The sequence below is a fragment of the Hoplias malabaricus genome, chromosome 4 (assembly GCF_029633855.1).
Source record: "Hoplias malabaricus isolate fHopMal1 chromosome 4, fHopMal1.hap1, whole genome shotgun sequence".
Classification (NCBI taxonomy): domain Eukaryota; kingdom Metazoa; phylum Chordata; class Actinopteri; order Characiformes; family Erythrinidae; genus Hoplias; species Hoplias malabaricus.
Window position 1 is genome coordinate 10,182,248 of NC_089803.1, and position 59,967 is coordinate 10,242,214.

Below are 59,967 nucleotides of genomic sequence, written 5' to 3' on the forward strand. Positions count from 1 at the left end.
CGGGAATCGAACCCACAACCTCCAGGCCCCTGGAGCCGTGTGACTGCGACACTACCTGCTGCGCCACGGTGCCTTTTGGTTTGATGTTTTCCTTCTGAAAGCAGCAGACCAACAATATGGAGATGACTGTAGATTGTAAGGTCAGTGGAGTCATTCATTCATACACTCAGGGTTGATACCTTTCTGGGATCATTTAATATGGGAATAAGCCTTTATTGGACTTGATCCAATATGTAAGCTGGTATTAGGGTTCATCATACTTTAAGAGTGTCTGTTAGCTAGGGAAAATGTATTGTTATCAAAGGAAATGTTCATGGGTAGTTACCCATTCAAATACTTTCAATAATCTTTGCCTTAGTGACAACTGCTAGATAAGTAGAGAGTTACTCTATAGTTGAGCTAACTACTGAGAACACTGATTTAATATACCTAGTGGGCATAAGCCTGTTCGGCATTGAATGTGAGCATTGTCACCTTAGATTACTGAAGAAACAAAGAAAAATAAATTTCCCAGTTTATAATAAAAAATATTTAAAGCAGTACTGTGTGTGCTGACTGCATCATCCCACTTTTGAATAGTTTGTCGTGGATTAATTAATTAGCTGTACATAGCAACAAGCTAGAATGGAATATAATGCTTAAAGTAAAAATCAGAATTTTACTTCTATATTGATACACCACTGATTACTTTATCAGGCAGACGCAAGTGAGTACAGATAAAAGTTTGTTTGTTGTCTTTTTTTGTACTCGATTGTGGAAGCTGACAATTAACACCATTAAATATATTTTGGGTGTTTGCTGCTCTTCATGACTTAACAAGTGTGCTGTTGTTCCCTACAAGTCCCATGGGGATTTTGTGAGGTTCCATCTGGCTATGGTAAACCCCTTTGAAGTCAGTGCTTTGCTGATCTTTATCCACTTTAATCTGATGAATGATGGGGCGGAGCGGGACCCTAGGGCCCCCTGACCCTGTGAAATACAATATCATATAAATAAATAAGTTTATAAAAGAAAGGAGGAAAAAAAAAAAAACCTCTCTCTGAAGTATCGCGTGACTTCCGTGGTCACACCCACAATTTGACTAGGCACAACAGGAATGAGAGCGACCTCTATTGGTTAGTTGAATTCAGTGTATTAAATAGGGCCTCATAAGTTTATTCTTTTAATTCATAGTGAATTAACAAAAAATGGCGGGAATTAGAGCTTTCTTCGCCATCCTTGAGAACTTTAGTCATGATGGGGAAAAGACCCTGTGTGAGTCTGACCCATGTGGCAGAAGCTTATGAGCTTGCTTCTCACTTTTCATGGACTTTTGGGCCAGTTTAACCAAGCTGTAATTTTGCAAATCTCCCCCCCTTTGCAGTTTATCACAGAACATCTTTTGGTCATAACCATTTTTGCATCCTCTTTTTGCTCTTTTCCAGCCTCTGCTGGCTGACTGCAAATACGGCTCTGGGGAGTTTTGCAAACAGTCCCTATACTGTTGTGTGCTATGTGTGTTTTGCTGGACTATGTGGTGTTTTGCTTTAGTTCTCTTTTTGTCCTGCATTTAGGAATTGAATGAGATCAACATCACCATCAACATTGGATGATTTTGTGGTTACCCTGGTTTGTCAGGTCTTTTAATTTATCTCTTTCCAGAGGCCATGTGGGATCTGGAGATGATTCAGGAAAAGGGGTTGTTACTGTTTATCTGAGATTATCTGGCTCATGGCATCCTTTGTCACTGCTGGAGTGTGAAAGGTGCTGATAGTCTCTGTGGTGAGGTGTAATCTACGAGTAACCCCATTTTCTTTTAAATGGACCAGGAACTGTGGTGCAGTTGGATCACCTTGAACAACCATGACATTAAGAGGAGTCTGATTTTCACCCCCCCTGATTATACTGGTCAGAGGTGCCAGTCTGAATTGCAGGGGTCCTTGGGACAAGCTCAGATTCACCTGAGGTGTCTGAGAAGAGGTCAGCTGTCTGACGCTCCTCTTTACACAGGTGCGAAATCACTTGTTCAGTGGTTTCTGTAATTTCTGTGCTAATTCCAGATACTTCTGACTTATTCAGAGCATCTGGGCTCTCACACTGGTGCCAGTTCTCATTAGTCGAGTTAGAACAGGGGCTTTTGTCTAGGCTTTCATCATGTGTGTGCAAGTTTCAGGTACCTCTGTGGTCCACCATATTTCTCTTGGGTGCTGGATTCTCATACCTACTGGCTGGGAATTTATTCTGTTTCCCTGACATTAACTAATTAACACAGGGCTAAATTTCACCTGACCATTGAGGACTGGAGTGAGGAAAACTCCTACTGGATTTCAAAGGTTTATTATTCTCTGGATTTTCTCTAAGCCAGTGAGATGGAGCAGGTTTTGGATACCATGATTCAGCCCTAGTTGCTTCTTCTAGTGCCATGGGGGAAGGCTGGTTCATTCATTCATTCATTCATTATCTGTAACCCTTATCCAGTTCAGGGTTGCGGTGGGTCCAGAGCCTACCTGGAATCACTGGGTGCAAGGCAGGAATACACCCTGGAGGGGGCGCCAGTCCTTCACAGGGCGGAAGGCTGATTATAATGGCTGAAATTTTGTGGTATTTCTGGCCGTTGGTTTAAAGTTTGCTGGTCTTTTAAAAAGCCTCTGAGTGCTAAGTCACGCAGCTGTTTACTAGACAAGGTGCGTGGACATGCTGCAACCCCTAAATAGTAACTGGTGTTGGGATGGAGATTTAGGACAAACATTTTTTTTTGAAGTCCAACTCCTCTTTCATTCCTGGTTCATTTTTGGGCCCGAAATAAGCTTGTCTAAGACGATGAAAGTACAGATGTGGTGACTCCTTCTCCAAAGCATCACAGAGTACATCATATTGTTTCCTGACATAGTTAGGTTGCCGTTCAATGAAACTGCTGACTTCCCTGCTGGATGTCATTCTGATCAGGTAGATTTTGTCATCTACCATGGCTCCAGGGAACCTTTGCAAAAAGAAATCTATATCTGTTAGGTATGAATAGATTTGGTTTGAGCCATCCGGCTTTGGATAGAAGCGAGTTATGTGGTGCGCAATTCTGTCCTGTGTTTGGGAGGACTCTGTTATCCTTTATCAGTGGTTATCAGTGTTATCAGTGTTGGAGCTGGTTTAGGGGGTGTTGATGCTGGGAAAGGGGACTCAGGGATACCTTTGGACTTTGGATTCTGCAGTTCCCTATGAATGTCTCTGCTTGATTATCTCAAATTCTGATCTGGGCTGTGTGAAGAAGAGTGAGTGAGAGTGAAGAGAGCCCTTTCGGCATAAGAAGATAACTTTAGGCATATTAAGTCTGAAAAAGTCACATTTCTTACTAGAAATTAATAAACCATATTAAACTTCACTACAAACCTATCAATAACTAACACAGCAACACATCAATGACGCGCAACAATGTTATTACTGACTGGTTCAACAAGGAGAAGGCATCTGTGTTGTGTCCTTGTGTCTCTCCCACAAAGTCTGAAATTTTGTCACTGTGGTGGTACCTTTTGCTCACTCTGTGGTGATACCCTCAAGGGAACAGATTTGTACCTTTAATTAGGGAACATAATTGTACCTTATTGTATTATAATTGTAGACAAAATTGTGTTGATTCCACACGCCCCATTTCAACCTAGACTCTTAAACACTCTTGTACCTTTAAATGTACATTTACACTTTCTGTACCTTTAGTGACCGACATTGTACCTCTACAGTACCTTTTTTGTAGCTCTCTGAGTGTTCTCTGAGTGTTCAGCATTAACCCTTATAAAACATCTGTCTCTTTCTCTGTGTCTCTCTCTGTCTCTCTCTCTCTCTCTCACACACACACACACACACCTCTGCCATAATGTCAATACCAAGGGAAAACCAAGCTAGAGCCTTCTTGTAGTGAGGCAAACACTCGTGAGCTATACAAAGTTCTTGCAAGGACGGAGGATCATCACAGTCATTTTGAAGATGTAATTTTAAGCTTTTTGGGATGTAAATTTACAACATAGGGTTCCTTTTAGACCCTTCAAACAAAAGGAGTAGGTTTAAAGTTGGTATTTAAAAGCTGACATGGAGGATGTGGACCTAGATGGTTCTACTGTTTTGGCGCAGCTACTTTAGTTGTGACTGTGGAACATCTAAAAGTAACTGATGTGTGGGGCTGAGAGTTCTTGTATTGGAATGGAAAGAGAGTAAATACAAACAGTAAAACCCTGAAATGAACCCGGAGCTGTACAGGGGCCAGTGGAGGGAGGCTAAGACTGGGGTGATGTGTTTCCTCTTTTGTGGCGCCAGTCAGATTTCCAGCAGCTGTGTTTTGAACAAGCTGTAGATGTCTCAGAGAGGACTAAGAACTAAGAAGTGAGTTACATTAATTTAACTGGGATGCTATGAAAGCATGTATAACGTTTCTAGATCATGAAAGACACTTTGAGATGGAACATTTTGATCTGTCAGGACTGACAGTGTATCCTGCAGTGAATCCGTTTCTCACACTTCATTCAGGATGTGTTTTACACAACTCACTCACTCAGTGCAGACTGTCAGTGTGTTTGGGTGTGTTGCGCAGTACGAGTGAACCAGCAGTAGCTGCTGGAGTTTTTAAACCCTGTATCCACTCTGTTAGACACTCCTACATCATTGGTCCACTTTGTAGATCTACAGTATCACTCACACCAGCACAATACACACTAACACACCACCACCACGTCAGTGTCACTGCAGCGCTGAGAACGAATCACCCCCCACATCAGACCTGCTGAGAGAGAGAAAGTGAGAGAGACAGAGACAGAGACAGAGACACGGAGCAAGACAGAATTCAGAACAATCAAAGGAAGTCAAGTAAGTCTGTAGTCTATTCCTGCAGCAGCAGAGCAAAATAAACCCTTATCCTTCCTGCTACTGATTGCATTGTTACAGATTGTTTTCATTTTTGCACGAGACCACAAGAGTTTAACTATGGAACCATAAGACTTCAGTTACTCTTACATTAGTAGAAGTGAAAGAGAGAAACAGAGCCACTTGCGATGACTACCCCATGGACATGGGACTCATGTGGCTGATGATCTTTGCCCAAAGTCAAATTTGTCAAAGTTGACATTTAGCTCCATAATTAAAAGGGCCATGGAAGAGATAAATACTGAAGCACATAACATTTCTACTTTCTCTTTTTTATTAGGACAGGTTCCTAGTGTGACATGAGTGTAACAGCTTAATCAACCCTGCAGCATCAAGGAGTATGCTTTCCTTCTGTAACAGCTTATTCAGTTCAGGGTTGCTGTGGGTCCAGAGCATACCCAGAATCATTGGGTGCCATGGAGGGGAGCACCAATCCTTCACAGAGCAACACACACTCACGTTCACTCACGCACTTTTGGACTCTTATGGACATTTTTGAGTTGTTATTCCAAATCCAACTTGTGATTTTAGACCGTGGGAGGAACCCACGTAATCACAGGGAGAACACACCAAACCCCTCACAGTCATTCGGAGTGGGACTAGAACCCACAACCTCCAGCAGCTGTGTGACACCTCTACCTGCTGCTTCCAGTGATTCCGGGTAGGCTCCTGACCTGCCACGACTCTGAACTGAATGAATCATTCATTCATTCATTATCTGTAACCCTTATCCAGTTCAGGGTGGCGGTGGGTCCAGAGCCTACCTGGAATCATTGGGCGCAAGGCAGGAATACACCCTGGAGGGGGCGCCAGTCATTCACAGGGCAACACACACACACACATTCACTCACACCTATGGACACTTTTGAGTCGCCAATCCACCTACCAACATGTGTTTTTGCACTGTGGGAGGAAACCGGAGCACCCGGAGGAAACCCACGCGGACACTGGGAGAACACACCAACTCCTCACAGACAGTCACCCGGAGCGGGAATCGAACCCACAACCTCCAGGTCCCTGGAGCTGTGTGACTGCGACACTACCTGCTGCACCACCGTGCCGCCCCTGAATGAATCAATTACAGAAAATTAATTAATTAATAATTAATGATTCTGTAGTCTGACCTTTACGATTTCAAGGCAATATCTACCTGATAAAAACTTTGAAAAGTGTCTCCATGCTGATCTGGAATGATTCCAACCTTGTGTTTACACAGCTCATTTTTTACCCAGGGAAAGGCAGCCTTTCCTCAGTCTGCTGAGGAATCGGGGAGCTGGTGTGTATTCTTAAAGATACAGGTCTTGTGCAGTGTTTCAATGTGGAAGGTGTGTTACCTCTCTTAGAGGAAACTTTGCAGAAATGCAAGTGCTGATGGGAGTAGTAGATCTGAGGGTTTGTGGGAAGTGCGTCTTCACCATTTTTATTTGTCTTCTAACTTGAAGACCAATTTCGAGTGTCTAAAGTTACTTTAAATTTAAGAAAACTAGCTAGATTTTAAATGTGGTATTAATCTGTAGCCCCTATGGTTCAACATGTACATTTTGAGTTTCACAGTCAGGACCAGGACCAGCGAGTTTTCTTTGTGTGTTTCCTGTGCTATAAACAGAGGAGCAGGAAAGCACTGGGTTTAGTCTGAATGAGTTGTAATTTACTTGTACAGTTTGAGGATCATTGCAGTGGTAGTTGATAACTGAAACTCTTTTTTTTCTCCACAATATGTGGTGGATTATGTTAGTGGGCTTTGTAATACGCTGCATCAAACCCAGGCAGTAGCTCAAAGGAAAGCAGGAAAGACTAAACAAGATGAAGGTGAAACAGCGTTTTGACTTTAAGACTGAGCTGCACAAATGTGAGCCAGGAGATCAAGTGTTTTTTTTGTTACCTGAGGTAAATAGTAAAATTTAAAGCAAGTTTTGCAGGTGCTTAACTATTGATAAGTGTCTTTCATGTCAGAACTACTTGTTAAGGACACAAGACTGGAGAAAGTAGATGATATTTTTCATCTTTGTTGGCTTAAAGAACACTTGTTGCACTTTGCGGTGTTAGTTAGTGATAAGCTTTGTTGATGACAGTGTTATAATCAGATTTTTGAGTTACTGAGATGAACGAGGGCCAGTGGTAGTACCTGCTGATTAGCTCAGTTTTTATTGTTAGGCATTGATTCTTGTAATAATTCCTTTTCTGTCACACTTTATGATGGTTTTTTGCTGGTTAGAGGGTCTGGTGATGATCTTGGAGTGAGTGATGTCATCTGTGCAGTTGCTGATGTAGCTGGTGACTGATGACCTGTATTCCTCCAAGTTGGTGTTGTCACTGTAGGTTGCAGCTTCTCTAAACTGTCACCACTCAGAACAGTCCTGAAGAGAAGAGAAGGCTCCTGCTGGCCAGGTTCTCACCTGTTTCTGGACAGGTCAGTGATGTAAAAAGAGCGGTCTTTGTGTTGGAAGTAGCATAAAAGAGATGTGAGCTGAGTATCAGAGGTGGAGATGGGACTTCGCACAGTACGCTCCAGGAATGTTTGTGTAAACAGGGTCCAGGTCGGTCACCCCTCTTGGTGCTGGTCATAAAATTAGAATACCATGAAAAAGTTGATTTATTTCAGTAGTTCCATTCAAAAAGTGAAACTTGTATGTTATATTCATTCATTACACACAAACTGATATATTTTAAATGTTTATTTTATTTAATTTGTTGATTATAACTGACTATTGGTGGGATTTAGTGAGATGTGAGTCATTGAAATCTCCAGTGACACTAAAGACTGGGTGTGTGTTTTGCAGTTCACTTATCTCCTCGTACAGACCAGATAGCCAGCTTTCCATTAACTCCTGGTAGAATGTATACTCAGATAATGAGGTCTTTAGTGACTTCCCATGGAAGGAAAACGGCCTACACCTAACACTCTCGAATTCCACAAGCCATGAGCAGTAACAAGAAACAAGCACAGAGTTCTTACACCATTTTTATATTGATGTAAACACACAGTCTATTGCACAGGGCTGAGTTTCTGGAGTGAGGTCACGGTCCCTGTGTCTGCGTGGGTTTCCTCCGGGTGACTGTCTGTGAGGAGTTGGTGTGTTCTCCCAGTGTCCACGTGGGTTTCCTCCGGGTGCTCTGGTTTCCTCCCACAGTCCAAAAACACACGTTGCAGGTGGATTGGCGACTCCAAAGTGTCCGTAGGTGTGAGTGTGTGAGTGAATGTGTGTTTGTCTGTGTTGCCCTGTGAAGGACTGGCGCCCCCTCCAGGGTGTATTTCCGCCTTGCGCCCAATGATTCCAGGTAGGCTCTGGACCCCCCGCGACCCTAAATTGGATAAGCGGTTACAGATAATGAATAAATGAATGAATGAATTATTAAGTGAAAAAAAAATCCAAACCTACATGGCCCTATGTGAAAAAGTGTACTTAACTGTGGCTTATCATCTGAGTTCAATTCCTCTAAACCCACCCAGGCCTGATCACTGCCACACCTGTTCTCAATCAAGAAATCACTTAAATCACCTGCCTGACAAAGACAAGTCAACCAAAAGATCCTCAAAAGCCAGACATTGTGCCAAAATCCAAAGAAATCAAGGAACAAATGAGAAAGAAAGTAATTGAGATCTATCAGTCTGGAAAATGTTATAAAGCCATATCTAAAGATTTGGGACCCCAGCGAACCACAGTGAGAGCCATAATCCACAAATGGAGAAAGCGTGGAACAGTGGTGAACCTTCCCAGGAGCAGCCGGTCGACCAAAATTACCCCAAGAGGGCAGCAACGACTCATCCAAGAGCCACCAATGACCCAACAACAACATCCAAAAAACTGCAGGCCTCACTTGCCTCAGTTAAGTAACACCGCATTTCAGAAAAAGAACATCATGCAATGATCCAAAACACACCAGCAAGTCCACCACTGAACGACTGAAGAAAAACGAAGTGAGGACTTTGGAGCGGCCTAGTCAAAGTCCTGACCTGAATCCTATTGAGATGCTGTGGCATGTAATTCATGCTCGAAACACTCCAATGTGGCTGATCTACAACAATGGGTCAAAATTCCTCCACAGCGATGTGAAACACTCATTGTAAGTTACAGCAAAAGCAAAACGACATTTAGTGTTTACTTGTGTTGTATTTGACTGATATTAAAATGTGTTTGATCTGAAACATTTAAGAGTCACATACATGCTAAAAAATAAGAAATCATGAAGGGGGAAACACTTATTCACACCACTATACACACACACACACACACACACACACACACACACACACACACACTACTGTGCAAATATTTTAGGCACATGCAAAAAATGTTGGAAAGTAAAGATTACTTGAAAGAAAATGACAACAATGTGCAATAAACTGTAATACACTAAAGAAAGTCAGTGTTATGTGTGAATACCTTAGTTTTTATTCTGTAAAATTAGTCCTAGGTAGAGTTTAAACAAATATATAAAGAAATTACATGTTAGTTTTACTGAGCGTCTCGGAGAATCTGCACAGTTCGTTTAAGAATTTGGATCACTTATATTTTTCATGAAAAACTCAGTAGCCTTCATTATGTTTTGTTTTCTATTGAATGTAAACTTTTTAAGTTGCTTTCTTTACAGACATTTCTTAAAATATTTTTGTAACTTTATTATTAAAGTAAATCTAATGTTTTTGTAATGACTCAATAACGCAGAATTCATAAAACAGATATCTACTACAGAATTTGTACAAAATTACAGTGCCTAAGACATTTGCACAGTACTGTGTATATATACATATATATAAATAACGTGTGTGTGTATGTGTGTGTGTTCAAGTGTGTGTAGAGGAAGTGTCTTTGTTCTCAAGATGCAGCAGGTGGCTGTAAAGTGTTAGAAGCTGATTTTCTGGAGGAGGAGAGTTACTGCGTGGCTCTCACTAACAGCTGGAGACTCTGGAGACGTTGCTCAGTGAAGAGTTAGTGTAGTCTCTGCTCTGCTGTGCTCTGCTGTGTCTGGAGGTGAGTTCTCAGTTCTGTAAGAGTCTGTAAGATCTGGGGGTTGTCTTTATTCTGTAGTGAGTTGAGTGTGTGTAAAAGTACAGGACAGATTATTAATTGTTGTTCAGATATTCACCGTTAGAATATGATACGAGTGTAAAACTACTGTAACGTCCTGTAAAACCCACTGAGGTCATCAAACACATAACTTCCTCCCAGTGTAAGATGGTGTTATATTTGTGGTGGCATTATTTAACACACACTCTTTGTGTGTAAATCAGGATTGTAGACTAAAAAAGGACTGTAAATCAGGAAAGGACTCACTCACAAACTCCCATGTCTAATGTAAAACGGGGAGCAAAACAACGCATGATTTCTGGCTTTGTTTGTAAGTTTTTCTCTCTGAACTATCCCCCCCCCCGGTTCACTGTTAATCTTTTTACATTGTGCTGAAATTTAGTAAAACAAACATCCTGTGCCTGTGATGCTGTGTGAACAGTAATTTATCAGCAGTTTTGTGACCATTTATAACTTTTAGTCTGTTGCCAGTTACACTATAAACACAGAACAAATCCAAAATAATATCCTACTGTATACGTACAGCACACAGACACAGAACAGTTCACCACATATTACAGATGAAATATATACTGAGTGTGAAGAGCATCAGAGAGACACAGTGAAAGGTAAAAGATGAGTGACAGCAGTTAATAACCACAGTGTAACACAGAGGACTGCAGCAGTGCACAGTACTGCACTAAGAGAACGGAACAAATCTATTTTAGTAGAATTCACCAAAAGTAGTTAAGAAGAGAATACAATTGCCTGTGGTTGTACAGTCACCTGCTGGTCACAGAGGAGTATTACATGTTTATTAAAGCAGCCTCCTAAAGTTCAGTTCACTCCAGGTTTGAAGCTGAGAGGATGTGGTAAGTTCAGACGTCTTCTCCGTTCTGTTTAAGAGTTTAAAGATTTTTTAAGGTAATTATCACCACAGGAAATAGTTGTTTGTTTTATTGGTACTGCTTGGTTTGTTATTAAAATCGTTCCAAATTAGGAGCTGTATTTATTCAGTCACAAATAACTACTCTCATTGTGCACCGTGTGTCTAACTGCTGTGTGAGTCTGATCTGATCTGTTTGGTGTCTTATAGCTGTTCAAGTGAAGAACAACACTGACTAGCTGCTCTTTATCACTGATTGTACACATTTTTCCACATTTCTTTAAACACTGAGGTGATGTGATTGATACAAAGCTGAAAGTCAGTTAGATTAAAGTTTGATTTGATTTCATATTGAGTGACTTGTGCTGTTAGAGATCTGTTTATTTCAACTGTCCTTAAAGCCACTAAATAACGGTCGTGAACATTTCACTCATCTGCCGCTATCTTCAACCTGAATTAACATCCATCCATCCATCCATTATCTGTAACCGCTTATCCAATTTAGGGTCGCGTGGGGTCCAGAGCCTACCTGGAATCATTGGGAGCAAGGCGGGAATACACCCTGGAGGGGACACCTGAATTAACAAATAATTGAAAAGATGAAGTTGAACGTTAATGCTATGCTTGATAAACATTACATTTTAAAACATATTACCTTTTCTATTAGTGTTATTCCTTTTGGATTACCAGATTTTAAACCTGTTTTTAAACTTTAAAATTATATTTTTAAAAAACCTGCTGAGCAGCCAACAATGGTTGGGGGGTTGGTGAGGGAGAGGGACACTGGACACAAATACAGTTCAAAGTGTATTTGTGCTGTAAACTGTAACTGGGTGTAACCATGATGTAAACAGGATATGTGTAAACAGCACTCATTTACAGTCCAACAGACCAGTGTTTGCGTGAAGAAGTGTGTGTGTGTGTGTGTGTGTCTCAAAAGTGTCCGTAGCTGTGAGTGAATGTGTGTCTGTGTGTGTCTGTGTTGCCCTGTGAAGGACTGGCGCCCCCTTCAGGGTGTATACCTGCCTTGCACCCAATGATTCCAGTTAGGCTCTGGACGCACCGCGACCCTGAACTGGATAAGGGCTACAGATAATGAGTGAATGAATGAATGAATTCAATGTTTCATTAAAAAATTACAATTATGTAAAAGCTTAATTGTATGTATTTTGTTGAATCGTAATTTTAATGTTCATTTAACATATATATTTTATTATTTAAATCATTTAATTAATTAATTAACTGTTTATATATTTATTTCTTGTGCCTTGAACCATGAAATAATTAAATCTGTCAACATCACCCATCCTCCGTCAGTGGGCGGGGCTAACTCCAATTGGCAAGACAGGTTGTTCATGTAAGGCATATTTATCACACACTGTGACCGTGTGGGGTCCAGTGTTTCAGCTCTGACCCATGGGGGATTTTGTAGAATCAGTGATTTTGATCAGTGACAGTGTTAATAATCTCACTGATACTGACACTGAACTGTGCACTATGTGACTTTTCTGTGAGAACACATACAGAGCTGGATTCAGCAGATACTCAGTATTAAAGAACAAGGATCAGAATGAAAGGAAATCAGACCTTGATCAGTTCATCTCTGTTTTAGCGTCTGGAGCTGAAACATGGCTCAGGTTTTATTAGTGTGTAAAATAATAATTTAAAAGAGAATAAAGTGATATTGTAGATTTAAGAAATGAAGTCAACATTAGTGACTGAGCTCAGCTTTGTTTCTGAACAGATTTCTTCAGTATAAGGAATATATTATCAAAGTTTGTATGAAATACACTGTGGAATGGATGTTAAAATGGAAGTGTGGAGGGTACGGATGAAGAAGTGTGGGTTCACTCAGCAAGGAGCAGGCAGGACTCAAAATAACTCTTTCCGTGAAAATTTATTCAAACGTAGCACACTTGATGACGTCACAATAAGAGAGGTACCCATAAAGAAAAGAAAAGAAAAAGAGAGCGTTAGAACTAAACAGACATAGTTTGTTCGTAATGCAGTTCCCTCTACCTTCACCTGGCTACTGCAGCCTAATCCCCCTCCTTTTACGAACGTAGCCCCACCCCTCTCTTAATTGGACTAACCCAACTCTGGCAAAGGGGTAAGAAAGTTACTCACAGGAAGATATTTATTCTCTACAGTATAATCAATAACTGATATCCCCAGCACATCTCATTCCAGCTTCACTGGTACGTGTTTATCTATGTACATAGTTTGTTAATAGTTTTACTTATTTGCTTTTTCCCTTTCACAGGTTCCTGAATCCAGCTCTTCCCTCCCCCTCTCTATACCTCACCATGGGCCCTTCGGCTAGCACAAAGAGAGACAGGAAATTCGCTGCCATTCCCCTAGGAACAGGAACTGAAACACAAGGTAAGTAATAATACCAATATACATTCCTCAATGTATATTCCAGTCTTGGTGATGGGTCCAATTCACTGACCTCATCACATACACTATTAATTATAATCTATTTATTATTTGTTCCCCACAGGTAAACACTCTGTTTTACCTCTTCACCGTCCAGTCTGAAGACTCCTCACACACCTACCAGTTCAGTGTAGAGACTCTGCAGATGGACTCCTAAACAGAGCTGGGTGAAGGAAATAGGGGAGAGTGAGTGGAGAACAGGAACTGAGAAGCTGAAGTATGAAGAACAGTGGATGAACAGGGTTTTCCAGTTACAGTTGGAGGTCTTCAGACACAATGCGTCAGGTAAGAACCTCACCATAACATAACGTCCTGAACCTCACCATAACAGAGTCTACTTTAGGCCTGAGTGCTGCTGACCCTGTGGAACACAGCGCTCCTTACTCATCATTACTCAGATAAAACAGTGTGAGTGTAAAACTTAATTCTGACTCGTGTGAACAACAGGAAGCTTCTCTCAAACCACTGGGTGGAGAACGTTCACCTTCCTGTCAGACATGTAAAGAGAAATGAAGATGTGCATTTGTATTCTAGAGATTAGTAACTATTAGGATTTATTATTAACCAATAGGAACATGTCTTGGAAAGTCCACATTTTTAAAGCTGTTGGTTTATTATATTTTGTGGCGATGTTGTCAGAATCGTTTCCTAGTTGATTAATATTTGATCAGCTGTTATTCTTAGACTTATTCTCCCATTCCCTGTGTGATAAGTGTTTATCGTCAAGTTATTGAACGTCATGTATTTTATCATCAGTGACATCTGCTTTGTTATGCGTGGTAATTTACAGAACATTACTGAAATTGTTATTAATAAAGAGGAGCTTTATTAACTACTTTTGATTCCTCTTATTATTATAACAGCATTCATTTTATATTAAGGCTTAATTCTTCCAGTTAAACATTTAGTTGTTTTACATGAAGCTAAATATTCCATTCCGAGTGATCAATACAGATCTGAGATATTTGGAAATAACAGTCCCCCCCCAGACGTGAGACATTTATATAAGACTGACTGTTTCTATTGAAAACAACAACATAAATGAACAGAAAAGTGGTTCTGTTTATACATCACAACCTGCATCAATGTTCTGCCAAGACTACTTTATTTGCTCAAAAGTCTTCCATGCCACTTCACCACATTTTTTTAATGGAAGCTAAGAAGTAAATGATTAGACACATTTTGGACAATTAAAAAAATAAAGTAAATATATTACACCCAAATCTTTGGAAGAGCTTTTCCAAACCTGAATTATATATTTTGGTCTGCTCAGATAAAACTGTAATGTGGGAGCTGGCACAGGGGTGTGTTTGAACCAGGAACCTTTTATGTATCAGCCCAATATTAATTGAGTGTGTTACGAACTGAATTGTTTGTGAGGGAACTCAAGTGCAGAATAAACTGAAAACTAAAAAACATCAAGTCACTAACAAGGTGTTTGTGAGAGTCAATAGAAAGAACAGAGAAACCCAAGACTGAGCACTGAGTTGTGTGTTGGCTTCCCTTTAGTAAGAGAGGAACAGGGGCTGCTAATTTCTCCTTATTAAAGTTGTGGTGGCTCCATGTCTCCCTCTGGTGGCTGGGAGTGGCCTAGTGGGCGATCGGGTCCCTGTGTGGACTCTTACAAAAACAGATTTTGGTTTGGGAATAGTCAGAACTCAGTCAAGCCTCCTTCTGTTCAAATCTATTACATTCTCTTCACTTTATTTATAATTATGGAATGACATCACATTTCTCCTTTTCTGTAGTGACGGGATAAAAGGTTTCATCCATTCATCATTCACAGACACATGATTGAATTTATTCAAACAGCTTTAAGAGGTTTTGATGTTCCTAATAGCGATTTTTATAGGTTATTTCAGGCTCTATGTGCGGCAAAGTGGTGCAACACATAATGTCAGAGATACACTGCTCCAGGGTCCTGGGCTTGTGGGTTTCAGGAGTTTGGTGTATACTCCCTGTGTCTGTGTGGGTTTCCTCCGGGTGCTGCAGTATCCTCTCACAGTTCAAAAACAAAATGGTAGGTTGATTGGCCATTCTAAATTGTCCATAGGTATTAGTGTGACTATGAGGTGCCCTGTAATGGACTGGGTTCAGAGTGTGTTCCTGCCTTAGGCCCAGGTGTTCTGGGTGCACTACAAATTCACCAGCATTAAATCACACCAAACCCACCATGACCCTGAACAGGAAATGGCTGTGAAATTAACAGATTCAGCCGGGTTACAGATGATGAATGAATGAATTAAACTGGGTACTTAATCCAATAACTGTTGAAAGCGGGGAAATATCAGAATTTGAGAAACAGCTAATTTTTAGTAACCCAAAAGATAAGATTTCAAATTTTGTGTTCAGTATGAACTCCTCATGCTTTGATACATTCAAATGAACCTGGGAGAGAATTGGGTTTGTCAGTCAGCGGTGAGGAATGGTTTAATATTTGTAACTGTATTTTTATTTATTTTTTGTAGTGTACCTGTGCTGTATTAGTCCAGTGTAGGTGTCTTCAGAGAGAGTGTAACAGGAAAATTCAGAGCCGTTTTTTCAGTTCTCCCCAAAATAGTATTTTTAAAAGTGCACAGTGAGTATTTACAAAGAGTAAAGAAAAATGTATCAAGAACAAAAAACTTATTAAAACATCTCATAGAGGCTTCTATCAGTCTCTTAATGCAGAGATAACTCATAAACTACACTTAACAGACAAGAAAGTGACTTGGAACATGAGCTGTGGGTCTAGCACACAACAAGCCCTTCTGCCTCTGATCCATTCTTTTGTTTTTGCTCCCTCAAGTAGCCACTTCAAGCTTTTCCCAGAGTTCACCAACCTGAGGATTAACTTAATGGAGCACAGACAATAAAAACAAAATAAATATTTAGTGCGCTACGGGGTAGGCTCCACAACCATTGCGAACCAGAGCTGAATAAGCAGTTACAGAAGATGAATGAATGAATAAATAAACAATTTTAATGATGTCACCGTGAATAGTCACAAGAGCTCATAACAGTTCACCATTGACTAGCCTTAATTAGTCTGTTCTTCTCTTCCCACAGGAGCTGCAATTTAATGACCATCCCTGCACTTGTAAGTACCCTCTCATTTAATTAAATTATTTTGTGCTCTTTGGTGTTTTATGATTTGTGGTGTTCCGTGCTCTGAGATCTTTCATGATCTGTGGTGTTTAAAAACTATGTGACGAACTTAAAGGGGACATCTGTGGTTGTGGGGAAATGCCGTTCTCTCTGGTTCATTTACATTCAGAAGCTCTGCATCTTTTATGGTGGAAAGGTGTGAAGAGAAAAACAATTCTTTGTATGCGGCTGAACTTCCCACAAATACTCTTTTGTAACTCGAGTTATTTAGTTATATTGCACTTTTTTTTTATCTGTCTCCAGAGTTTGGAGATATTTCCAAAATATCAACATTATGTCAAAAATATGTCATTATTTTCTTGGAGTTAAAGGTTCAGTTCCAGAGACATTCAAAAGTTCAACGGTAAGTGGTCTACTTTTAATAATGGCCCTAACCTCATACAGGAATGTCTTTACAGAGGTGCAGTCAAGCCTTTGATTTGACTGGTCGAGAATAGCAGTAAGAAAACTACAGTTCTTATTTGCCTTTCCCAGACACCGTCAATATGACTTATTGATGATTCACATCCTAGAGCCTTCATTGTTTCTTTATCCATTCCTTTCATGAGACCTGTAAACTCTCTTCTTGCACCAACGAAATTGGTCCCTTGGTCACATCTTATTTGCCGAACATTTCCTTTTATGGCAATGAATGCTCTTAAAGCATTGATACATGCATCAGTAGTCATGTCATCAATTGCCTCAATGTGTATGTAGAGATGTAAGTAAAAAGGCCATGTCTTTTTTGGGTAGTTCTTTCTTCTTTAACATATATGGGTCCAAAGCAGTCGATGCCAGTGTAAGTGAAGGGTGGAGTTGTTTCCATTCAATCTTGCGGCAAGTTGCCTATTCTTTGTTCCTTGATACATCTTCTGTACTTTTGGCATGTGACATGTGATGAGACTACACTGCTGCATCTGAGGATTCACCATCCATTAGCTCTTAGTTCGTTCATCCTCATTCCATGCCCTTGATAATATATCCTTTCATGAAAGTGCTTGACCAGTTAAGTTTATATGTGGCTGTTTCTTTTTGGAGTATTGCCAGATGCTTCACACATGGGTGAAATGAGGATCGACTTACCCTCCATCTACCCTTACAATACATTCTTCCTCTAGGAATTGACTTTGCTTGTACAGTTTACTGTTTTTGGTTTTGGTAAATGGTTTCTTTAGCTTTAACTTCTTTATTTCATCTGAGAATGTTTCTTCTTGAACTGATTGTATGTTCTGCTCCTTTCCTTTCTTCTAGGCTTGTTCTTTCATTGGTTCTTAGCTTCACACCATTGTATTCTCTAACATGTCATTTCAATCTTGCAACTGCTCTTACACCTCTTGACCAATCAGAGAATTTTTGCATGCGATCCAATTATGACCTTTAATTAAAACTTTGGTGCTGTAAACCAGTTGGAACTCTTAAGTTCCTCAACAGTCAAACCTCGAGAGGCATGATCTGCCGGATTGTTTTCAGAGTTCAGGATTTGTGCTCGTCTTCATTCTCTTATGTGATTGGTTGGCGTTGTTTTTAAGGTCGCCAAGCACACTTGTTGGGTCTGTCCAAAATAACTTTTTCAGGTCTTAGATTTATAACTCCTTCTGGAGCGTGTCGTTAGTTCGAAATGCAACAACTGCTGCAGAGAATCTGCAAGAAAAACTATTCCAAGAAGTCTTGGAATAGTTGTAACACTGATTGGTGAAACCATTGACTTTCCCAGCCTCGTTAATGGCTTGCAGGTAAGTACATTCAACATATCCAGAAACACTTGCATCCAAAAAATAATGAAGCTTATACCTTTCGATATTGCCAAAACCTGAAGGTAAGAAGCATCTTTTAACCCTTTGGAGTCTGTGTTCCGGCCGGCAGGATAAATCAGAACTTGCGTTAAAACACTTACACAACGCAGCAAGGCTTTGTCCTAGAAGCATAATAAACATACCCCCAGAAAAAGAAATGTATTTTTTCCTAGTGGTTATAGAATCATAAGTAACAAGAGGCACACCTCTCTGACACTCAGACCCTTGATGACCCACCCATTCATATTAATATAATAACATGCTAATCGGCAGCTCTTATATGACCACAACACAACATGTGGGACTACCCATTTTTGTCGTATAAACAAAAACAAATTGCGGTGCTTTGCAAACTGAGCAATCATGTTTTTCAGCTGCCTGAGGAGGAACGGCTTCATTTTGTGATGAGTAAGTGAAATATATTTGACTCATTTTTCTGAAACATGTTTGGTGCTGGTTAGCTTTGATGCTACAATAGTTCAGTAATATATTCCTGTGCTGGAATTTGTGAAGCTGACGGTAAAAGTTTTGTAAATACACAGCTTGTAGTAAAGTTTGGGTGCTCTCTGCTACTTCCAAGCAGTCGTCTGAAGCTCATATTTATGTCTTTGTTGCTGCACAGCAGTCTGTGTCTTAACCAAAGGATTGAGTATTTCTCACTGATGAGGCCATGTGGGCCATTATATTTGACAGCGGGGAGGGGATTTCTCACCTGTGTTTCACACCTATCTCATGAACAATGAGTGAACCACAGGTTTAGAAAAATAGTGTTACATCAGGTTGATAACAATATAGAAGAAAAACGAATTCAAATATCAGAAAGCTGTAAACAGTACTGTGTAGATAATACCCATGTCTACACAGTTCAGAGCTCTAAAGAACACTTAATTCATTGTGTTTTTTCACTGTATATATGCACCTTTGAAAATAGGTTTTTGAGAAGTCCATGTTTATTTAAACAAAAAACAGATCAATGACATACAGATTTCTCTCATATTATTGTTGCTGGGTTTGTGCTGAATATTACCACGTGTAGCTTTTTGGGAACTTTCTTTCGGTATGTGAAATTTGTTAAAATATCAAGACATTTCAGATCAACTTAGACTTGGCTGAAAGGCCTCAGACTTCAGGGGGTTAATCTGTATTTCTGCTAGACTAGGTAGGTCTCTATTCCAGGACTCCTACCGAGGTCTTAAACTTTCTGAATGCTCTTCATCCCAGCTCATCTTCTCTCTGCACATTTCCTGGAGTATTTGTTTTCCCAAAAGACTTAAAGCTGCTGTAACCCCTAAGGGATCATAGATAGATGCTACAGTAGACAGTACACCTCTTGTTAGGGGAATTGGGTTTTACATGAACTCTGAATTTGAATGAATCAGATGTGATACACCACACTAGTCCAAGAGCTCTCTCGACATATGATAAACTCAAGGCCATGTCTGGATCTTTGATTGTGGCATGTTCTTCTTCTGGGATTGTACCATTATATTCTGATTGTTAGCAACAAACTTGAGTCATAATGTGCCTGGGTGAAAATGTTCTCTTGATTCTTTGTCAAGTCTTCCCTCTCAGCCTGAACATTTGTCAGGCCGTCATCTACATAAATCAAATCAAATCAAATCAAATTTATTTGTATAGCGCTTTTTACAACTGACGTTGTCACAAAGCAGCTTCACAGTTTCAAAACAGAACATTTAAATAAAAGCCCAATGCAAGCAAGCCGAAGGCGACAGTGGCAAGGAAAAACTCCCTCGAGGCTGGAGGAAGAAACCTTGGGAGGAACCAAGACTCACAAAGGGGACCCATCCTCCTCTGATCAAACTATAGATTGAATTTTAAATGATCACCAATGAAGTGTCATTATGCAACATAATAATAATAATAATAATAATAATAATAATAATAATAAGGTGAGCAGCTGGTCTGGTCTGCAGGAGAATCCAGCAAACAGTCTTCCATCAGTGGGCCACCATTCTCTCAGAAAAAAACAGTAAAACAGTAAAAGGGAAGCAGTTAGTTTAGTTGAGTGCAGCAGAGAATAAGAGCATGTGAATATTTTAGTGTAGTGACGGATCAGACTGTAACAGACTGGGAGTAGGGAAACCAGAAGGAGCTCAGGCAAAGACATCCTTTCGTTCCAAGCAAGAGAAATTGTGAGCACATCATCCAGGTTTACCCTGATTCTCCATGTCCATGAGTTCCTGAAACGACAACCTTAAACTAGACAGAGGTTAGTTGCCAAAGGCTAAACTGAACAAGTGTGTTTTGAGCCTAGACTTAAACATAGTGACTGTGTCTGCGTCCCGAACACTAGCTGGAAGATTGTTCCAGAGCTGAGGGGCTTTGTAGGAGAAGGCTTTCCCCCCCGCTGAAGTCTTATGAATTCTGGGTACTAGTAAGAGGCCGGCGCCCTGAGATCTGAGTAATCTTGGTGGTTCATAGTGTGTGATGAGGTCTCGCAGGTATTCAGGGGCGAGACCATGTAAGGATTTATACGTGAGTAAAAGAATTTTGTAATCAATACGGAATTTAACTGGAAGCCAGTGAAGGGCCGATAAGACTGGACTGATATGATCAAATTTTCTAGTCTTAGTGAGGACCCTGGCTGCAGCATTTTGAATTAACTGGAGTTTACTCAGGTTTCTGCTGGAGCATCCTGATAAAAGTGCATTGCAATAATCTAATCTTGATGTAATAAAAGCGTGAATTAATTTTTCCGCATCTGGGAGGGATAAGGAATTTCTTAACTTAGCGAGGTTCCGAAGATGTAGGAAAGCTATTCTTGTAATGTTACCTGTATGCTGATCAAATGATAGATCTGAATCAATTATAACACCCAGATTTTTAGCTGATGAGCTCGGGAGAACAGGGAAGTCAAAATTATGTATTAAATCTGATACCTTATTTATAGCAGGTTTTGGACCTAGAAGGAGAACCTCGGTTTTGTCGCTGTTTAGCAGAAGGAAATTGTATGACATCCAATGCTTCACTTCTTTAACACAGTCCTCCATTTTCTTTAGTGTAGGTTTGTCATCTGGTTTGGCTGATATGTATAACTGTGTGTCATCTGCATAACTGTGGAAGGTAATGCCATGCCTGCTAATAACTCTGCCCAGTGGCAGCATGTATAATATGAATAGTAAAGGTCCTAAAATGGAGCCTTGGGGAACTCCAAATCTCATTTTTGTATGAGTAGAAGAAACATTATTTACGTTTACAAACTGATAGCGATCTGTGAGGTAAGACTTAAACCATGATAGGGCTGTTCCTGTTATTCCAACCATGTTTTTTAATCTTTCTAGCAGAATAGTATGATCAATTGTATCGAAAGCTGCACTGAGGTCTAGTAGAACTAGCATGGATACGCAGCCTCGATCAGAGGCGAGAAGAAGGTCGTTTGTTATCTTAACTAAAGCTGTTTCGGTGCTATGGTGTGGCCTAAAACCAGATTGAAATTTTTCATATATGTTATTCTTATGCAAGTATGACCTAAGTTGTTGGGCCACAACTTTTTCTAAGATCTTAGATATGAAGGGAAGGTTAGAGATGGGTCTGTAATTGGATAGTACACTAGGATCAAGATTCGGTTTTTTGATTAGGGGCTTAATAACTGCTAGTTTAAATGCTTTGGGTATGTGACCTAGTCTAAGGGATGAATTTATGATTGTTAAAATGGGATTGATTATGACTGGTAATACTTCTTTAAATAGTTTTGTTGGTATTGCATCAAGTGTGCAGGTCGTACAATTTGACGAATAGATGATTTTCTCCAGTTCTAGCTGTGGTAGTGGGTCAAAGTCCTCTAGTCTTTCTTCTATGTTTTGTTCTATATCATCCACACCAGATGACAGACAGGCTGGATTTAGTAATATGGTATTTATTGTTTGTCTAATATTTTCAATCTTATTGTTAAAAAAGTCCATAAAAGCATTGCTGGTGTGAATGGCTGGGATCTGTGGATCAGTAGCTGTCCGATTGTTTGTAAGTTTAGAGATTACATTAAAGAGTACTCTAGGATTGTGTTTATTATTTTCAATCAGTGAGGACAGATGTGCTGAACGTGCACTGACGAGTGCCTTTCTATATTGGATAAGGCTGTCTTTCCAGGCACAGTGAAATACTTCCAGTTTAGTCGACCGCCATTTCCGCTCTAATTTCCTTACGGTTTGTTTTAAGGTGAGTGTTTCTTCATTATACCAGGGAGCGAGTTTTTTCTGTTGTAGCTTTTTACGCTTCAGCGGTGCTACACTATCTAAAGTTGATCGAAGAGTGTTATCTAAGTAGTCCGTTAGTCTATCCAGCTCCAGTGGGTCTGCTGGACTACTGACTGAGGTCAATAAATCAGTGATGTTTTCAGTAAATTTAGGGGCTGTAGATGGGGTTAGTGAGCGCTTTAGATAATAATGTGGGCATGTACATTTTTTAATATCTAAACTCAGTTCATATGAAATTAGGTAGTGGTCTGAGACTGTGGAAGACTGAGGGAGAATATTTAGGTTTTTTATGTTCATGCCCAGGGTCAAAACCAAGTCTAGTGTGTGATTACAATAATGAGTAGGACCTGATACATTTTGTGTGAACCCAACAGAATCTATGATTGATGTGAACGCCTTTTTTAGGGGATCATCACTTTTCTCAAAATGAATGTTAAAGTCTCCTACAATTATTAACTTATCACATGACACTGCTAAATTAGCAGCTAGTTCACCAAATTCTTTTATAAATTCTGAATAGGGCCCTGGTGGTCTATAAATGTTTAATAAGGAGATAGTGTTCTTATTTGTGGCGGGGTTAAGTATGTTAATGTACATGATTTCGAAGGAAGTACAGTTGTAACCATGTTTTTGGTTAATAATTAAATTATTTTTGTAAATTATACATAATCCACCGCCTTTGCCTGTCAGTCTGGGGCTGTGTACATATTTATAGCCTGTAGGAGTGGCTTGATTTAGTGCTAAATAATCATCATTTCTGACCCAAGTTTCACTAAGGCATAAAACATCAAGTTTCTGATCCATTATTATTTCATGTATAATGACTGCTTTAGAGTTAAGTGCTCTTATATTGAGTAGGCCAAACTTTAGGTCTGTGGGGATGATACTACCCTCTGTTTCTGATGGTTTAATAGTGATTAGGTTATTGGGGCACGCTGTTTGATATTTTCTGGGTTTAAGTTTGATTCGGGGGACAGACACAGTCTTGATACTGTAACAAATTTTTATATTTCTTAAAGCAAGCTTTGTACATATTCCCTTACTATGGGCAAACAAATGGCCATTATCTGTAAGTGTATCCTTAAAATCACTTACCTGTTCGCTGTGTAATCTACTTGCCTGGTTTGTGCTGGTGGGTGGGGTTAGTCAAGCCTGGCGAAGAACATCCTCGATGTTCCCAGAGAGAACTGCAGAACCTAGACGACTAGGGTGAAGCCCATCCCGGCGGTAGAGGGCAGGACGTTCCCGAAAACACTCCCAGTGGTCGACGTAGTCCACGCCGACAGTGCCACACCAAACCCGGAGCCAGGAGTGGAGTGCGAAGAGCCTGCTGTACGCCTCACATCCTCGTCTGTAGGTGGGTAGGGGGCCGGAGACGACGATCCTGGCGTCCGTCTTCTTCCGAGCGGTATCCAGAAGCGAACGGTAGTGCTCCTTCAGGACCTCGCTGCGGCGGGCGGAAGTGTCGTTCGTCCCCACGTGGAGAACGACGGTGCCGAGATCCTCACGCTGCCGCAGCGCCGAGGGAAGTCGCCTGGCAACATCCAGGACACGAGCACCTGGAAGACAGGACACAGTAGCTTTACTCTTTGTGCCTGAGACTCTTAAATGTCTAACTATAGAGTCGCCGATGATAAGAGTACCGCCCTGTTTAGTTTTCGGTGCAATTGAGGGCCAGGAGCTGAGCACCTCAAACCGGTTAGTAGAGGTGAAGACTGGCTGCGGTAGAGGGGGAGACGACCTCGGCTTCCCACGCCCACGCTGACGCTCCCAGCTCGGGGCTGGAGTGAAGATGGCTGTCCCGGGGAGCCGTCGCGACGGAGGAGCTGGCGTGCCAACGGCCGCGTAGGAGGCATCGCGGGCGGCCTCGAGCCTCGTCTTCTCCCGCTGGAGCTCCGTCTGCTTCTCCAGGAGACGCTGAATTCGGCGGCCCAACTGCTCGAGCTCCGTGCTGAGCCTGGAAAGAGATCGCTCCTCCGCGGTCGCCATAATCAGGAGAGAAGGAGTTATTAATTGAGAGAAGTTATTAATATGAAAACAACAATAATAAAATGGTAGTGGTATTTAACAGTGTACAACTAACACTAAGCACAACTAATAAGGATAAGTTAACAAGGTATTAACAGTAAAGATTTTAAGTAACGAGCTTAGGAACAGTACTAAACAGCAGCAAGCAAACAAACAAACTGAGCGCGCGAACTGTCAGCCGGAAATGACGACACCAATGACGTTTGCGTCCCTAGATCAAACTCTCTCATAGAAGTTTCTTTGGATGAAGCGTATAGAACTTGCACTAAATTGACCATGCCCTTGTGCTGCTAGATGTTTTAGCCTGAAGTTGGCGCAGCCTGCAGATGAGGCTGTTCTAAAGAGATGAACCCTCATCCTGCAGACTGATGGTGTAGTTTCCAAGTTATCATTCTCCCACCATAATAATCTTAAGGAATCTTGATCTTCCCGTTTTACATGAAACTGGTGGAACAATATTTCAATGTCACAAACCATTTCAACAGAACTTTTTCGGAAGCGACACAGGACACCCACCAACATATTTGTCAGGTCAGGACCAGTAAGCAGATGGTTATGAAGGATGTTCATTCATTCCATGATTGGGTATGTACCAAGTTGAATTGTTTCCTATTTCTTTTTTGGGTATCTTTTCTGCATCACTACATGTAATTGTGTCATCAATAAAGTTTATGTGGTCTTTGTAGTACTTTTGATCTTTGCTTAGTCTCTTTTAAAGGACATTCAGGCGATGCAATGCATGTTTTTTTTGTTAGGTAATTTTGGTCTTTCATTATTGAATGGTAATGGCATTTCTTAGTGTTTGATGTTAGATACTTACTCTCAACTTTGAAAAGAATTTGAGATTTTGTGAAACAAGTTCATCATTTCCATCTCTTTCTGGAAAGTCAGATTCAAGGGCTCTTATGAAAGAAGAGCAACTTCTTTCACTTAAATTTGGCCCACATATTGTACTTCAATCACAATGACAGAGATCTCTGCAGCTGGTGTTACTTGTTTTACTGCTATTCAATGGCTAATACCTATAGGGTTACAACAGTCTGTACAGGGATCCCCATAGCCAATAAATCTCAATCCAAAGTCACGTTGTGCATAAGGATGATTTTCTTTGCCAGGCGCAACTTCTGTTGGAAGTAGGGCTTGTGAATAATTGCACCCAATGAGCAGACCTACCTTATAGTCCTTTAGAGTTGCAATCTGTTCATGGAGGTCCTCTAGATGAGACCAAGCTTTTGCAGCTTCACCTGTTGGTATGTGAGTTCTGTTAGCTGGTATGAACTCCTGGGTGTAGACAGAGTTACTAGAGTCAAAGCCGCAGACTTGTAGGTCATTTAATCTTAGAGAGCTTACCAGTGTGGTTCTTGAGGTCATGGTAGAAAGACTGAGCTTGACTTGTTCTTTGTTTGCATCTAAAGTTTCTGCTACTTCACTTAGAATTAAGGTTGTGTCACTTTGAGAATCCAATAAAGCATATGCTAAGACGACTTGTGCTGACTGAAATGTATATGAAAGCCAGACAGAAAATATTGCAACCATCTGCACATTAGCTTCATGATGTTTTACTTTATTTGTAGTAGCAAGGTAGTGTCGCAGTCACACAGCTCCAGGGAACTGGAGGTTGTGGGTTTGATTCCCGCTCTGGGTGACTGTCTGTGAGGAGTTGGTGTGTTCTCCTCGTAGTCAACTCTGGGTGCTCTGGTTTCCTCACACAGTCCAAAAACACACATTGGTAGGTGGATTGGTGACTCAAAAGTGTCAGTAGGTGTGAATGTGTGTGTGTTGCCCTGTGAAGGACTGGTGCCCCCTCCAGGGTGTATTCCTGCCTTTCGCCAAATTATTCCAGGTAGGCTCTGGACCCACTGCCACCCTGAACTGGATAAGCAGTTACAGATAATGAATGACTGGGCTATTTCTTTGTAGCTTTCTTGACTTGGATGCTGCTTGATTCCTGCTAGTCTTTGTTCTTCTTTGGCTCGGTCCTCATGCAGACACGTAGGATACGGCTTTGTTGCTTGAATTAATTTGATTCTGTCTAAAAATGTTTTCTCCATTAATAACTTACATGTGTGTACAGTATGTTGGTTTTCTTTGCAGAAAATACATGTCATAACTACCTTCTTATCAGAGTGTGTGTTCAGTGTCTATACTCCAAATATTTGAGGTCTTTAGCATTTTGGTTTTTCACTCTCAGTGTTTCAGTGACTGAAGTGAGTTAAAACACTAACACACAATCTTCACTTCTTTTATCAGGAATTTAACAAATGGTCCAAACGAGGGGAATTGATTACTTTCTTCTTCAATAACCTTCCTGTTCCATCTCACTGTTAGACAGTCTGGTAACTTCAGAAGAATTTTCCTGTTTACATTACAGTCGTTCATGATTTCCAATGCCTTAGCAGCCTCACAACTATGGCGAAAATCAACAAATTCTGAGCTCAAAGCTGTTCTTAAATTCAGTCTTAGGCCATGCTTGAAGCGTGTCTCTGTACGCCTTTGCAATTACAAATTTGTTTCCATATCTCCCCTCCAGCAACATTCAGACACTGTTCCAAGTAAGAAATAGATATCATGTGCTTTCTTAGTTTGTCTACTTACATATCTACGGAGATTATATACCTTCTATTTATCTTGAATGTTTTTCTGGTCAATCAACATTTCAAAGGATATTTTACAGTCATATTTCAGTGGGTCCCTGCTTTAAATTTAAAATTATATACAAATATATTTACACTAACTTTTGTACCTTATGATGTGTATAAATGGTGATTAATTCTCCTTAACAAATAAGTCAATTTTAACATACCAAAATAACTAGTATTCACAGTAAACTTCGTTAACAAACCATTATAAATCTCTCCTTTAAACTGTCCATTACTTGTTAGTGTCTAGGTTATTTACGGCGCAGACCGAATTTTTACTATAATTCCCTCAAACCACAGGTAGACACTAGTGGTTTCCTCGTTACTGGTTTATTTGAAGCTTTCCTTCTCCACCCTGAAAACTAAACCTGTATTGACAACAAATATAATGTCAGCATAAAAAAAAAACAGCATGCATAGCACATGAAATAATAAGGCTTATGTTAGTGATTTTATTAAAAAAAAGAATTTGATAGGCAAGGCAGATTTATTTATAAAACACATCATATATGCAGGGCAAAGTGCTTTACAGAGTAAAATAGAAAGACTAAAAAGCTGTTAGATTAAAATGATACAATTAAAGAAAAAACACGTAAGTGTTCCAGAATAAACAGTGAGGGGCATTTTAAAATGAGCTGCAGTCGTGATTTAAAAGTACAGCAGCTCATTTTAAAATGCCCCTCGTTGTTTATTCTGGAACACTTATTTTAAAAGTAAATATAAACATATTTACATTTAAATATACAGTGTTCAAGTTTTGAAACACAATAACAGGGAAAAAAAATTACCTTTCTGTAAGGTTTAACAAAGTGTGATTGTTCAGATTTTATATCATACCAACAGCTTCTATAGTGTTGATACTGATACCAAAATTGATTGAGTACAATTACATTTCTATCAAGCCTTAAATTTAAACATGTATCCTATGCATAAATTAATGAAAATCTCTCACACACTTGCAATTTGTCTCCAGAGAAAAAAAAAAAAAACAACACAGCTTATAGCCTCTCAGCAATCAAAGCAGTTTTTAAAAGTAGAACTTTTGCTAAAAATGACCCAACAATTCATTTCTGAGAGACAAAGTATGTGAATTTTTAGGATTAGCAGATGTAAAAATGAAAGTAGAGTCAAGTGTTTTTAATCAATGTGACGACAATCAGGTGAGAGCTGGTGCCATTTTATTTAAAGAACAGGGATCTATCAAAGTTTGATATTCACAGAGTTTGTGAAAGCATTGTGTTTGGAGAAAAGAAACTAACTCATTCCAGCATCAAAGCCTCATCCATCTGTGAAACATGGTGGTGGTAGTATCATAGTTTGGGCCTGTTTTACTGCATCATTGATGAGACAAATAATTCTGAACTACACCAGCAAATATTAAAGAAATATATCAGGACATCTGTTTGTGAGCTGAATCTTAGGAGATTGGGTCATGCAGAAAGACAATGGCCATAAACGTTCTACCAAACAATGTTTAAAGGAAAATGACATTAGTTTAGGAAAGGCCAAGTCAGCGTCCTGACCGTTATCCAATATTAATTTTGTGAAAAGACCTGAAGGAAACATTTAATGAGAGGAAACACACCAACTTAACAGAGCTGAAGTTGTTTTAAGTCACGCTGCAGGACTGATCAACAGTTACGAGAACTGTTCAGTTGTAGTTAACACTTCACCAGGCCTCAGACCAGATCCTCAAACCAAAGACTCACATACCTTTGCATCTCACAGATCTGTAACATTGGATCATTTCCCCACAATAAATAAATGACCAAGTCTAATAGTCATTCAGAAGCCATGAAAAACAGCAGGGATCCCTGTCTGTCAGTTTAATATTTTTGCCACAGTTTTGAGGAGAGTTTCCTGTAGACTGGGATTGTTGCTGCTGCTGGTCGACCTCTACACATTCAACTGCACATTCAGCTACTGCCTTCACACTCTGGCCTCTGGCACTGTTTTACTGTTATTTCTAGAAGCAAATGGTATTAATTGCATAAAAAGCTCAAACTTTGCCAAATGTTTTATGGTACAGATAATAACTGTCCACACAGTGTCTTCTCTACAGACGGGGGTCTCGTGTTCAGCATTCTCTCCTCTTCCTGGGCCATGGTGCTTCAGTCGTGAAATATTTACAGTTTACTTCCAGTTGAATTCACTCTTAGGAGTTCCCTGTGAAACAATGATTATGTCGCCGTTATCTACAGACACACTGTTCACATTATTAGAAACTCCTTCTTTTACTCACCATTTCTCCTGCAGTGGTTTTAGTTGTAGGAGTCAGTATTGACATTTGTTCCTCTGGCGACTGACAGCAACTGAAAAACAACACGGTTCCTGTTTAATTTGTTTAAAAATGACATTTTATTTAAACATTAAGATCAGATTAATGTTAAAGATTATGCTGAAATTCATTCAGATTCTTCTGTTCAGATAGAGTTTAAACAAATCTCTAGACATTAAAGCCTTCTACAGGGAACAGAGGTAAATGTTCCTTTGTTGTTTTAAAGAGACCTGCAGCTTTGTTTATTTTAATCATTTACCAATTAAAAATGGTCCACAGTGAGCTAAACAGAGTGGACTAACTTCACAGAGAGGACATGAAGCAGTTCAGGACTCCTCTCAGGAAACGTGAGGGTGAACTGGGGCAGGTGGGAGCAGAGGTATCTACTGTATACGACTGCAGCTCAACTTAATTGTACAACACACTCCAAACTGAAAGTGCAGAGGCAGAACTGAGCAATCATTGCAGTTCACAGAAAGACATTGTTGGAGAGATGTCAGTTTCAGTCACATGTGATACAGGAGTCCACACATATAGAGAAGCAGGAAACTGAACTAAAACCGAAGAGTAAAGATTGTGAACCTGGAGCCGCAGAGAATGAGATGACTTTAGCTCAACAACCAATCATATCAAAGACGAGCTTCTCTGAAGACTTAAGCTGACTTTGTCCAAATCCACAATCTGTAGAACAGCAGAAATTTCCAGAGAGGACATTAGTGTAATGGCTTCCCTGAACAAAGAAAGTGAAGTCCACAACTTAAAACAAACTAGGGCACAAGCTGTAGAGATTGTGCAGGTTGAGGGTTCATTATTTGTGGGAGAATGTGCTCAGATAAATGCACTCAACACATTAATGATGAAGTGACATTACTCAGAGGATGGATGCTGGTGCTGACGGAAATGTTTCAACAACTGGTTACATTTGGGGGTGCAAAGATGACTCCAGCCGAGTGTTTCTTCTTGAAGTGCATCACAGACCACACAGAAACAAGGCTGCTGTTATTCAGGGAGATTGCATCTGTAGCTCTGGGTAGAGCAGCAGGCCAAGAGATAAACCTGGAGTTTTAGAGCTTCTGCACAAGGTAACGACAAGAGCACAGGAAATGAGTGTGTACTTCAGAGCAGGTGCAGCACAAATTAAATCTGTAAAGTGCATGGGTCATGTGATGATCCCTGAAGGTCAGCTCCCTCTGATTGAAAAGGTCTACAACGGTGATGAGGTATGAATTAATGCCCTGCACAGCACACACCAAATGAAGCCACAATCGCTGCACCTTGGAAATATAGAGTGGGTTTGTTCTGATGAGTAGGAAGCAGCACTGAACAGTCTTAAATACTCAGTGCTGAAATGCTTCAATTCGACCAAACACTAACGTTACAGACAGAGGAGTCCGAGATGTGTCTGATTCAGGAACGTCATCCTGTTGAATGAGTCTCGAGCTCTGACTGAAGCTGAATGTAATTGTGCTCCAACAGAGACAGAGCTGCTGTGTTTGCAGCGTAGAAGCTCTACCAGTGTGTGTCCAGTGTTTCAGTGGTGGTTCAGTCAGTCCACAAACTATTAGAAGCAGTTTATACAAAGACTCTTGGAAAGGCTCCAGAGAACGCTGTTGCAGCTGCAATACTACGACCTTCACACTAAGTCCACGCTTATCACAGATGATCTCTCTAGTGCTGTTAATAACACTGAGGTTGTGGAGGAGCATGTGTAGAAAGAGAAGAGGATTTTCTATGCAATTAATGCCACTGTTGTGCTTGGGGAAGAGCATTAACTGCTCAAGATCGTTGCTGAAAATACATCACACATGGCAGCAGAAGTGCTGAAATCCAGTACTACATCCTTACTGTACAATCTGAGACCCTCTCCACACAGATCTGTTTATTTAAATTTATAGTACCTCTTTAAGAGAGACACCAAAACCCCACGAATCATGAGAGAAACTGACGCACCTCAGCACTGACCAAAGGAACGTGATCACTTAGTGCTCCTCTAAGGAGGCCGTGCCATCATTTGTTCAGTCAGATGTCCCGGGTTAATACAGACACCTGCACACCCTTTTCTGCACTGGAGCAGGTGGGTACATTTAGTGGTGAAAGGTACCAGACTCTCCCCAGATTCTGACAACGTGAATAAACACATCCTCTACATCAGGGTCTCTCTGTTCCAGTCTCTACAACATACACCAGTATTTAAACAGAAACTACAGTTGAAACTGGAGTAAATCTCACCTCCTTTATCTTGTGGAGTTGGTAGATTATTATCCTGCTGATCTAAAGAGAAAAATGTATACATTTTATAATAAAAATGATATTCATATTATATACACACTGAAGGGTCACTGGATAATCTGTATCTGCATTCATTGTTCATTTCATCAGCTCCACTGGCGCCCTCGTTGGTCCACCTAGATATACAGTCAGAGACATCTGTCGCTGCACAGTGTGTGTCGCTCGTCCTCTAGTCCTTCATCAGTGACACAGGACGCTGTCGACTGGATGCTTTTGGTCGGTGGACTGTTCTCAGTCCAGTAGTGACACTGAGGGGTTAACCCCATGGACCCTATATATATAGCTATTTTGCTATTCCGTTTTTTTGTCAGTGCCTCTTTCAGTTGCATTTAAACAGTAATTATGTGACATATTGAATATGGCTATGTTGTTTTATTTTCTAAAGAACCTTAGCTACTCAAATATGTAATCACTTGAGATTTTCATGCTGACCGATAAATCAATTTTTCTATAAATTTGTCATGTTTTGACCAAAAATTTTACCTAGCGCCTGCTTTTTTTTCATATTTCTCAATGTACAGCCTTGAAATCATATTCCCACATCAGATATCTTTACACAGATTGTTAGTGTGAGGTGTCTTTTAGTTGAAAACATAAGCATTTTTTATTCTAATTTATTACATGTCATATTACTGTGATAAAATAAATTTGTAGCATCAGACGGACATATTTTTCTTGATATTCTAAGCTCTGGGATGTATGACTGATAAAGTTCTGACAGCCACAGCAGGCCCAGACTTTCAGGAATTTAGTTCAGGGCAAATATGGACAATATCCCAACAAATAAAAAACATTTTGGTACTTTGGCAGTTTTCTCAGATGCTGATAATATTTACAATTATTATTATTATTATAATCTTTTTAAAAAATGATGAAATAATACTTGTTTATTTAGAAAACCCACAATAAATAATTATTTAAGCTTTTTAGTTTATATTTGTTGATCTAATGCAGTGTTATTTGATGTGAAACCTAAAAAAAACCTTGAAAAACTATAAATCAATAATAGGAATATGTTTTTGCTGATGACTCATATTTTTCTGCCCAGAGACAGCGTGGGTTGACGTTATGTGAGTCAAAACGAAACTGAAAGTAAACAGCGTCTTTCTTGTCCCTTTTTCAGCGTTTTTTTCCTGATTTTAGCGCCTATCATTACAGTCTCTCATGACAAGAACATAACACACAGATTTTGAAGGAGCGCCTTGATTTTTAGGTGGTTTTTCACACTGGATTACTCCCAGAGGCTTCACAGCACCGCGATGAGAGCGCTATTTTTAGAAACGGTAGGATCTGCGCTTTCTAACGGTATACGGAGCTCACAGACGCGTTCAGACATTCAAGACTTACAAAGCTGATTATATAAGGTGTGTTTCTACCCCGCTCAGTGCGGGGTTCGAGTTGAAAGGGTTAAAAAACTCCAGCAGCACTGCTGTGTCTGATCCACTCTACACCAGCACAACACACACTAACACACCACCACCACGTCAGTGTCACTGCAGCGCTGAGAATGATCCACCACCACATCTCTCCTGCTCTGTGGGGGTCCTGAGCGCTGAAGAATAGTGTGAAATGGAGATAAGAAAGTATGCAGAGCAACCAGTGGACTACAGTCTGTAATTGTAGAACTACAAAGTGCTCTTGTGTGGTTAGTAGAGCTGCTAAAATGGACAGTGTGTGTCGGTACAAGGTAGGAGTTCCTAATCCAGTGATGGTTCAGTGTGTGTATATATTTATTTCACGATACAGAGCACAATCACAGACACTTACATTTTCCATTAACGTCTTTCTGATCTCTCATATCACGTCCTTCATGGAGTGGACAACCTTGAATGGAATAAACATGATACTCAGGCTTTCTGTTGTCTTTACATAAATGTAAATGTAAGAAAAACAGTAAATGTACAAACATAACTGTGAATAATAACAAACTAAAGAATGTAAAATTAAACTCAACACTAAGTAACACTGTTTTTCTTTATAGAACTAGACTATAATCCACTCACTCATTCATTCACTAATGTTTTGAATGATGTTTTATGACTGAAGAGCTTATGGGTGAAGCCTGAGCCTATTGTCTTTGTCTGTAGTTTAGCTGTAGGTAAAGGTTTCTGCTCTAGTGATGTTTATTTATTTATTGATGTATTGTGTTTTATTTTTACTATAAAATCAACCAAATATTTACTTTCTCCAGAAACCGCTGCATGTTCTAGTAGATATTCAGTGTTTACTTTGTGTCTTTGAGGAGAGTCTGTGGATGTGGTCTGTACTCACCAAACATCCCTTTTTTCCAAAGAAAAATAAAGACGACTGCACCCAGTAAAACCAGTGAGATCACTCCTACAGTCACCCCTACACTCTCTCCTGGACTCAGATTATTCCTGCAGTTGGAGCATCTTCCGTCTGTAAACAGAGCAGTGGTGAAAATCAGTCCCATCCCAGCACTAAATGTTTCCTGCACTATGAGTCTGTCTACAGGAGCTGACGACTCTTACTGAGTCACTGACTGACTGACCCCTGATCAGTGTTTAAATGAGCTGGAGTGAGAACATCATGGATCTTACAGTAACGTGTTCTGTACCAGAGTTTAAACCCCAGCTGGTAAACACTAATATGATGGATTTACTATAAATCATTAAGACACGTTTTAAAAAACAAAACAAAAAAATAGTTTATTTGTTGGATTCCCACTACATGTAGGTCACCATCCTTGTTATTGTTGGGGCACACACTGGGTAGTGTTGTCAAATGGTGGTAGTGGTAGTGGACCTTCGCTCTGGGACATACAGGACCACTGTTCATCCTTTTCTGTTTGTGCCAGAACACAGCATTTCTGAAATCACTGAAGATGACACACACCAGAGACAAAATAATGACAAACAAGTGCCCATGGAGGCGAGACTTGGGGGTAAATGGCTGGTGGTAGGGTTGGGCGGTATAATGATAATACCGTGGTATTTAACAATGTGGATGGTATCTCAAAATGAGGGCGGTATTTATGATGTGTGTGTGGTGTGTCAAATTTCTGTTCTGTGTCTTTAAAAGTCGGCTAAAATGTTAATGTGAATTTAAGAGAGCCACAGGGAGGGGGCGCTGTAGGAGCTCAATGATGTCACGGTCTGAAAATGGGTGTGAAATAAAACCCAAACCTAGTAGCCCACTGCAGCTGTAAGTTTAGCGCTGAGTTTGGGTTAAAAGAGAAAGTAATTAAGCTGTAAACAGACAAAATTCTCAGAAAATCTCAATTTTGTGTTCACAGGTATATGGCTTTTTCCTCTAAATAGCTGTGTTTTGAGCCTCAGTCCCCTGAAAAATCTGCTGTGGTGTGCTAAACCAGCTCTAAACAGTGTACACTAATAAGTTCGCTTTTTTTTTTCAAGTTTTGTCTGACGTTGTGGAGTGTCTCACATTTCCAACATCCCGTAGGAGGGAGAGTCTAAAACGCTTAATGTGAAAAAAGATTAACGTGTCTTAATTTTCTAAAACAACACTCTTTAGAGCACCAAAGGTCTGTTACTACTGATAACAAGTGCTCTCTGCTGCTAAAATATTTAACCTGTAATTCAAACGGAATGTAAAACAAAATATGTTAAACTTTTATATTCCCATTTAATCCCATTATAAAGAAACAGTTTAACGTACTAAAACAACGACTTAGGAACACCAAGCTCTTCTTAATTACTAATGATCACAAGGGCTCTGTGTTGTTGAAACTATAAACTGGTAACTCGAATGTAATACAATTTATGTTAAGCTCTTTTCCCATTTAAACCCACTATAAGGAAACAGCTTAATGTAAAACAAGGACCTTCCTCAATTACTACTAATCACAACTCTACTGCTGAAAGAATTCATCTGTAACTCAAACTGAAAGTGAAAAAAAGTTAAGCTTTTTTCTTCCAATTTAAACCCATTATAAGCTTATCGTGGCGTAGGTATACTGTTATTACTTCATGCACAAGTTCAGCTTACTTATGATCTGTAGTGTTTAAATGGGAAGAAAAAAGCTTAATGGATTTTGTTTTACTTTCTGTTTGTGTTACAAGCTAAATATTTCAGCAGCAGGAAGCACTTATGATCAGTAGTAATTGAGAAAAGTGTTTCTCATGTTAAGTTTTTCAGACTCTCCCCAGTTATGATTCTGAAATTCCTTTAGTGTGAGCCACACTTTAGACAAAATTCACTGCTTTAAAGTTTAGTGCTGTGCAACCATTTGACATCATCCACCCAAAAGCCATCACCCTTCTGAAATGTCACAGATGACACAAAAAATGTGTTAATTTTAAAATAAATATCTATTTAAACTGACATATTACTTCAAGAGTTCATCAAGTGAACATTAACTAGATCTGAACCCATCAGCACGAGTCCTAACAGCCAGGATCAGCTGATTTTACTGCACTATTAACAGCCTTGACTTCAGAAGAGACACTGAAAGGAGTCTAAAACCTTTTGTACACAGTGGAACTGGAACTGTATCAGACAGAACACATATGTAATGTGGCGTTTTACCAATAATTATAGAAGTTAATATTGATTAAAGTGGAGAAACACAGTGAAGTTTTGATCTCGTCACCCGTTTCCTACAGGAATGAAGGTTATTGTTAGTGTGGTGTGGACACATCTGCCGTTGTGGCAGGGTTTACAGTTACAAACACAGATATATTTACCCCATGGTGTAATTACTGCTTCACTGAAGGAGACGTGAGAAACATAACAGTCGTATCCTGCTGTATCTTCCTCCTGGACGTCCACACTCTTCCTCAGCTGGTAGGTTCCATCACCATTGTGTCTGACTCCTGAGGATGTTAGTAGATGATCAGGGAGTGAAGTGGTGAATCTCCTCAGTCTCATCTTCAGGTCTTTGAGGTAGAAGCCCGTGGCCAGGCAGGTCAGGGTCAGTCTGCTGGACTCAGTCTGAGATTTCTTCACAAACACATACACATCTGGAACAGCTGCCGAGAGGAAAAGTGCAGATACAACATTTTAAATTCAATCAAATGTAGATTTTAAAGGAACGTGTTCTGAAATAAATATATTTGTTGTTTTAGCATGTGTTTAAATGCGAGTAATATTTATTGTGAAGTTTTGCTTTGTGTTTTTAAAATTCCTGCATCATTAAAGGATTAAACACATACAATTATTCATAAAGTCTTCAGACTCTTTCACATTTTGATTTGTCACAACCTTGTGATAAAATCTATACAATTTTAAAAAAGTTTTCTTCATCTTTCTGTTCTCTATGCCCCAAAATATCAAAGTGAATACAGAATTTATTAAAAATAAAAGGCCTAAATATTACATGGACTTAACTATTCAGGCCGTTTACTCAGTAGCACTGAGTATGAGTGTGTGTGTGTGTGTGTGTGTGGATTGAACGTTGAATGGAATGGCATTCTGTGTCAATTGTAAAGCACCCTTTGGTATACAGAAATGTGCTATACATGTGTAAGAAACAAAAACAAACAAACAATAGATGAAGGTCAATTGTGTCATGGTTTCCTCAGACCAGAGAATCTTGTTTCTCTCAGTCTCAGTCTCTTTTAGGTGTTTCTTTGCAAGACTATGCCGTAGGGTTGATGCAGAAGTATAAATTGGGCTTTACTGAGCACAACAATTACGAAGTTTAGTGGAGCAGTTGCTCTACATAGAGTCCTGTTGACTTAAAACTCCTTCCATTTAAGAATTATGGACGCTGCTGTGTTCTTGGGAACTTTCAGTGCAACAGAAATGATTGTGTAGCCTTCTCCAGATGTGTCTCCACAGTCCTGTGTCTGACCCCCACAGGCAGCTCTTTCCTCCTCATGGCTTGGTTTTTACTCTGATATGCATCAATATCTGTGAGACCTTATGTAAACAGGTGTGAGTCTTAACAGGTCTCCTGTCGAGGTGTAGTAACAGGGCGACACACACTCACATGTTTGGTCAAGTTTTAGTCAGCAAGCCATCTACAACCGTGTGTTTTTGGAGGAAACCCACGCTTACACTGGGAGAACATATCAGTCACCCGGAGCGGGACTCGAACCCACTACCTCCATGTGAGATTGGTGAGAACGGAAAACCAAAGAGTTTAATTCCTTAAAGTGTTTAATATTTCTAAGAACTGAATAAGTTGTACCAGACATTACTCTGACTTTATCCTGCCAGCCTCTAGGACACAGTCAGGGTGATGTCTGAGTGACCCCTGTGTGAACAGAGTTGGGAATGATCTGGAGAATCACAGTGAACTGATGCTGTGTCTCCTGCTGCACAGGCTCCGCCCCTTAATTGATCCACATTGAACATTTCCAGCTGTGAGAATACGTCTGACACTACAAATCTCCAGCTCTATGCTACATGTGTGAAAGGGCGACTCTGGAACATTTCTGGACCTGATTCTCACATGAAAACAGCTTTAGAGACGTCGGGGTGATCTGATTATGACAAATACTCACTGGGTGTGGGTTCAGGACTGCACTGTAAATAAATTTCCTGCACACGCTGCACAGGCTCCGCCCCTTAACTGATCCACACTGAACATTTCCTGCTGCGAGAACATGTCTGGACCTGATTCTCTGGACATATTCCAGACTTCACACATGAAAACAGCTTTAGAGACTCCTGGGTCTGTCCACAAGTTTCTACAGCCCCTTCACATCTGAACACTCTCACACACTGAATTATGGAGGGCTTTAAAATCTGCTGAAACTGACTTTAATGCTGTGTTTATCTTCACTGTGTGTGTGTGAGGACAGAGAACCCAACACACAGCTGTGGTGTGTACAACACTGATATGGACTCTACTGCTCCTGCTGTTATTAATGAGAGTGAAATCACAGACTCTGATTACGACAAGTTTCCAGATACTCACTGGGTGTGTGTTGAGGACTGTACTGTAAATAAACCTTCATCCACTTCACACAGTCCTGACAACTCAGAGCAGGAACTAGACCACTTCCAGAATTAAACGTCTCCACCGTCTCCTGGGCCTCCTTCACTGAGACTGACCACTGTCTCGAGGTCCAGTTATAAGACATTAAATCTTCTCCATCGTAGCCGTATTCATTAATGCAGTTTAAAGTTGACACTGAGCCGTCAGGAAGCTTTTCCCCCTCACAGCCGTTTCTCCACTGAAGAACATGACGCTCTGAAACAGGAGAGGACCTGGAATCATCATCACACCCTCAACACTGTACAATCAGCTGCACACAGACACTAAACCCAGTCCCTGTTGAACACCGCACTCATTACCCATTCTTCACACATTAATGCACTCAGGCCTAAGGTAGACTCTGTTATGGTGAGGTTCAGGACCTTCACCATTTCTTTCTCAATTACAGCTTCTTTAAAAAGTAGGATTTACAAACTCTTCTCTTCATGAAGATTATGAAATCATAAATTAAGAGATACATTAATATTCTCACCTGACGCTTTGTGTCTGAAGGCCTCCAACTGTAACTGAAGAACCTTGTTCACCCACCCTCCATCACGATTCAGCTTCTCAGTTCCTGTTCTCCACTCACTCTCCTTTATCTCCTTCACCCAGCTCTGTTTAGGAGTCCTGATACCGTCCCGACTGCTGTAGGAGTCCATCTGTGTGTCGTCCAGCAGAGTCTCTTCACTGAACTGGTAGGTGTTGTGTGAGGACTCTTCAGACTGGACGGTGAAGAGGTAAAACAGAGTGTGTTTATCTGTGGGGAACAGAAAATAAATAGATTATATAACAAAGTAATTAAAGTCCAGAAAGTGCTACAGTAAAATATAATAGCAGATATCTACCTAAAAATATTGCCTAAAAATATTATTGATTTATAAAACTAGAATTGTTACTAGTCAGAATTAAATTTCAGATATCTCATGGAATGACTGAAAAGAAATAAAAATATAAAAGAGAAACACAAACACCTGACTCGGTACGCGATGGTGCACCTATTGAACAATTTTACAAACTCCACGGGCATGGATAAATAAAGAGAGGAGAATTTAAAGTCTTGGACTGCAGGAGGAGGATTTAATACTGACGGTTTATATTACATATTGTTATACGTCATGGACAACAACCATATACGTAAGTAAGCCTTGTCCATCTCCCATTAACGCCACTTTTTGCTACGCTACCCCATATTACATTTAGCCGATTCTGATTTTCGTTCTGAGAATTATTAATGACAACATACATTAAACTTTTCTTTTAATGGAAACTTTTGACGTCTCGACATAAAATTATGCACTAATTTGACAAATGTTGTCTTTGAAAACCCCCGAAATAAAATAAAGAGCAATGTTTTAAAGTTTACAAATGAAAACAGGTCCACAAGTTTGTGCAACATCTAAAGCAGTCACTTAAACATTAAGTTTTTCTGAACAAAAGAAGCATTTCTAACTTGTCACCGTGTTTCTTTTCTCATTACCACATGTCCAGCCAAGCTAAACAAGCGCTCGTATGACTGCTATGTTGCTTAAACAGTGAGTGTGTGTAGCTGTGTTTGTGCTGCTTCTGCCCTTGTGTAAATGCGACCGACACAAATCAGTTTGGAGACACCGGTTATGGCAGTAAAAACCAGCCTTTTCCAGTCACAGCCAATCAAATCAGTGCATCTCTACTAAATATATAATCTGTTTTCATCTCCATCAGTTTTCAACACTGTCAGCATAGAGAAGAGGGCTTGGGACTGAAAGGTTGTTGGTTCGAGTCCCAGGAAAACTGGGGGCGGTGGGAGTGAAGGAACAGCTGAGGGGCCCTTGAGCAAGGCACCAAACCCACAGCTGCTCCCTGTGCAGCTTTTGACTTTTTAGTTCTCTGCTTTTTGTGCCTGACACTACGACTGAGATTTAGGGCCACAGCATTGAGAGAAGAGAGAGAAAAAAAACAAGATTAAAGTCAGAATTCTGAGAATATTCACTGCACGTACAATGGAGCAGACACACACTGTAACTGGAATGCAGTGTGTTGCTGAAGTCATACTATGGTATAGATTTCAGGAGTAAACACTCAGTTCTCTTCCACATCAGGACCAGATCGTGATTAGTGTTTAAACCCTGAATCAGTGCATGAACGGTGTAGTTTCACAGGATACAATTAATGATCACGAAAATTATCCAGAGCCCACGAGGCTTCATTGCATTACGTCTCCGACTTGTACAATAAATTATTATTATTACTCAATTATTCTGAGATTTTTTTCTGAGAATATTCTCAGAGTTCTGACTTAAAACTCCGTCGTATGACACAGACATATATCGTGATATTAGAAAGGGAAAAGCGTGTAGTTCAGTTGTCCGTAAACACAGTGATAGTGGACTGTGTGCGAATATGGGATGCTATGTTTGTAGCATGTTAGCTATCGCTACTTCATTGGTCTGTTTACATTGGTCATATGCCACTGTCACCTGAACGTAAGGTGCCCATGTCACTGGCATGTGCCCGCATCACCCGAACATTTTATTACCGTTACTGCCCTCGCCTCGAGTCTCACAGACTCTTACAGAACCGAGACTCACCTCCACAAATGACGAGGTTACAGGGGAGCAGCAGAAATAAAACTAACTCTTCATTGAAAAACATCTTCACTGTGTCGGGTCGTTGATAAAAAAAATCAAGTAATATTCCCCTTTGATATGAAAAAAAAAACTACCTATATTTCCTAAACAGTCAGCGGTTTTATACACAACAAACCAATGGTAGCTAACTTCCGTTAGTTTCCGGAACCGAAATCCTAGGATATGGCCCCACCTAGCGATACGGATGAAGATATAGACGTGGACGTGGAAAATATGGATGACAGTCTTTTGTGTTGTAATAAATATTAATATTTGGTGGAAAAAAGGCAAACGAGCAATTATTTGTCATTGTCAATGTACTACGAAGTGTTTCTGCATTTAACCCATCTGTCGGTGAACACACACACACACTACTGCGCTAGGGGGCAGTGAACACACACAGAGCGACATGGAGACATCCCCAGCATCTGTAAATCATGGCCCCAGCTGCTCGGTAAAATGAGTTGGAGATCAGCGGCTCACGTGACGTCACAGCTTTTCAAATCAAACACTGACAAATTTTAAACCGTTCACACGATGTACAATGAAAGTAAAGTAACAATATGATGTAACTCCTGGCAGTTAAAAATGCCTTTATTGTGTTTTCAGTAAAAACATTGCCCTGAAGAACACTGTGGAGGAGGGAGATATGGACTGTGTCCTAAATGACTCCCTATTCACTAATCACTATGTAGTGCACTATTATAGTGAACTGAATTCAGGAGGGGAGTGAATGATGTTAGACACTACAGCTCTGTCTGAAACAGAAGGCAGCGTCCTCAGTGCCTTTCTGCCTTCTGTCTCACAAGTCAGTGCCTTAGAAATTTTTAAAATGTTTGCTTCTTATTTACAGTTTCCGTATTCAGGGGTTCAGGTCCACCTTAAATGGGTCCGTTTGAGGCAAATGTTGGTGTTAATCACCAGCTTCTTACTCTCTGTTGCAATAGCTTTTGAAACACAGCCCTTATTTTATAGTTCTTATGAAATGCCTTGCTCTCACTTGTTCAGGAGAAAATTATCCCTCCCTGGATCTGTCCTGTCGTCCTGTTGGGCTCTGAATGGTGTCCATCTTCCAAATATACAGACCTATTTAAAAAAATTAGAATATCATGGAAAAGTTGATTAATTTCCATAATTCCATTCAAAAAGTTAAACTTTCATAGATTATAGATTCAGGGCCCAGAATTTAAACAATTTCAAGTATTTGTTTATCTTCACATAATTTGGGCTTCAAGCTCCTAAAACCCACAAAAACAGGATTTCAAAAAATTAGAATACTGTCAGAAATCAGCCCAAACTACTTCTCAGATTTTGCAAAAAAAAAAAAAAAAATGCTAAATATGGTACTTTCAAAACGATATGTCACTCTTCAATACTTGGTTGGGAATCCCTTTGCTTTAGTCACTGCCTCGATGCAACGTGGCATTGAGGCAATCAGTCTGTGGCATTGCCTGGGAGTTATGGAAGCCCAGATTTCCTTGATGCTTGCTGTCAGCTCTTCTTTGTTGTTGGGTCTGGTGGCCCTCATTTCCCTCTTCAGAATACCCCATAGATTCTCAGTGGGGTTTAGGTCCGGCGAGTTGGCTCTCCAGTCAAGCACTGTGACGGCATGGGCATCAAACCAGTCTTTGGTGCTTCTGACGGCATGGGCCTCTCCATACAGATCCTCAGCAGAAGGAATCATGAAGTCCTCTATTTAAGAAAGCAGAGTTTACCAACACCTGCACCAGACATTTCACCCCAAATCATGACTGACTGGATATTTCACACTGTACCTCAAGCAGTTTGGGTTCTGTTCCTCACCCGTCTTCCTCCAAACCCTTGGACCTTGATTCCCGAATGAAAGGCACACTTTACTTTCATCAGAAAAGAGGACCTTGGACCACTGGCCGATGGTCCAGCCCTTCTTTTCGTTGGCCCAGTTGAGATGCTTCCTACACTGGCTCAGGTTCAGAAGTGGCTTGACCGAGGAACCTGACAGTTGTAGCCCATCTCCCGGATGTGTCTGAATGTGGTGGTTTTTGCAGCTGTGCATCCTGCCTCGTTCCTGGATCTCTTCCTGGATCTCTGCCAGATTGTTGAATCTTCTCTTTTGGATAATTCGTTGAAGCCCACAGTCTTCCCCATATTGAACCAAACTGAAGCAATTTACTGACACCTGGGGAAACCTGTGCAGGTGCTTTGAGTTTAGTAGATGATTCGTTTAAAACATTCATGCCCTGCAAAATTTGGGCTGATTTTTCCACAGTATTCTAATTTTTTGAAATCCTGTTTTCGTGGGTTTTATGAGCTGGAAGCCCAAATTATTTGAAAATAAACAAATACTTGAAATCATTTAAATTGTGGTCCCTGAATCTATAATCTATGAAAGTTTAACTGTATGAATGAAATGATGGAAATGAATCAACGTTTCCCTGATATTCTAAATTTTTGGAATGGGTCTGTATATCCAGGTTTTCTTCTGGTGTTACTCCATTACTCTGTTCATGGAAATTTTTGGAGGGATACAGAGTCTTTCATGAGCTCCTTCATGATTCAGCTTCTCAGTTGAATACTTTTGAGTGGTTTCTCAATACGTTTTCTTTAATGAAGATCTTTTGTCTCGTCCCGTGCTCTATTTTTATCGACGACATTAGTCTGGAGCCCTGTGTCCAGGTTAACTCTTTGTTCCTGCACAAGTCAGTTCTGAGAAATATTAATCACCTTAAAACATTAAACCCTTTGTTTCCTGTCCCCACCGCGGTTAACAAAGCTGAGATGATCAGTTTCTCTAGAACACAGCATTTCACACCAGTCACCACTAACATTTACGCTGTTAAACATTTAATGGATAATTTAATAATGCTGTTAAACAGTCAATATATTTATTTCAGAGCAAGTTCCTTTAAAATCTATTTGATTGAATGTGAAATGTTGTATCTTCACTTTTCCTCTCTGCAGCTGTTCCAGATGTGTTTGTGTTTGTGAAGAAATCTCAGAGTGAGTCCAGCAGACTGACCCTGACCTGCCTGGCCACATGACTGTATCCTCACCTGGAACAATAAAAACAGGTAAACCAGGCTGTTTATAGAGTGAAAGGAAGACGAACACCACTGAAATTCTAGAGTCTGAGCTCAGGTCCATTTTCTCTACACTGAGTTATTGGAGTCTTTATTAGGACGTTATTGTAAGATCCATGATGTTCTCACTCAAGCTCATTTAAACACTGATCAGGGGTCAGTCAGTCAGTGACTCAGTAAGAGTCGTCAGCTCCTGTAGACAGACTCATAGTGCAGGAAACATTTAGTGCTGGGATGGGACTGATTCTCACCAGTGCTCTGTTTAGAGACGAGAGATGCTCCAACTGCAGGGACAGAAGAGATTGGAGGAGCGATCTCAGTGGTTTTACTGGGTTTAGTCGTCTTGTTACATCCCACCCTCTATTTTGTATGATGGCATCTAGGGGTATCAAGGGATGGGTATAACAAGGAGTGTGTGATGCAGTGTGAAAGTGAGGGAAATATACAATATAGTGCTCTTATATATATATATATATATATATATATATATATATATATATATATATATATACACACACACTCCATTTACAACTCCATTGTACACTCTACTCTAATAAAACAAAATTTTACCGTTTCTTCTTCTCAACAGGAACAAGATAAAGCATCAGCGACCACATTATCTTTACCTTTCTTGTGTACAATATCCAGTTTGTAATCTTCAATAAACAAAGCCCAATGCATTAACCTTTGATTTTGATTATACATTCTGGATAGAAATACTAGAGGATTGTGGTCAGTATAGGCAATAATAGGCGTACTGGCAGATCCAACATAAACATCAAAGTACTGAAGTGCTAAGAGCAAGGCTAAAGCTTCCTTTTCAATTGTTGAATAATTCAACTGATGCTTATTAAAATTGTGGGAATAATAACACACAGGAGGGTGTATTCCCCTGTCATCTTTCTGAAGCAGGACTGCACCAGCACCAACTGCACTTGCATCAACCTCTAATTTGAATGATTTTCAAAAGCCAGATGCAGGTAGTACAGGAGCACTACTCAAGAGTAATTTGACACAGTTAAATGCATGATCACAGGCAGGTGACCAATAAAATTTAACAGGAGGACTAAGTAACTACAGTAGAAAAATTTCTACAAAATGCCCTATAATACCCAGCCATACCTAAAAATCGTCGTAGATCACGCCGTGTAATAGTAACTGGAAAGTTCACTATAGCGGTTACTTTGGCCTCTAACGGCCGGACTTCACCACCACCTACCTGTTTTCCTAAATATGTGACAGTTGCCTGAACAAACTCACACTTAGCCAAATTCAGCTTTGAAAAAGCTTCGTCAAGACGACGAAAAAGCAAATGTAATGTTTGTAAATGGTTTTCCCAATCAGGTGAATACACTACGAGATCATGTAAATAAGCTGAGTATTTAGTATTTGGTACATCCCCCAACACTGTATTAATAAGTCGTTGAAATGTAGAAGGTGCATTTTTGAGACTAAAAGCCATTACAGTATATTGTAGGAAATCATCTGGTGTAACAAATGCAGAAATATCAGAAGCCTCAGGGGTCAAAGGAACTTGCCAGTATCCTTTTAACAAATCCAATTTACTAACAAAACGAGCTGCACCAATGCTGTCAACACAATCATCCATGTGGGGTAACGGATAAGAATCAGAGACTGTAACTGTATTTACCTTCCTGTAATCTGTACAAAACCTGAATGTTCCATCGGGCTTGGGTACTAACATGCAAGGTGAGCTCCAAGGACGCTCCGTTTTGCAAAACCATTTTCTAGCAAGTAGTTAACTTCCTGTTTCATTAATGCATTTTTAGTAGCATTAACACGATAAGGATGTTGTCTCACAGGAGTGCTAACTAACTTTGATGTCATGCTTCAAAACAGATTTTTGCATAGGAATGTCAGTAAAATTTTTTGGAAAATCAAAAATAAGTGCAATAATATCCCTATGCTGTTAAATTGTTAAATGACCAAGCTGAGACGGCAGCTCCAACAATGCCTCGGAATTTGATAGTCTAGCAGTAGGAAGAGTCTGACCTCGAAGATGCAACCCATCTACATCAACTGTAGTTAGATCCGGTCTTGATGCCACGACACCCACTGGAGCAGGTTTAGTTTCCCCTATTACATCAGGAATATCTCTGGAACAATATGCTTTTTACATATTAATATGACAGACACGTGTGCTCTTTCTGTGCTCTGGGGTTTTAATTACATAGTCCGTGTCACTTAATTTCTCTTCTACAACCTATGGACCAGAAAAATGGGCTGCAAGAGATGATCTAGGGACAGGCAATAGAACTAACAATCTGTCTCCATGGCTAAAGGAATGATATACTGCCTTTTTGTCAAACCTCTCCTTCATTTTAGTTTGGGACAATTTCAAGGTTTCTTTTGCAATTTCCCATGCTTTATACAATCTTTTACGAAATTGCCTGACATATTCCAATACGGGCATTGGTTTCTGTTCAACATCAATGGACATACAAGTTTCCTTTAAAAGCTTCAAAGGCCCATGAACTGAATGTCCAAAAACAAGTTCAGCTGGACTAAAACAAAGGGATTCTTGTACATCTTCACGCACTGCAAACAATACAAATGGTATCCCCTCATCCTAGTCTTTACCATTTTCCAAGCAGTATTTCTGCAAATATGGCCTTTAGTGATTGGTGAAACCTCTCCAGAGCACCCTGAGATTCTGGATAAGCACTAGACAAAATATGTTTAGTATTCAGAGTTTTCATAACCTGGGCAAACAGTTTAGATAGAAAATTAGAACCTTGATCAGTCTGGATCACTTTGGGGAACCCAAAGTTAGAGAAAAATTTTACCACAGCACGTGTTATTGCTAAAGCTGTAATTTTTCGTAAAGATATGGCTTCTGGGAAAAGTGTAGCAGTACACATGACAGTGAGTAAAAACTGGTTACCTGACTTGTCTTTGGTAGTGGTCCAACACAATCAACCAGAACACGCTCAAATGGTTCACCAAGTATTGGAATAGGGTATAAAGGAGGTGGAGGAACAATTTGATTTGGTTTGCCAGTGATTTGGCATATACGGCAGGAACGGCAGTAGTTGGAAACATCTTTTTTTTAATGCAGGGCAAAAAAAATATTTCAAGATGCAATTATAAGTTTTTGTAACAGCTTAATGACCAGACCAGGGATTATTATGAGCCAACCTCAACACATGCTGTCTATACACTTCAGGAACTACAATCTGGTAAGCGTTACCAAATTCTGGATTATTGCATGGGCTACATTTACGCATCAAAACCCCATCCTCAAGAATATAAGTCACTTGGCTATCAACTATTTTCTCCTCATTACTCAAAAATGAGAAATACTTCTTTAAGCTGGGATCAACCTTTGTGCGACTATCAACTGGTCTCTCCCAACTAGACATTCCAACTGCTGACCGTTAACTGGCTTAATCTGATCTTTATGCTTAGCCATGTCAAGCCTGTTTCTGTCCACCACACTCAATGTTGCATCTGGAGTTTTGTTACTATACAAGGAAGAGTCAGATAGATCTACTACATCCATCAGCTTGCGTTTTTGAGCTTGAGTGAGTACACAAGCAGGAAACACAGACTGATCATCAGCACCAGTTGGGGTTAGTGAATAAACAGGTTCATCTACAACCTCTAAAATAGGCAAAACCTTGACACCAGCAATATCATTCCCAAGAATGAAACTGATCCCTTTAACAGGGACAACTGCAGAAAATATAGGGCCAGCAAGAGCTACACCTTTAGACTGACTGTTGGGAGCTGTATTTTGATTAATCTGCCTTTCCAGTTTCCTTTTTAGAACTACAAAATTTAGAGCAATGTGTCCAGGTTTGTGACAATAATGACACTCTAGTCTCCTGAGACCATGGTGGGGATCGTCTAGGGAGTTTTGACTTAATTTTACCTTCTGAGACATACTCTGGCACTGGTTAAAAACTTGCTTGTGTGTAAGAACAAACTCATCTGAAAGAACTGCTGCTTGAGCTACAGTAGAAACAGTTTGTTCATGCAAATATACTACAACACGCACGGGGGCACAGTTTCTAAACTCCTCAAGTAAACTCAGTTCCCTTAACTTTTCAAAATCAGTAACCATAGTTGCACTACACCATTTATCAAAAAGTACCTCTTTCTCCCTCATAAACTCTATGAAAGTCTGGTCAGGAGCTTTCCTGAGATTTCTAAAACACTGTCTATATGCTTCAGGTACGAGTTCATATGCTCTCAAAATAGCAGCTTTCACCAGATCAAATTGCAAACTTTCATTAAGTGAAAGGGCAGAACAGATTTCCTGTGTCTTTCCCACCAGTTTATATTGCAACATTAAAGTCCAAATCTCCTTAGGCCTCTGCAAAGTGGTGGCAAGCCTCTCAAAAACACCAAAATAGGTGTCCATTTCACTTTCCGAAACAGAGGAACCAATGCAGTACGCTCACTTATATCAAATGGCAATGTGTGTGACTCAGCAGGCAACGAACTTTGTGTGACCAGTGAGTGACCACCAGACTGAGACTCAACAGGTAGACATGGAGGCATGGATGGTTTTAGGGCACCCGGCAGTTTTGGCTGGGACAAGTTCAACTCCTTGGCCTTAAGTTCCAGCTCATGCAGCCTAATTTCCCTCTCTGAATCCACCTCCAACTTCCGAGCAGCAAGCTTAAACTGGAACTCAGTCTTAGGATTGTCAGCCCTCTCCTTTGCTTCCAACTTGAGACGAGCTCAACTAAGATCAACCTGGACCTGGCCCTCCACTACAGGTTGAGAAGACTGAACAGACATGGGAGAAAGTGAATCATATGGAGGCAAGGTAATTCTTACTTCAGAATCTCCACCAGCTGGAATTTCATCACTGTCTGTCTCCACAGGGACCGCAGTTGACTTTTGAGGCAAAGCTGCCTGTTTAGGTGTACCACCACTGGTTGAATCCACATTTGCCTGCACAGTCAACACACCAAGCTCAACTAAGCCCTCCATTAAGAGCCTTCTAATGTCTCTCTTAAGCATTCACTTAGAAATCGGGAGCTCAAAGTGGTCAGCTATTATGATTAGGTCATTCTTCCTACATTTTTCAAGTGATTCAAATGTGGGATCAGCAAGGAAAACCTGCAAATCAAGAGATGTGGCCATCTTTACGGCAATTGGAAGATAGTTTCCCTATAGAATACTGCTACAAAACACTACAGCACACAACAGCCTATCAAAAAAAACATCACACACAACCAGAAAAACAGGAAAATTGATCCCGGACGAGCCCCCACATGTTACATCTCACCCTCAATTTTGTATGATGGCATCTAGGGGTATCAAGGGATGGGTATAACAAGGAGTGTGTGATGCAGTGTGAAAGTGAGGTAAAATATCTCTATACAATATAGTGCTCTTTTCAACTTTTATCTGAAGCAAAAAAAAATCCAGGGTAGAACAAAGCAGCAATTGTAGTGTGATATGGTGTAAAATATGCAACATGTAAATGCAAATGTAGTTATAGAAGTAAAGTGTAAAGTAGAAGACAATAAACAACCCAGCGTGATAAAATCAACCAACCACTACTGGGTGGACTGTAGATGGTGCCAAAGAAATGAAATAAACAAAAAACAACTTCCCTAACAAATAAAACTAACCTACACCAAAAATTCAGATGTGGCACCTACCCCTTACCTAGTGTAATATACAGGTTTGATCCTAAAATGGAAGTGTATAGGCACCTGTATTTGCCTGTCCACACCAGCAGTGGTGGTAGAGATTTTTAACAAAGCAACAGTTTTCAAAATGGCTATATTGAAGCTAGGCTAAAGCTAAGCTAGTAACAGCATAACTGGGCCTCAGGCACTAGCTAGAGAATGTAATGAAATAACCTTAACAACAACAATCACTAAAAGTGAAGCTAGCAGCAAAGATCAAACAAAATAGCAGCAACCTCTGTAAACCTAGGCTAGCAACAACCTCAAGCCATAATCAACAACTAACTCCCACAAAAGCAGAATTCTCCCTTTGCTTGTTCCCCCTCATTGTGTTCCACTTGGTGGGCTTTATATCCAAGAAGTCCTGCCTCTTTCAGTTGAACAGCTCATCCTATTGGAAGATCAGGACAGCAGCTCCCCCATTGGCTGAACAGAAAACAAGCTAGAGAGAGAGGGAGAGAGAGAGAGAAAGAAAGAAAGAGAAAGAAAGAAAGAAAGAAAGAAAGAAAGAAAGAAAGAGAAAGACAAAGAGAAAGAAAACAAACAGTGCCTCTCTGGCACATAACATTCTTTATTCTCTTTAGGAGAAGAGGGAGGACTGGTGAGTACAGACCACATCCACAAACTCCACTCAAAGACACACAGTAAACACTGAAACTGTACCGTAGCAGTTTCTGGAGAAATTAAATATTTGGTTGACATTTAAAGTGAAAACACAAGTAAATACACTAGAGAAGAGTATTTTATATTCAACTAAAACTAGAGGGGCTTTCTCAGGCTTCACCCATAAGCTCTTCAGCCATAAAACATCATTCAAAATGAGTGAGTGGATTATAGTCTTATTTGTGTGAAGTGAAAACAGTGTTACTGTGTGTGCTGTGTTGTGTTCTTTCAGTTATATTTTAATTGTGTTAATCCACAAATATGTTAAAATTCCTCTTGGGTTTGTACATTTACTGCTTTTCTTAATTGTGTGTTTATTTTATAGTAGTTATTTTACAATTAATTGTACAATTGTAAAATATAAAAACAATTCTAGATTTGATTTAAGATCTGCTCCATTTCTGAGTGTGATGTTTCACTTTTTTTTTCATTCAAGGAGGTTCAGGCTGTGAAGCACATGATGTGAGAGGTCATTCGTTTTTCTCTTCAGATCAGAAGGATATTAATCAACCACAAGATACAGGAGGTGAGATTTATTCCAGTTTCAACAGTGATTTCTGTTTTTATACTGTTTATGATTTACTTTATTTACTATGATTTACTGTTAGTAAAACTGACTAACAGAACTGATTAAATTAATGGAACTGGCAGTTCATTAACTGTGAATCAATGAATGAATAATAACTGCTGTGTATTAATGAATGATCACTGTGATGTGGGTTGCTATTTTAGGAGGTGGATCTACTGGTAGCAGAAATGACGATATCAGAAATTCTACCGATCTTATTCACACCTCAGTTAATACTGGTGTATATTGGTGAAGCTGGAACAGAGAGACCCTGATGTAAAGCATTTGTTTATTCACATCGTCTTACATTGTCAGAATCTGGGGAGAGTCTGGTATCATTCACCACTAAATGTACCCACATGCTACTGCAGGAGAAGACATGTGACTGACTCCCAAATGAACCAATCACCAGTCTGCTGTTTTATCAGGACTTGTAGAAGGAGGCAGTCTTTGATTCACTTTGGACCAATACCAGAGCAAAACGATACACAGAGGTGCATACACACGGATGTACTGATGATAGTCAGAATTAAACTAGCAGAACAATTGCACTAGACTTTCCTGGACTAATGTGAACTACTTTGGCTTCAGCAGAGCACTAGGTACTGAGATATTTCTTCTGACACCTCCTCCTATCAGTATCTTGGCTGGTGAGAGACCAGTCACCACAGTGTTCCTGAGAGCTACCAGGGCAAGAGAGGATCAGTTTGTGTTTGTTCTGCCTTCTTCATCGTAGACTTCACTGTTTGAATCATTCTTTCTGCCATTTGATTGCGAATCGCCTGGGTTTAATGCTCCATCTTTTACAAACTGACACACCTCAGCACTGACCAATGGAACGTGATCACTTAGTGCTCCTCTAAGGAGGCCGTGCCATCATTTTTTCAGTCTGATGTCCCGGGTTAATACAGACACCTGCACACTACACTCTCTTTTCTGCACTGGATAATTTGGTGTGCTGTAGTTTCTGCAGAATCCCTGGAGTCATCTACACTCACCTTGATGGTGTTTCAGGCCCCATCTACACGCATGCTGAGGTTTGTGTCTGCGTTTTGACCTCGCATCCATGTGGAATTGCTGTTGTAGGTCACTGAAAATGCTCTCCAAGGTGGAGATCTCTGAAAACGCCATTGCCACTGTTCTTGTGTGGACGAAGGAAAACAGATGTTTCTGGAAATGCTGACATCACACATCCTGCCTGTCTCTGGCTGAAATTCAGCCAGCTCTTCACTATCTCTGTAGCGAATTGTTTTTTTTTTTTTTTTTTTTGATAACTGTGGCTATTGATAAAAGCAAAGCTCCTCTCCACCTGTATTCAGGATCGTCAACATATAAAATTCCTGAATAAAAAACCCTACAACAATCTACTTACAAAGAAGCGTGGTCAAGCTACAGTTCATTTTGTCAGCTTTATACCTCAAATTAGACCAGACCAGCTCCACACAGCTGTGGTTAACTCTTGTATTCTGTGCCCTTAGACACATTGTGTATGTGTGAGTTAGAGAGTGAGTTAGCGGAAGCTGCAGCACAGACTTTAAAATTTAAAACAGGTGTCGGATGTAGATTTTTTCTGAATGACAAACACCCTCCAAAACACGTACACAGAATATTTGAATATTTGCCGAATTATGATTTGTGGACTGACTGAACCATCACTGAAACACTGGACACACACTGGTAGAGCTTCTACCAGTACACAGCAGTCAGCAGCTCTGTCTCTGTTGGAGCACAGTTACATTCAACTTCAGTCAGAGCTCGAGATTCATATTCAACAGGATGACATTCCTGACTCAGACACATCTCAAACTGCTCTGTCTGTAACGTTAGTGTTGTGAAACCTTTCAGCACAAGAGCCTCAAACAAAGATTATTTAAGACAGTTCAGTGTAATACAGACAGCAAACGTTTAAAATAGATACTGCAGTCCAAATTCAAAAGAGAGTTGTCTGTCCTCTAACCAGTGGTATTACACTGTAACATCAAACTAACATAGCATTTAAAAATTATATTCTATGCAATTGTTACTGAATGGTTTTACAAATTGACCACCTGCTATGAAAAGAAATGTGTTCTTCAAAGCAGCCTCATGTTGTATAAGAGCTTTAACCTACACTTCATTTAAATACAGGTCTTCCAATAGTGTTTTAAGGAAAGAAAATGCTCTTTTATTGTTGGGCTTTGTGTGATTTTAATGTTGTGAAATAAGTGGCTTGACGAGTAATCAGCTGTTTACAGAAATTTGTTTATTTTTTATTATAAAACCAGAAAATAAAATAAAATGCTTCAAAACACTGCTAACGGCAGCAACATTAAGTAACTTCAGTGTAATTCTGTAATTGTAAATTGTTATGAAGAAGAATCGTCTTTATTAGTAATAAATATTATATTAATCTCCTCTGTATTTAACCTATTTGTGGCACACAGTGAACACACAAACACACACTAGGGGCAGTGATCTCACACACATCTGGAGCCGGGGGCTGTGACCACCTCAGTGCCCGAGGGCAGTTTGGGGGCTAGGTGCCTTGGTCAGGATGTCATGGATTAATTATTTTCCCTGCTGGTCCTGGAAATAGAACCAACACCCCTCAGAATGAGAGTCCTCTGATGTGTTCTTTGGGTGATTACAGTGGAGCTATTATTTTGTTTCTGTTTTAATTTTGTGTTTCTGTAAAAGCTTATTTGATGACTGTGTAAATAAATGTGACTTGAACTGAATTGTCTTTATTGTGTTTAGTGTGTTGTCTGTTTTAATCCTGTGTGACTCTCTTCAGACTCATCTTCAGGTCTTTTTAGAAGTCCTGGCAGGTCAGGGTCAGTGTGCTGGACTCAGTCTGAGATTTCTGTAGAAACATCATCACATGGTGGAGCTGCAGAGTGAAGAAGTGCAGATACAGTTTAACGTTCAGTCAGAACTCAGATCTCTGTTAAACACATCATCAGGCAGGTTTTACACTCTCGTGTTCAGGGGCAGAAAGGTAGGAGCTGTTTTTAAACTCTGTCACAGCTCTGCACTGTTCTTTCAGTTTGATTAAACTGCTGTGTAATGAAACAAAGACCAGAGGCGACCCTCAGGGTCGTATATGTCTTAATATAAACACTAATGATGGTATCTTCTTATAGTGTGAGCTATTAGTCATTAGGTCCACCACAAAAATCATGCCTGCTCTGTGAGGGTCCTGACCATTGAAGAACATGGTTCTTCAAGAAAAGGTTGGTTAATAAAGTATGCAGAGCGACAGATGGACTACAGTTCAAAACCAGGAGGTATGTGTAGAATTAGAATCACTTCATTGGCCACTGTGTGTTCATACACACAGAAAATTGTTCTCTGCATTTAACACAATCTGTGCAGTGAAACACATTTACACACACATGCCCGGAGCAGTGGGCAGCCCTAGCAACTGTGCCCAGGGAGTAGTTGGGGGTTAGGTGCCTTGTTCAAGGGCACTTCAGTCATGACCTGCTGGCTCTGGGGATCAAACCCCATTCCCTAACCACCAGGCTACGGCTGCCCTTACAGGAAGTGTCATTGTTCTTAAGATGTTGACGAGTCGCAGTGACGTGTTAGGAGATGATTTTCTGGAGGAGGAGGGTTACTGCGTGGCTCTCACTAACATCTGGAGACTCTCAGTTCTGTAAGAGTCTGTAAGATCTGGGGGTTGTCTTTATTCTGTAGTGAGTTGATTGTGTGTAAAAGTAGATTATTAATTGTTGTTCAGATATTCACCGTTAGGACATGATACGAGTGTAAAACTACTGTAACGTCCTGTAAAACCCACTGAGGGGGACATTTCTCACTAAACACACAACTTCCAGTGTTTATACGTAGGGGGGGTGGTGTTTGTGGTGGTGTTATTTAACACACACTCTTTAACGTTGTAGTTAGACCCAGTTAAACTCAGTTTGGTGACATCACCACCCTGAGGATAAAGGCTGCAGTTAGACATGAACCTTTTTGGGCGTTTGATTGTCTGTATAGCTGTACGGTCACACAACGACAGCCGCTGGTCAGAGAGGAGTATTGCATATTAAGCAGCACCCTACAGCTCTCTTCAGGCAGAAATTGGTGTACAGTAGAATATTCAGTTCTGAACCGAATTGGGAATTAAAAGTTTAAAACGAATGTGAGCTGAGCTTTATTGTTTCCTGTAGAGAATTACAGTAGTGAAGCAGCCATCGTCTATGCCATGGCTTTCCAAACCTTTTGGCCTCAGTGGGAAAGCAGATATTTCTGAGAGGTGCACTGCTGCGACGGTTGCGTACTGAACAGGAAATTGACACAGAGCTTTCGGGGGAGCAGCAGAAACAGAGGCCTCTCTGTAGCACAGATGTCAGTGGCCAAGACCCTTCATGGTGGACGGGACTGTCTCTATGTTCAGAAAGGATTATTGTGATGTCTGCGGGATGCATTTAACTGTTTGTTTTGTGGAGACCTAGGGCTTCTTTATTGGTAAAGTGGAACTTTCTACCCTGAAGTCACATGAGCTTCTGATATTCTTTGGGGAAATTACACACAAAGGAATTTGCAGGATTTGAAGTTATGTAGCACTACTCACAGATCTTTTTTTTACAGACTACCAGGATCAGGATCAGGAATAGGACCAGGACCAGAACGGATACTATTACCGCCCAGTTTCTTTCCTTTGCACGGTTATTGCTTTTTCCATCTTGAAAAAGACAAAAAGACTTAGTGCAAGTGACAAATTTCATGGTTCAAACTTAAAAGCCAAACTCAGTTTGCCTTCACAAGTTCACATGAAAATATAAATAATGTCAGATATATAAGATCTAAAATATATATTTTTTAAACACATATACCCAGTCATAATCATAACAAATGTGAAAATGCAGCACAAATACACATATACAGTGTGAAATTAAAGCAGAATATTACTGCATTTATTACATGAAAACATTTTCAAACATAGTTCAAATAACGTTGCCACCTGTTTAAAGCAGTTAGCACTGTGTCATGAGGCAGTTCAGATGTGCTGTCTGGCTGATGTTAACAGGTGTTTTTACATCACCTGTGAGTGGTTTTAATGTTATAGTTGATCTGTTTATAATGTACTAAAATATTAAGCGCTCTCTTTGTTTAATCATCTGTGCTTTCCTCCTCCACCGTATCTCTTTGAGGCAAACATGAGTTTCCTTGAAAACATAAGGGCATTTTAATCACCGCGCGACACATTGGTGCAGCAGGTAGTGTCTCTCTCACACAGCTCCAGAGACCTGGAGGTTGTGGGTTCGAGTCCTGCTCCAGCTGACTGTCTGTGAGGAGTGTGGTGTGTTCTCTCTGTGTCTGTGTGGGTTTCCTCCGGGTGACTGTCTGTGAGGAGTGTGGTGTGTTCTCTCTGTGTCTGTGTGGGTTTCCTCCGGGTGACTGTCTGTGAGGAGTGTGGTGTGTTCTCTCTGTGTCTGCGTGGGTTTCCTCCGGGTGACTGTCTGTGAGGAGTGTGGTGTGTTCTCCCTGTGTCTGTGTGGGTTTCCTCCGGGTGACTGCTTGTGAGGAGTGTGGTGTGTTCTCTCTGTGTCTGTGTGGGTTTCCTCCGGGTGACTGTCTGTGAGGAGTGTGGTGTGTTCTCTCTGTGTCTGTGTGGGTTTCCTCCGGGTGACTGTCTGTGAGGAGTGTGGTGTGTTCTCTCTGTGTCTGCGTGGGTTTCCTCCGGGTGACTGTCTGTGAGGAGTGTGGTGTGTTCTCCCTGTGTCTGTGTGGGTTTCCTCCGGGTGACTGCTTGTGAGGAGTGTGGTGTGTTCTCCCCGTGTCTGCGTGGGTTTCCTCCGGGTGACTGTCTGTGAGGAGTGTGGTGTGTTCTCCTTGTGTCTGTGTGGGTTTCCTCCGGGTGACTGCTTGTGAAGAGTGTGGTGTGTTCTCCCCATGTCTGCGTGGGTTTCCTCCGGGTGACTGTTTGTGAGGAGTGTGGTGTGTTCTCCCTGTGTCTGCGTGGGTTTCCTCCGGGTGACTGTGAGGAGTGTGGTGTGTTCTCCCTGTGTCTGCGTGGGTTTCCTCGTTGGTAGGTGGATTGATGACTCAAAAGTGTCTGCAGGTGTGACTGTGTGAGTGCATTTGTGGGTGTGTCGCCCTGTGAAGCACTGGTGCCACCTCCAGGGTGTATTCCTGCCATACACCTAATGATTCTGGGTAGGCTCTGGACCACTGTGACCCTGAACTGGATAAGTGGTTACAAATGAATGAATGAACTTTAATCACCAGGTGTTATATAATATTGTAAGTTTATTACCTACATGTTATACATTTTGTTCTTACCAGAAGAAACTAAATGAAGTGCCCGAGCACGACCGCTTTGAAAAGAGTCTGGAGTAAAATAACGGTTTAGAACTCTCAAGTGTTTTGATTTTAACGGATTTGAGCTGCTGATCTCCAACTCATTCCCGCCCACAGCTGTGGCCAGATATAATTTAGAGATCAGGAGATCTTCCCCCGTGGTTTTAAGTGAGGTATTTCAGAAGTTTATTATGAAAAGCAAACAATAAATAAAATAGCGATGGCAAAGCCATAAAATGTTTAGGAATATCTTAGCGGAAATGCTGTAGATAACAACTGTATCTAAGCTTTAAGTAAAATTTTAGTTGCAATCCTAAACTCAATTCAACATACTGCTTAAAATGTCTACAAATTCAAGTCACATTTCAACATTGTGGCAACGTCAAATTCACAACCAAAAACTCGCGTAGGTTTTTAATGCTGATATTTGGTTGTGTTTGGGTTATGTGATGTCGCGACCAGAATCCAACCAAAACAAGACATCACATCAACGTTGTGTGCCCATGCGGTTACTATCATTGATAAACACTGTATTAACTTAATTTCAATGTATTATGTCCCTTTAATTCATAACAAGCAGAAAACATTGCTAATGTTTATGCAGATGTCTCAATTTGTCAAAGCACAAAGCTGCTGCAGCATTTAAAGTGCAACTGGACTGGAGGTTTTGAAAAAAAAGATGCTGAATAGGAGTTAATAGAAGTCAATTAAAAATATTTATCTCCCAAATTAGTAACTTTTCAGGAGAAGGACAAAACCTTCTTATACTTTAATGGAAGTCAATGTAAAAATACTTTTGTCATGGTTCACGGGGCGGACTGACAGAGGCGGACGCACTTGCTAAATCACGGAGAATTTATTTTAACAAAAGATATAACAAAACAAAGACAAGTTATAACGAAAACAAAAAGACGGGGATTACAAACAACTTGAGACAGGGAAGGAAGGAAACAACACGACATGACTGGGAAATGTAACGACTAGACTAGGAGAGGAAAAGAGACACCACGACAGGACACGGAACATAGTAGTAACACGACTTGACTATGAAACTTACAGTACAGAGTGAAGTGAAATGAACAACAAACAGGACGTGAGACAAGAGGGCTTAAATACTCACACAAACGAGACACACCTGGACAGATAACGAGGACGGGTTAACACATGACACGGACAAGGAGGCGGAACAAAGGCGGAGACTCGAACATAAACAAACATAGCCATGTGCTCTCTCTCAGCACATGGCCGGAAAAACAGATGACATGATGAAGACGTGACAGATGCCCCCCCCTGAACGCGCAACTCCCGGGGCGCGTACACCTAAAACCCCCAGGAGCTGGCACAGGAGAGGGCACGGAAAACATGACAGACTAAGACAGGACACTGTGGGAGACAAGACTCAGGAGCTGGGGACAAAACAGGAGACCGAAAAACAAGAGACTGGAGTAGACTGGACAGGACGGGAGTGAACACATGAGAATGGACAAGCGACTGGACAGGGTTTTTGACACTGGACAGGAACAGGGACTGGACAGGAGACGGGACAGGTGACTGAACGCGGGATGGATACGGTGACTGGACATGTTTGGGGACAGAAGACTGGACATGATTAACAGGGGACTGGACCTGAGACGGGACAGAGGGTTGAAACAGGGACTGAACATGAGACGAGACACAGGGTTGAAATGGGGCCTGGACAGGGCTAACAGGGGACTGGACATGTTTGGGGACAGAAGACTGGACATGGGCAGGTGACAGGACAGGGGACTGGAATGGAGACAGGACAGAGGGTTGAAACGGTGACTGGACAGGAGACGAGACTTGAGACTGGACAGGGGTTTGAAACATAGACTGGACAGGGCTGACAGGGGACTGGACAGGACTCACAGGAGACTGGACTGGACTAGGTAGGGAAACAGGGACCAAGACATTCAGGGGGACAGACACGAACACAGTGACAGGGACCGGGACAGACACAAAGGCAGACACGGGTACAGGGACCGGGACAGACACAAAGGCAGACACGGGTACAGGGACCGGGACAGACACAAAGGCAGACACGGGTACAGGGACAAGGACAGAGACGAGAACCAGGACAGGGACAGACAAGGGAACCAAAGTAACAGGTGGATGCCCAGGACTGGCAAAAGTTTGTGGGGCAGTCTGAGAAGCCAGCCTGGGCACAACTCTAGGGATCGGCCCCGAAGTCCTTCGGGCCGACCTACTGACTTGACCAGGAGCGGCCGAAGCCACAGTCACGGAGACAGGAGCTGCCGAGGCCACAGACACGGGGACAGGAGCGGCCGTGGCCACAGACACGGGGACAGGAGCGGCCGTGGCCACAGACACGGGGACAGGAGCGGCCGTGGCCACAGACACGGGGACAGGAGCGGCCGTGGCCACAGACACGGGGACAGGAGCGGCCGTAGCCACAGACACGGGGACAGGAGCGGCCGTAGCCACAGACACGGGGACAGGAGCGGCCGTAGCCACAGTCACGGGGACAGGAGCAGCCGTAGTCACGGGGACAGGAGCGGCCGTAGTCACGGGGACAGGAGCGGCGGGTGCCGCCATCACGTAGACAGGAGCGGCTGAGGGAGCCGTCATTCCGAAGAC

General features: G+C 40.8%; 1 protein-coding gene and 1 long non-coding RNA gene across 2 annotated transcripts; one reads left to right on the top strand and one right to left on the bottom strand.

Annotated features, from left to right (window-relative positions):
- Nucleotides 1-13,371: 13,371 nt before the first annotated feature.
- On the top strand, nt 13,372-44,836 carry LOC136694708 (uncharacterized). Its single transcript, XR_010802230.1, has 4 exons — nt 13,372-13,503; nt 16,267-16,297; nt 44,042-44,151; nt 44,750-44,836. It is a non-coding gene; the product is annotated as an uncharacterized lncRNA (long non-coding RNA).
- Nucleotides 30,910-41,231, bottom strand: LOC136694019 (zinc-alpha-2-glycoprotein-like). Its single transcript, XM_066667357.1, has 8 exons — nt 41,063-41,231; nt 38,986-39,252; nt 38,433-38,708; nt 36,253-36,537; nt 33,857-33,985; nt 33,353-33,409; nt 31,526-31,567; nt 30,910-31,414 (listed from the first exon to the last, which is right to left on the bottom strand). Exons 1-8 carry the CDS (start codon nt 41,124-41,126, stop codon nt 31,287-31,289), a joined length of 1,248 nt encoding a protein of 415 aa, XP_066523454.1. The 5' UTR covers nt 41,127-41,231; the 3' UTR covers nt 30,910-31,286.
- Nucleotides 44,837-59,967: the final 15,131 nt, after the last annotated feature.

Bases quoted from the DNA above. Each gene is read 5' to 3' on its own strand.
- LOC136694019 (XM_066667357.1), bottom strand. From the start codon at position 41,126: ATGTTTTTCAATGAAGAGTTAGTTTTATTTCTGCTGCTCCCCTGTAAC. The intron at 33,410-33,856 runs GTGAGTACAGAC...ATTCCATTCAAG, and splicing joins TTGGAAAAAAGGGATGTTTG to GTTGTCCACTCCATGAAGGA. The intron at 31,568-33,352 runs GTAAGTGTCTGT...TTTTCTCTTTAG, and splicing joins GAAAGACGTTAATGGAAAAT to ATCAGCAGGATAATAATCTA.